Source organism: Bombyx mori, chromosome 22 (assembly GCF_030269925.1).
Source record: "Bombyx mori chromosome 22, ASM3026992v2".
In the NCBI taxonomy this organism is placed as follows: domain Eukaryota; kingdom Metazoa; phylum Arthropoda; class Insecta; order Lepidoptera; family Bombycidae; genus Bombyx; species Bombyx mori.
The window spans coordinates 1,633,297-1,705,385 of NC_085128.1; the positions used below are offsets into that span (position 1 = coordinate 1,633,297).

Here is a 72,089-nt window from a genome sequence, read left to right on the forward strand (position 1 = left end):
CAACAATTCTTTGCAAAATCTGTATTTCAACAAGTTGGAGGTGTAAATTATTTATTAGCCTTTCTGGAATCCGAAATGGCTAAATCACTTTACAAAATAGTGTTGGTGGGCCTTCAGAGACGATAACAGTTTCCTTTAATTTTTATATAATTATTTTGTTACTCTCTTTTGTTGCACAACAGAGTGGCATATTCACCAGGTGAATAATCTCCTAAAGATCAATCAATCAATCAATCGGAATCAATCAATCACGCCCGGTCGGGGTCAGCATACATGAAAGATATTGAAAATCTTTGGTGCAAATATGCATGATATCGGAAGGGTAGCTGCTATGTTTGGTATAAAAGTTAGCGTGTCACCGACCATCTGGCTTATCACTTGTCGCTAACAAAACAAAACGTCGTGGCCTAAAAGATAAGACGTCCGGTGCATTCTTGTTGAAGCGATGCACCGGTGTTCGAATCCCGCAGGCGGGTACCAATTTTTCTAATGAAATACGTACTCAACAAATGTTCACGATTGACTTCCACGGTGAAGGAATAACATCGTGTAATAAAAGTGAAACCCGCAAAATTATAATTTGCGTAATTACTGGTGGCAGGACCTGTTGTGAGTCCGCGCGGGTAGGTACCACCGCCCTGTCTATTTCTGCCATGAAGCAGTAATGCGTTTCGGTTTGAAGGGTGGGGCAGCCGTTGTAACTATACTGAGACCTTACAACTTATATCTCAAGGTGGGTGGCGCATTTACGTTGTAGATGTCTATGGGCTCCAGTAACCACTTAACTCCAGGTGGGCTGTGAGCTCGTCCACACATCTAAGAAATAGAAAAAAAGCCTCGCATTAGCTATTATGATTAGCGTATAAAATAAAATTGTTAAAAAATAAAACGAATACCTTATAACGTAATAAAAGACAAAACGATACATATATAATAAAAAAACGGTGGTGAAATTTTATTTCAAGTTACCGTTCGAGTTTTCGTGGCAATTCATTATTCAATTTAAATTACGTATTAACGCGAATCACAATTTGTTAGCTTAACGCCAATTCGATTGTAAGTGGTCTCAGTTGACCGCGGACTCTGCAATGCCTTACTAATATCACTAACTTTATTTAGTACTAGGCCCTCGCTTCGCTTCGGAAATATTAAATTTTATTATTGATAGGCGAAGCCCACCATGTTGCGCGCGGTACGACAATAACTGCGGATGACGCCGCGGGGTAAAGTTAGTCTAAAAAAAGTAGCCTCAGTTACTCCTTATATCATCAGCTACCTATTAGTGAAAGTCTCATCAAAATCGGTCCAGCCGTTCCAGAGATAAATTTATTATTATATTATAAGTATATTATAAGGTATGGTATAAGTCTTGTTTTACTGTAAAATGTAAATGTAAAAGAGAAATAAAACACATACCCAATAATTATAATCAACGTTTATTTATGGGTAATACTCTGGCCGCTATTATGCTTTCGGTATGTCAAGGTTGATGTCTATGGTATCCCGTAATCACTTAAAACAAACGTCAGCCCGTCACCGCATCATCTAAAACTACAATTTACCGTTAATAGTATTTGCGATAAATAATTGAATTTAATTGTAAAGAATATACTGTCAGTCAGTATACATAGTTTTAATACTACTAAAGGTCCCGCAGTAGTCGAAATTCGACTATAATTAATTGGATTTGTAAGTTTGTACACTATTATGATTGTATTTTATACTTCTATAATCTTAAATTTCGCCAAGGCTACTCTATAAAAAAGTACTAATAAAGACAAACAATATTTAATCTATTCCCAATTTGACCACAGACGTCAAGAACAACATTTTGACAGTATGTGTAATGTTTTCTTTATTGATTTAATGTATCTTTTATGCACTATTTAAAAAAAAAATTAGCACTGTGCACTTCTTCTCTATATTCTCTATAAGTGTGGAAAATTTCATACTCCTCCGTCCGCGCAATTTTCGTAAAAAGGGATAAAAAGTTAATTCTTCACATATTAATATATAGATATCATGTGTAATCCATATTATTATATTAATACGTGAAGCAAAATTTTTTTACGAAAATTGCGCGGACGGAGTGGTATGAAATTTCCCAAATTTTTTTAATTTATTGCTTAGATGGATGGACGAGCTCACAGCCCACCTGGTGTTAAGTGGTTACTGGAGCCCGTAGATATCTACGACGTAAATGCGCCACCCAACTTGAGATATAAGTTCTAAGATCTCAGTATAGTTACAACGGCTGCCCTACCCTTCAGACCGAAACGCATTACTGCTTCACGGCAGAAATAGGCAGGGCGGTGGTACATGCCCGCGCGGACTCGCAAGAGGTCCTACCACCAGTTCACAAGAGGTCCTACCACACTTATATAGAAAATATAGAGAAGGAGTGCAAAATGATAATATTTTTTAAAAATTATGCATTAATAATACATTAAATCAATAAAAAAACATTACACACACTACCACGTATTTGACACACAAACACGCATATATACTTTTTGTTTATTGTCAAACTTTTGTTATAGCTTAAAGTCTGTGGTCAAATTGAGAATAGGCTAATATTGTTTTATCTTTCATATTATTTGTCTATAGTGTGGTCTTGGCGAAATCTGTGAATAAAGAAGTATCTTTGACAATAGAACCTTAATAATGTTCAAACTTATAATTTCAATTAATTATAGTCGAATTTCGACTACGGCGGGAGCACTAGTAACTAAATTATAATGTGAGGATAGAATTCGTTAACATAAGTGAATATAAACATGTTCTATTCATTCACTAATTGCCAGGTGTACTGTTCGTTGCATTTGAAGTCCTTCCAGGCTGTGAAGTCGATGCCGGGAATATTCTCGCAGCGACTTATTCTGTTTCTGAAATAAAAATATAAGAAGTCGCTGATAACAGAGTACATAGTTACTTTCCGCCTCATAAATGGTACAGAAGATAATTAAAACCCTACGTTTGTTTATTAACAAAGCCGCTCTGACAAGTAAATATTGCGAAAACATTAGAATTGATGAGTAGGGCAGCCGTTGTACTAAAAAACTGAGACATAGAAATTATGTCTCAAAGTACATAGCTGATGCCGGTTGCATTGTTTATGTCACTTAGCTACGGTAAAGAATTAACACCAGACGTGCGGTGAGCTTCACTCATCTTGACAACTAGGATTGATCTTGGCGATAAGCTGTCGAGAAGAGATGAAAAACGAAAAAACAATGCAACAGTATGTATTTTTTTATTTTTTTGCATATATGTATATACGAGCTCACGGCCACCTAGTATTTAGTGATTACCGGAGCCCATAGGAAACACGACGTAAATGCCGCCACCCACGAGGCGTGAGGTCTATATTTCAAGTCTATGAGCCCTTTTCGGGTCATGGGCCAAACCTCCTCTGAGGTCCCCGGGGCGACCCCGAGGGGACCCCGAGGCCCAGGAGGCGCTACCCTTATACTGTGTAACGGTTATGCCACTCCCCAAACTGGACCGTGTGACTGATCCACGACAGAAATTACCAGTATCGTGGTACCTACCAATATGTTCTTCTACGGTCTAGCATAAATAAAAATAATAAATAATTTGTGGATTTTAATTTTTTCCATCACTAATAATTCATGAACATGTTTGAGGTACGTCTTTAATTAGAAAAAATGGCACCCGCCTGCGGGATTTGAATACTGGCACAGTCGCATTGCTCAATTCAAGTACACCGGGCCTTTTATGGTTTACGCCAGGACGATTTACGAATTATTTCGAATTCGAGATACCGTTGTAATTGCAAATGGAATATTTTTCTAAAAAGCTAACTTTACAAGAAATTATGCATACCTTGAATGCGGTCTGAGGAACGCTTGAGGCTGTATTTCGGTGACCTTATCGCCAACGTCACAAAGGATTCGAGCTATACTAGCTTTCCTTATTTCGAAAAGTTGTTCTGGAATGAAAATTACAATTTAATGCGGGATAACTACGGGATACATCACAACGACTGATCCGGTGTTGACTGCATCCAACTGATTCCCGCGACCCTCAAAGGGCGATGGTTTACCTTGTGGAATGCCTACAAACGCTATATCTTCTGGTACGCGGTTTTGCACCCGAGAAATTTTCGGCCCCAGCGGGACATATCTAATATTAAATAATTCTTCTTCTTAGTCGTACACTTCTGTTCGTTTTATTGGTTAGTTGTGGCTTTTGGGAGGCTATCAAATAATAGATACTCACGTAAACTAAAGGCGTTGGGTCTTTTCGAGCTCTCGTACCAATGTCTATCAGATACAATATTGCGGACTAGCTGTTCCACAACCAAGCAGTAGAAGGTTGGCGGCACGAAACCACCTTTAATGCGCCTCTCAACCCAAATACCGGCCAAGAGGTCCATGTCTTCAACATCTTCGTACAAATCTTTGAGTATTTCGATCCTCTAAAACACAAAATTATCGTTTATTTCGATGGCGATTCCAAATTGGATGCTTTGTCTACAATAGGATATGTTCTATCTAGGTAAAGTATCAATCAGACTTACAAAAAGCAAAAAAAGTACAAAATACTTATCGACTAAAACAAATGTAATAAAATATGAAAACTCGCTCTCAAAACAGTTACTGATCAATCGAGAAAGAGTAGCTTTTTAATGAATAATGATTCCTTTCTTTCTGACGCAAAAGAACATTAAAGTGTGTTATATATGAAGTTATATGTGAAGTGTAATATGGATGCAAAATCTGAAGTAAATGAAGTAAATAAATAAAAATAAATATGCTATAGACCTCGGGGTCAATTACTCCTTCCAGGTCTCCCCATTTCTTGATAGTTTTACCGAAGCAAAATTCGTGGTATTTAACGTAAGGCTGGAATCCAAAATATCTGTTCTTGGAGATGTCGTTTGTCATCAGATCTGATGCTCTTTGGTGAGGACCCAAGCCGATATCAACGATCTGAAAATAATAATATAAAATAACATAAGCTCAAGAGACTTCGTCTTCTACAATATCTATCATAGGAGGGAAGAGAGGAAATTTGAATCAGAGTGAAGTTCTTGAATCTGTGGAACGATTTAGTATTAATGCATTTGGTTCTGAGCCATGTTTGAAGACTAGTTTATCGGCAAATATTGTACCGAAAAGAACAAAACAAACCAGATAATTCGTTTAAACATACATACATCAGGATCAGCTGTATGGTCAATATTAGCACTGCCTTGTCTGAAAGCTCCTTGTGTTATATAATCTATGTTATTGTCCACATCGAAGAAGCCTGTTCTCAAAGTGAGGTTCACTATCGGATACTGCTTGAGATAATATCCCTTTGTGTCGTACATTCTGAAATTTATAAAATTCAATGAAATTTAAGCAATTGCATTATTCACTATTTCGAATTGTGGGCTAATCTCCATGTCAGTAGAACTGGTAGGATTTAAGTCAACAATAAAATGATAGTATCAGATACTAATTAGTTTTACTGTTAATCCGTCAGTCTGGAATATTTCGTTGGAACTAATTTTATTGTTAGTATCATAAGGTGTGTGATTAATATGATTGATATTCAAGTGCTTTTGATTAAAAACAATTGTTATTAAAAACAAAAGCAGTCTTTAACACACCCACTTTCTAAAGAAACTAAATCAAATCCAATTTAATAATCGAAAAAATTCAAAAATTTTAAACACCTATTATGAAATTCACAATTGAAGAATTATTAAATTGAGATTGGTATTACCAAACAAACTGATAGCGCAAGGTAGACGGGGAAGAGGTTGGCCGAAGAAGACATGAGTAGAGTGTTTGTGAATGACGATATGAGAGAAAGGGGAGTGAGCGTTGACACGACGACTGGTAGAGGAGAATGGAATAGAAATTTTCGTTTTGCCGACCCCACCCTAATGGGGTAAGGTGGAAACAAAGAAGAAGGAGAAATAAAAGAAGTAAACAGACTTAAGGGTGCCTTCCTGGACGCTGTGGAGCCATCGCAAGACGAACGGGTACTCGAGCGAAACTTGTGGTAGTATTTCAGGATTGTACGCATCTCTGTATCCAAATGAAGGCGATAGTACACCATCTCTGACCAAATTGTCACGACCTGGAAAAAAATTAATCATTATATTTTGACTCAAATACAGTGTATTTACTAGAGCCCATAGACATCAAAATAGAATGCCAAACTCAGACGTGAGGTCCTAAGGTATACTATTTGTGAATGTTGTAAATGTGTCATCAAGCAAAAAGTTAACACAGAAGGATTATAGTTGTATTTCACGCCTAAAGGATTAATTTTAGGTATATTTTATAATATACAACAAAGACAAACATGTTTGGATTTTTTTTTCACTTCAATATTTTATGAAACCAACAAAAGCGTCACTTTCTTTTGTGAAGCAAGACAACTAAGATTACGTCCCCATGTCTCAAAGGGAGTAGTAATATTCCTGTTGTGAAGTCTATCAGCCTAAATAATGTCTTAAAACCAGGTATATCTTGAGGTCCTCGGCTCCTCTAGAGCAATAATAAACATATAGACGTCAGTGGTCTTGGCAGTTTAATACATTCTGTTTCATAAAATAACGAAGATATTTATTCACATATAGTTCGGTGTTCTTGGGAAATTAATTATAATCAGAAGTATTTAAGTACAGCTTAAGCAATGCAACCTACCACACTGCTTAAAAATGTAAAACTAAAGAATCCAATATAGAAAGGTATTTTATCATCCTTACCCAAGAAAAGAGGTAACAGCTCATAAAGATATATCTGTAGAGCTACAGCGATATTTATGTCTCTCGCTGTATTAAAAAGCGTATTGTCATCCCAACACGGGTTGATCTTTGCCAATTGTTCCGCGATGAAATTGTGGTGCCTCCAAAACCAAATACTCATTAAATTGACACTAGCAAGTGTATTGCTACCAATATCGGCTGTCGAAAAACAGTATGATTAATAAAAGCTTAGCATGTGGATGATACTCCAATGATTATTATTAAAGTTCTCTAAATTCTCTTTTTCTCAACGAGAAAAGTTGTTAAATCACTTAGTGTAGCAGATCGAGACAACGCACTAGTAAAATTTGATTATTATGCCTTCATTATTGCGTAAATTTACAAATTAAACTGATAAATAAAATGATTGATTCAATGGTATTTTTGTCCGTTCATGTTTGGCTCTTGATTAATTTACTTGATATAGTTAAAGTTTTGGAGAGTTGTTGCTTCAGGGATTTTTTTTTTATAAAACATTTGGCTTATTAGCAATACTTGAAATCTCTTCTTTCTTTTTTTAATCAAAGCATTTCACATGTGTCGTGAAGTGATGTTAACATTTATTCATGCACAAACATTAAGTGTCTCGGAAATATTTAATATTTTTTTAATCATAATAGCCATAATATATTAGACAAGATCCGTTAAAAATGAATGGTCGTCTCGTAAACTTGAATTAGGATAATGCCGAACCAATTGACGGCTTTGACCGCTAAATTTCGTGTTTATTAAAGTTATCAGGTCAACAAACTCAACTAGATGAATTAAGTAGCAAAATTCACGATAATATATTCGGATTTCCATAAATAAATATTTTTTTATGAGCCAAAGATGTTAACATAATTCAAATTGCCTTTCGTGTTTGCAAATTTAATTACCGTTTTATAGTTAAAAATTAAAAATAAAAACATTCACAGCTTATTTCGCAAACACATAGCAACACCGTGTGACGTGGGAACGTGGCTAAATATCGATTGATCGATACAGTACTGTGTGCGAACGCCTGAATGACACTTACGTGTTGCATGACATCTTGTTTCTCTAGGCTTGTCGTTTAAAAAGCAAAGGTTAGCTTGAGATTTGGTACTTGGAGGCCAGATTCTTCCATTAGAATTCTCATACTTCAGTAAGCCTCCTTTGAATAGTCTTCCGTTTGCCAGTAGCGATTTTAAAACGCTCCCATATATCATCGATAGGTCGATCAGAGGTGTAGACGATACGATCTGTCACGAAAAAGGTGTTTGATATTTTATCTTTAATGTATTTTAAATTATTACAGCTTTACTTGCAACAGTAAGTTAAATAATTATTAATCAATAGTGAGTAAGCTACGAATGATATTTACACATAAATACCGCAGGCAGGTACTAGGTAGTAGGCTCAGCCCCCGGCCCAAGAAAGAGAAAAAAAAAGGTACTAATTTTTCTGACGAAATACGTACTTAGCAAATATTGAGAAATAACATCCACGGTGAAGGAATAACATCGTGTAATGAAAATCAAACCCGCAAAACTTATAATTTGTGTAAACACTAGGTAGGGGGTATGGCAGAGTGTTTTGTGAGTCTGCACAGACAGCAACCACTACCCTGCCTATTTCTACGGTGAAACTATAATGCGTTTCGAATCGAAGGGCGAAGCAACTGTTCTACTGTGAGACTTTGAACTCATCTCTCTAGGTCGGGAGTGGCTTTACCTTGTTTATGTCCATGGGCTCTAATAACTTAACACCAGGTAGACGTGAGGTCGTTCATCCATCTATACAAAAAAGTGTGTCCCGTAGTAAAGTAAAACAAGCTTGTTGTGCCGATGAGTAGGCTACATAAGATACGAAATTCATTCGGGTGTTTGTCTGTGCGCCTGTACAACAAAATCCCACAAGATGTTCAGAACATATCAGAACTACATATACATAGATTTAAGAAAACTATTAAAGAACATCTGTGCAATAAAGCTTACTATAAAGTCAATGATTATCTAGAAAATTGCACAAAGTGGGAATGAGTTGCTCGCCCCGGGCATTTTAATATTGCTATAATTGTTACGTCATAATACTCATTGTAAAAATGAATATTTAAAAAAATAACCTAATATTTAAAAAAAAAAAAAAAGTAAAAGGCATGCCCGCTGAGTTTCTTGCCAATTCTTCTCGGGACGGAGGCTAGTTTTTGTGAATTGGCCGTAGTTCTTTTTGACGTTCAACAAGTATGTACTTTCATTTATGTTGAATATTTTTTTTTTTTTTTTTTTTTTTTTTATTTGAAAGGTGAATAAATACTTGGATGTTATTTGACAGTGACAGTGCCAGACAGTGTTACGTCATTAAAGAAGGAGTGTATCTCGTGTCCGTCACATACCCTTTCTGGAACTGTTCCATTTTTCACACAGCCAGTGGACTGAAAAGACTCCGGTCGCGTCATGTTCAGACACCTGATGTCTGAGAAGCGGTGCACCGGGTCATCATCAGGTATTTTGTTCTGTACACAATCTCTATCAGTTTTTCCTTTGGCCGTACAGCAATATGGCTTCCATAAAATATATTTAACTGTTGAACATTAGATAAAATTATACTGGATAGTTGTGAACATTTTTCTCGCCATTAGTGTTAGTAGTTGTAGTTAGTGCCATTTGTAGGCTGGGGTAATCACTTAGCAACATGTGATCCGTGAGCTCGACTACCGATTTTAAAAAACAAGAAACGTGTGGTCTAGAACTAATTCCCAATGCTAACTTCAAATTTGCTTTTATACTTTTCCGGATATTGATATCATTTTTAACTTGCTTTTATTGGCTCGGTGTGTTTGTATGATTGTTTGTACATATTTAACTGAACCCTTGAAAGTCATTTTCATCGACTTCAATACGTCTAATTATCTTGAAAAATTTGCCTTCAATACAATAATATTATAATATCACTCTAATACTTTAACCAGTATCTCACCCAGTTTAACCCAATACTAATAGGATTTAAACTACAATACATACATTTTTATGGCGATTTGCTTTGAAGAGGATTTACTATAGCGGATCATGAATCTAACCAAATTATAAGTTAATAAGTACATAGTTATGTATATACATGATTACCTGTATCATGAAGAGACACTACATCAGCAGACATGAAAACGAAATCATGAATCGCTAGTTGAGTAAACAATTGGCTGGATACCTTGCCCACACTCCACAGACTTGTTCTCAAATACCTTGGAGTGGGCATAGCATTTCCGGATTTCGTTGTTTTCGGTTCAAAATCTGTTGACAAATAAGCCTTTTTACAAATAAATTGATATTGCCGAATATTCTCCGTGAGTCGCGAGTCCAATCCGGTGATGACGTCGATGCCCTTGCTAGGGCCAGTTTTAGAAAAGCCGCCAGAGCTCGCATGCACGTCCGGTGAAGCTAGGATAACCCGTCCAAGCTAGTAGCATAGGTAGGCAAAACAGGTAGGTTCCACCATCCTGGTCGTTTCTGTCCTGATCAGTCACGGGTTCGGATTTGACGGGTGGCATAGCCGTTACGCGATACATTGAAAATATCGACCTCATGTCTCCAAGTGGGTAGAAACATTCAAGTTTTGATGCATATAACTTTATAACTACTTATCTAAATGTATTATAAAAAAATAAAAACATTCCATATTTAGTTTCATAAAAGATGATAAACACTAAAGAACCTCCATAGCGTCAAATGCAGAAAACTGACCACTTTTCAAGATTCACTAAAACTTGATCAGAACTGTAGTGTCAATATCTGTACAGTTTACCCTATTTCATTATCATGTTTTTTATTTTTTTTACCTACCTAAGCTGATACCCTTGAGAGGCTATTTCAGTGTAACCTTAGCTAGTAGGTGAGCTCACAGGGCTCAAACCAGAGTGATGCTAACACTGGGCCTAGCAAGAGCAGTGCTTCGCAGAATCTACCACCGGATCGGAAACGCGACCCACCAAACGAAACTCAGTGGGTTGTGTCTGTGGGTTAATTCGCTCATCGAGCCTTTCGTCGCAAGCGACGGGTTCGACGGGAACGGTGACCGGTGCTTGTGGTACCTAAAAGCACCGTTAATGGATCGGGAGGATCCGTAATGACGTGTTTTGGGCATTATCACGAAGTATTAGACTATACTACCTTTATCGTAAACAGCTGGTAGGACTCTGACGAATGGAGTATGACTGGCGCCTCTGGTTGGGTGTTGGAGATTATTGCAGGAGCCATCAACACGCCGGCCTTCGTTCGGGTCGCAAGGTTCAAACTCTCCGACACACCAACTAAATAATACATAATTCTATGGTTGATAGAGTATGCGTTAAAGTAGCAGTATTATATATTATGTACGTGGTATTTTTTTAATCTTTTTTTTTATATAGCTTAGATGGGTGGACGAGCTCACAGCCCACCTGGTGTTAAGTGGTTACTGGATCCCATAGACATCTACGACGTAAATGCGCCACCCACCTTGAGATATAAGTTCTAAGGTCTCAGTATACTTAGTCTTGCCATAAATACTGAGATAAAGGAAAAAAAATTCTATTGCAAATAACATTTATTACTTTTACAGTGTGTTAATTTAATACATAAATATAAAACAATTTAAAGTATAAAAAGCTTATTCGAAGTGGTCTCCATTGGCTGCAATACAGTCCTTTAAACGTTGAGGCCAGTTATCAATAGAAGCACGCACTCTTTACATGGGAAAATTTTTCACTGCCAATCGTAGAGATTGTTTTAGGGACTCCAAATTATCATGCCGCTTAGAGCAAGCCGTACTCTCTAAAACTGACCATAAATCATAATCCAGCGGATTAAGATCGGGACTAGACGACGGCCAGTCTTCAGCTCTGATGAAGTCCGAAACGTTCGTTTCCAACCAAGACTGCGTAGACCGAGCTTTATGACCTGGCGCCGAGTCTTGCTGGAAGGACCATTCTTGATTATTGAACATGGTGTTGTTAAGAGGCTTCACTACCTTCTCAAGAATGGTGTCTTGATAGACTTGTGCCGATGTTTTGATACCTTTTTCACAAAAGTATGGCTCAGTCACTCCTTCATAGCTAATACCCCACCAAACCATCACTGAAATCGGATAGTGCCCACGTTGCACTCTGTCGACTAATTGGGAAGCTTTCTTAGAGCTTTGAGCATAAATACGGTCATTTTATTTGTTAAAATGTTTCTCAATTGTAAAAATTTTCTCATCCGTAAACAAAATTTTTCTATAACCTCCCTTTGTGTACCGCTTCAGTAGTTGTTTCGATTTTATCACCCTATTCTCTTTTAAATTATCAGTTAAGAAATGACCAGTACGTCTCTTATAGGATGCAAGTCCTAAGTCATCTTCTAGGTGCTATCTTCATCTCCCGAGATAAAATCTTTTGCTTTCGGACAGGATTTCTTCGAATTCTTTCTTTTACTGCTTTGACCACCTTTTTCGTACGAACACTACGTGGACGGCCAGATCTTTTTCTGTCACAAACAGAGCAGGTCTCATTGCACCTATTAATAGCCCGGTACACAAACATTTTACTAATACCAAGCGTATGGAGAGTTTTAAAAATTGCATTTGGCTCCATACCTACTTTGTGTAATGCAATCATCACAGCGATTCGGTTCTCTTTATCACCCCACTACATTTTAATATCGCAAAATATTGTACAATGTATTGGCGCCAAAATGAGTAATGAGCAATCATATAAAAATGACAGGTTCCAAATTCAAATTTAATATTTTGTTTATTTTTAATTGTAACAGTATTTATGGCCAGACAAAGTAGTTACAACGGCTGCTCCACCCTTCAAACCGAAATGCATTACTGCTCCACGGCAGAAATAGGCGGAGCGATGGTACCTACCCATGCGGACTCACAAGAGGTCCTACCACCAGTAATTACGCAAATTATAATTTTGCGGGTTTTTATTATTATTACACGATGTTATTCCTTCACCGTGGAAGTCAATCGTGAATAATTGTTAAGTACGTATTTCATTAGAAAAATTGGTACCCGCCTGCGGGATTCGAACACCGTTGCATCGCTATATGCGAATGCACCGGACGTCCTATCCTTTAGGCCACGACGACTTTTATATAATAAATATATAATATAAAACGACATAATTAAAACACGCTAATTAATTGTTGTTGTAAATATTGTCCAGAAAATTACTCAAAGACAGCAACAATAAAAACATCGCCATATTCAATTACGTTGGACAAACAAAGTTACAAAAAACGTTTTAAATATAGCATAATCAAATAAAATTATACTAATTAATCACGAGATCAATGATCAATTTATATAAATATGTAGAATAAAAAAACTTACAAAGTGTTATTCGCTTTGTCGTGTTGTTTCACTTCATCTTTGCTAATAACATTACCCGTGTAAGAATCATAAAATATGCAATTAACTGTAACGGCGAATAGTGATAAAAAAACAAAAATAATCATGTTTTTTTGCTGACACGTCCTTCTCCATACAAAATAAGTTGTTACTGAAAACAGATATTCATTCTCACATCCTAATATAACTTTGTGTGACCATTAAGTTTCAACAAAACTGGTTATTGTAATCTGTATGTTGATAATTTAAGAATATAATTCTTAGTTTAAAAAAGTATTTGCTTTCATGGAAACGCTACGCTTTGACGTAATTACATTGAGAGAATAGTAATACTGTAACTATATTGCGTAAGCGGAAAGGTCCAGCTTATTGAGAGCCTTCGCGAATACGTACCACGAACTTTCCTATTTCTATTATCAATATTGTCGTCCATAATTATTTCCTATTTCTGCCGCGAAGCTATCCGTCAGTTCCGGATTGAAACAGAGAGACCGAAGTAAATAAGTTCATATGAGACTTCGACATTATGTCCGATCTATCCAACTAGGGCTAAAAATCATTTTAAGTTTCTGCTTAATTTGGGATGGAAGGAATCCGGTTGGCCCAAAGACCTTATTGCTTAACCAGAATGAATGAGCATCAAGACCTCAACGAGGAGAAGTTTGCTATCGACTGTCGAGCGCCCCCTGAGAAGGTCTTATATGTGAAGGGCATTTGCTTCCCGTGTGCATCTATTTACAATCGGATTCTTTATAGTTTTTATTGTCTTTGTGGGCCGACGAGCATAGTGAATGGCTACCATAGCTGGATTTGCATCCATCTGATAGTGAGTGGTTACCACATCTGGATATGGACTGTGTACGAACACAGTGGTAATATTGATGGACTCAGCTTCCTGGAATAGCCTTCCTTTTATTTCCGTCAATTTGAAAATTTGGATCGAAGCATTAAGTTACTTACATTTGAGTGATTCAAATCGAAAACTTTTTCTAATGTAGACTGTTTTTTTTTTTGTAATGGGTCAAATATTTTGAAGACGTCGTGGCCTAACGGATGAGACGTCCGATGTATTCGTGTTGAGCGATGCACCGGTGTTCGAATCTCAGGCGGGTACCAATTTTTCTAATGAAATACGTACTCAACAATTGTTTACGATTGATTTCCACGGTGAAGGAATAACATCGTGTAATAAAAATGAAACCCGCAAAATTATAATTTGCGTAATTACTGGTGGTAGGACCTCTTGAGAGTCCGCGCGGATGGGTACCACCACTCTGCCTATTTCTGCCGTGAATCAGTAACGCGTTTCGGTTTGAAGGGTGGGGCAGCCGTTGTAACTATACTTGAGATCTTAGAACTTATATCTCAAGGTAGGTGGCGCATTTGCGTCGTACATGTCTATGGGCTCCAGTAACCACTTAACACCAGGTGGGCTGTGAGTTCGTCCACCCATCTAAGCAATAAAAAAAAAAATTACCTAGGTTTACCTTGTTTATAATATGCAATATTTTACCCGCGCCATGAAGGTTATAGAATTTTTTCGATCAAATTAAACACGGCCATTGTTAGGACATCACCAAATCTGTACCAAATATTATGTAATAGTTACTAAAACTTTAAGAGAGGATTTAGTGGCATAAAAACAAATAGATGATAGAAAATTATAAATGCTCTTGGTTGAGTTTTTTTTTTAGAATTTTAAAGCAAATATTCAATGGGAATTTGGTAAATAAAATATTGATAGCAACATCTTCATGACAGTAGCTTTAGTAGCTTTAATAGCTGCCTAAATAACTTATCTACCGATTTCCCTCCCCTTCTCCAAGCAATTAAATTCGAAACTATTGTTGAATTCAAAACTATAAACTAAGTAATAAAACGACTTCACTGGTCACGCGTATTGTTTTATATTAAGGAAGTATGAAAAATAAAGTAAATGACGCACATACGTGAACATTTAGATAGTTAATATACAAGGTCAACGCTGCCATTGTGTGACGCACACGTCATTTCGGATCCTCCCGATCCACTAACGATGCTTTAACCCCAAGCACCGGTCATCGTTCTCGTCGAACCCGTCGCGACGAAGGGCTCGGCGAGTAAATTAACCCACAGACACAGCCCACTGAGTTTCTCGCCGGATCTTCTTAGTGGGTCGCGTTTCCGATCCGGTGGTAGATTCTGCGAAGCACGACTCTTGCTAGGGTTCGTGTTAGCAACAACGTCAGGTTTGAGCCCCGTGAGCTCACTTACACGTTCGGCGACGCTGATATGGTCTCTCAAGACAATCAGTTTAGGTAGGAAAAAAAAAAAGTATGACGCACTGGGTAGTATTGGACTTTCCATGGATTTATGCTATCCAATGCTATTTATAGGTGGATAGGCTAACTTATTGCACTCACGGTATTAGGGGGTCATTGCATACCATCGGGTCCCATATACCCAGGCGCCGCATGAGGCACAGAATCTTCGCAGGAGGTTCGGCCCTTTGTTTCGAAGAGGGTTGTTTGAGTCGATAGATATTAGAACGTGGGTGCTGCTTTATTAGCAGCAGAAAAGTGAGGACTTATACCTAGTCAGGTCATAAATTTTGTCACATGTTTAATGTAAAATAATTGAAACAAGTTTATTCATCATAATGAATATGAATGGTTACATATAACCATTCATATACCAAAATGAACTTAACAAAACATAGATTCTTATGACACTAAAGTTTATTCAAAATGACCTCCGTGATTTTGAATACAGGCCTTCAATCTGCGCGGCAGTCGTCTATCGCAGCACGAACGAGGTCCATATCAATATCGGCGGCTGCCTTAATCAAGGATGTCTTGAGTGACACCAAATTGGGATGAGGCTTTGAGCACGCCTTTTCCTCCAAGTGTTGCCATATCTTGTAATCTAACGGATTCAAATCTGGACTGGAGGAGGGCCAGTCTTCGTGCCGGATGAAGTCGATTTCACGCGCCGCCAGCCAGTCTTGTGTGCTCTTCGCTCTATGAGCTGGCGCCGAATCTTGTTGGAATACCCAGTGCCTGTTATTGAACATGGTATGAGAAATAGGTTCCACAAGGTTCGTCAGGACTGTATTTTGATACACAACTGCATTCGTTTTTACACCTTTCTCACAAAAATGTACCTCTGTTAAGCCCCCATAAGAAACTCCCAACCATACCATGAGCGAGGATGGAAAATGACCTCGTTGGACACGCGGAATACGGTTGCTCGCTTCTTCACTACTGTGTGCATACACCTTATCATTTTGTTTGTTGTAGCTCTCTTCTACGATAAAAATTTTTTCATCCGAAAAAAGAATTTCCCGATATTTTTTTCCCGCGTACCGCTTCAACAAAGCGCGGCATCTCTTCAGTCTCAGGTCCATTAGACGAGCATTCAAACGATGTCCTGATTTTCTTCGATATGCCCGAAACCCTAAGTCTTCATTTAACACCCTTTTCACCGTGATTCTGCTTAACCCCATCTGAAGGGCCAACAGTTTCTACTTACGTTTGGGATTTCTTTGAATTCGCGCCTTCACAGCTTTTATCACTGCTGGAGTCCTAACAGACCGGGGGGACCACTTCTTGACCTGTCATCTACACTAGAGTCTTCATTGTATCGTTTGATGGTACGATAAACGAATCTTTTGGTTATATTCAAAATTTTCAGTATGTTAAAAATTTGAATTGGCGCGTAACCGCAACGATGCAACGCAATAACTGCAACACGGTCTTCTTTAAGCGTCCACTCCATATTTAAAAATGAGTAAAATTCTAAAAGTATACATTTTTATTTTCATGAACAATTCGAAATTCGAATTCAATAAACTTTTTTGTGGCCAGCATTCTAAAAGAAAAGTTTTTACTGTGTGACAATACTTATGACCTGACTAGGTAATACCAGTATGAATACATAGTATGACTTTCTGAATTAAGTCAGAATTTGGGATTCCCAACAAACTTGCATTATTATTACGTAGAAAAAATTTCAGTGACTACGTTAATTAAATACACCTTAATTAAATACGAGTTTAAGGTCGTAATTATCTAATAAAATTAAGTAAAATAAAATTAAAATAATTTAATTGAATACATTATAGTATAGATAAAGAGCACGTTTGCTTCTAAAATTATTTATAAAACAAAACAGGATACTTGCGTTCTGCAAGGTAATTATGTTATTTTTAACTGTGTTCACTGAATGGAAACATACAGGGTCTTGAAAAACTACTGTGATTTGAATTAGCCTACACTGTACAACAATATTTTGTAATAACTGTTAGTCTCATAGGGTTCGCACCTTCATCTGTTTTTCTACTCCCGATTTTTAACTCCTCAATCCTGATCTTAAGTAAGGTAGTGTAAGTTGCAAACTTGCTAACTCGGGTACTAGAAGTTTAAAAGTAATGGTAAAGTACGCTTAAATTTTTGATTTTCTTACCTCAGCTGATAGGTCTTGAGGGGCTATTTTAGCGTAACCCTGACGTGTAGGTGAGCTCTCGGGGCTCAAACCAGGACGCGTTGCTAACACTGGCCCTAGCAAGAGCAGTGGTTCGCAGAATCTACCACCGGATCGGAAACGCGACCCACTGAGAAGATCCGGCCGATAACAATCGGTACTCATTACTAACGCATCGTTACGTTGCTTATAACTTTTACTATCTAATAAAAGACAGAATATTTCTGGAGGCACGATGTTCATGTCGTACATAACATTGATGAATTCAGGTCCAAATATAGTTATTTTGTAAATTGCCGGTGGACCAGCAGGTACTTTATACAATACGTAGGAATTGTATACATTACCTAGGTAAAGTATATAAGTATATACTGGAAAATAATATTTTAACATTTCATAAATTACCTTAACGGTTTAGATGTTCTAAGCATTGCTAGGTATTGTATATAATACCTGAATTAAACAGATTGCCAGTAAAATATACATATGTTAGAAGTATTTTTATCATGCTATGTACATACACTGTACATTTTTATGCTGTATATATTGACTGATAAGGGTAAGGGGGTAAGGGGGGAGAACGGCAATATCTTCTAATCGGCCCCAAACGTCAACCTCACCTGCCCGTGGTGCCCCCCTGCTAGATAACGAACGAGGACTTGGCGACCGAGCTGTGGCGGTATAACCCTAACATCTGGCTGGGTAACCTACCAGAAGAGGCTTCAGCAGCCTGGAAATCTAAATAATCTCCAAAAGGACTGGTGCAGAAGGCAAGGGGAAACCACTGCAACTAATCTTCCCAAGAAAGTCGTTACACAAAAAAAAATACGAGATGAGATATTGACTGATCGGAAATATTACTACCAAGAAAGACATTAATGTTATCTTTTATTTTTTTTACGAAAATAAATTCAAATGGGTTTGATAAGTAATTAAAACGATTTTTTTTTGCAATACATAAAGATAGCAGTGGCGTGGCGGCGGCAGTTGGCAGCATTTACGTTGTAGATGTCTATGGGCTCCAGTAACCGCTTAACACCAGGTGGACTGTGAGCTCGCCTACACATCTAAGCAAAAAAAGAAAAAAAAAAGCGTATAGGAATAACGAAATAAAACCGGTTAACAAACAGGGAAGAACATGGCATTTACCTGTTACTTACTAACCTATATTTAGACTGTAGATTAAAAACAAATTTCGAAGTATTGTATGCGTGCGAGTATTGCAGAAACCTAAAAAAAATACTAGATTACCGTATTTTTATGCACGCCACTGCACGAGTTTTGAAAGCTAAAGCCGAGCAGTGTTGACACCAAGTTAATCCCGAATTTGCTCCGCTATATATCTTTGGGCCTAGTTTAATATTTGGGCTCATCCCAAGGTAAACCAGCCACGTCGGGTTCGCGTTTAATAACTGTGTGTTTGTCGAAGGATTTTCGGCGCGAAATGTTTTTATTGCAACGTCGAAATTAATGCTTAAACTTTGAGATTCTCGTTGACATTTTTCTGGCATGTCTCTGTAATAATACGAAATGATAAAATCTGTGAAGCATAATAATATTATTATGGACGTTTGATCCAATTTCCCTGTCCTACTTATTTACCTATCATTATTAGCATTTTCTTGAATTTCAAACGAATAATATTATTATATTCTAATTATCTCCTGTTCTTTCAAATCTATATTATTATCAACACCCTAATTTTACTATTAAAAAAAATATATAAACGATATAACCTAGACAGAAATCACTTTAATTATAACCAACAATGTAAATTAACTAAGGTTAACAAAATGCAACTAAATCTTGACAACAACTAAACTTTGACAATAATAACTTTGAATAATAAATACAACGATTGTGCAACGATGTGAACGTCCGTCCGTCCCGACTGTCGCAAGCAAAAGAGAACGATGCCTTGCGCCAACGCGCCTCGAGCCCAAACGCGCCCCTCCAACAACATCTCGCCACGCGCCCTCCCGACATCACACCATCCTTGACGTCACTTAGGCCACGCCTCCAATGTCATCATCATCTTCTAACACGGCCTCTCCTGACGGCGGAGCGTCCTCGCCCGCATTAATAGGTCCGTCTAGAGGTACTATGTCGTCATGGTGGTGTGATGGACCGGCAACAATACCTTCCTCAGAGCTATTCTCATCACCTAAAAATAGATTGTTTGCATTAAAAATGACACACAGAAATGCAATATTATGTTGCTGACCGTTGGGAAGTTGTTGTTCAGTGACAATTTCCGTAGCATGTCTTCACAAATTCTTCCAGTGGCAGAGCCCTCAGGTTGCCCGAGACAGTGACCGCAGTATATCTCAAAATAAGTTAATTTATGCAGTGGCAGAGCCCTCAGGTTGCCCGAGACAGTGACCGCAGTATATCTCAAAATAAGTTAATGTCTTATTGTATACAGTGGCAGAGCCCTCAGGTTGCCCGAGACAGTGACCGCAGTATATCTCATAATAAGCTAATGTATACAGTGGCAGAGCCCTCAGGTTGCCCGAGACAGTGACCGCAGTATATCTCAAAATAAAACAGTTGTCAGAGCCCTCAGGATGACCAACAAGTAGTAAAGACCGGCTTCATTTATGCCAGTTAAATGACAAAAAGAAACAAACCCAATTACTGTTACAAATTATGCTCACACTCGAAAAATGCGGTGCACACATCCGGCGTCCACTCTCCGTGCCACGCACTTATAAATTCGGCAGCAGCTTTCGTGGTCTTCCCAAGTGAGCCAGAAAGAAGCTTCAGTTCATAACGTCCATGTGGCAGCGCACGCACTATTTTGTACGGGCCACGCATACCAGAATCCAGCTTTCCAACAGATTGGCTATTCTTATGCACGAAGACCACGTCGTTTTCATGGAAAGTACGCGGGGGTTTGCGCCGTTCATTTACTCGAGTGTCCTGCTGTTTTCGGTTTTTGTCCAGCAGTTGAGAAGCTCTTTGTCGGGCAAGCTCGCGTAAGGTTTCTCTGTTGGCACTTGTTCCTTCTAGAGCCACATCGCGTACAACGGAACGAATGACGGGCGTCACAGCATCGCTACCAATTAACAAATATAAAGGTGAATATTGAGTGGACTTTTGTTTCGTAATGTTCAGGGTGAGCTGCAGTTTCCACAAAACTTCTGACCAATTTTCGTTTCTGAAATTTACCTCCACACGAATCATATTAAGAACTGTTCTGCAATATCTCTCAGCCTGACCGTTACTCTGGTGCATCTCTGGCGTTATAAAGAATAAATTACTACCTACGTCTGATACCCATTGTCTAAATGATCTATTTTCGTACATTCTACCCCTATCGGTTACAATCTGCCTAGGTGCACCAAATAAAGATACAGCGTTTTCAAATACTAATTTTAACTCTGTTGCATCCTGCTTACGCATAGGATTTAGTAGACAGAACTTACTATAAGCGTCAATTATCAAGACAACAAATTTGTAACCGTTCGATTCGGGAAGAGGACCCAAGACATCACTATGTACCGTGTCAAAGGGTACGTCCGGTTTCTTCCACGACTCGATCGGCTGCAAGGGTTGACGTGGTATTTTTTTGTGTGAAAGACATACTATACAATGGCGTACATATTTACGAACAAATTGTCTTAGACTAGGAAACCAAAAATGGTTTAATATTAGATCAAGCGTCTTATCTACTCCAATATGATGATGCTCATCATGAAAGATTCGTAACAAACTGAGGCGATGTCCTCTTGGAATATAACATAATAATTTACTAGGTTGGCCAACAGAATCAAATTTATAATAAAGAACATCATTTTTAGTTACATAGCGTGTCTCATCTAATTCACCGTTTTGTAACTTTTGTATTAAATTCCGAGTTTCTTCATCAGCACTCTGTGCTATCTGTGCCCAGTTATGCGGTCTACCAATTTCACAAACATTTATAGGATTACGACTTAGATAGTCGGCATGAGATAGCACAGCGCCCTTACGATACTCTAACGAAAAATCATAATCTTGTAAGTAGATCCACCACCGAGCGACTCTCGGTAGTAAATCTTTTTTACGTTGGGTAAGCTTCAAAGCGTTGCAGTCTGTAACTACCTTGAAATGTATACCTATGAGGTAGTGCCTGAAATGCTGCAGAGCCTTGACCACAGCGAGTGTCTCCAGCTCATAGGAGTGATAGCGTGGTTCGGCGCCTTGGGTAACTTTACTAAAATATCCCACCACGCGTTTATTATTATTCCCATGAGTCTGAAGTAAAACAGCTCCATACCCTCGAGAAGAAGCATCAGTGTGTACTTCTGTTAATAATGATGGATTAAATATATTGAGGACAGGTTCACTGGTTAAACGCGTAATTATATACTGGCGTACTTGTTCCTGTTCATCACCCCATTTAAACTCAACACCTTTACGAAACAGATTAGAAATACAAGCTGTCTGCAACGAATATGCAGGAATATAGCGCCGAAAATAACCCGCTAGACCTAAAAATTGTCTAGCTTGTTTAACATTACCAGGCTTCGGGGCTTTTGTCAATGCTTCTACTTTATACGTACTCGGCCTAACCTGACCATTGCTGATAGTTCTGCCCAAATATTCAATTTCGTTAGCAAGAAACTTGCATTTTTTTAAATTAATTGAGAAGCCCGCCTTAGTTAGTGTTTCAAAGATTTCACGCAGAGTATTTAGGCCTTCATCAATGGTCTGACTAGGTATTAAAACATCATCGATATAGATTAAAGCCCTCCCTGTCTCACTAAAGGCTTTCAGAGTATTAGTTATAATACGTTGATAAACAACCGGGGCATTAGCTAACCCGTAGGGCATTTTAAGGTATTCAAAATGACCTTCGGGTGTCACAAAGCCGGTTTTGTGAATGGAGTCGTTTGCTAAAGGAATCTGGTGGAAACCAGTGGCCATATCGAGGCTTGTAAAATATTTTGCGCTACCTAACCGGTCAATGTGATCGTCTATTAACGGCAATGGATAGCGATCCTTCACAGTATTCGCATTAAGAGCCCGAAAGTCCACGCACATCCTGTCACTGCCGTCCTTTTTCTTAACTAGCAATATCGGACTCGAGAACTCCGATTCAGACTCCCTAATCACACCTTTATCAAGAAGATCCTTAATAATTTCTCTAACGCGAAGTTTTTCGCTAAATGATAATTTGTAAGGTCTGTAAACAATAGGAGTTTCATTGCTGAGTCGAATTTGCATGGATCCAGTTGTAACAGTACTGGCCGCGGTACCAGTTATAAGGTATTTTGAAAATTTTCGTACCAAAGCTAATAATTTATTTTTTTCTTCACCTGTTAATGAAGTATTCACGGTACGGATTGAATTAAGTTCAGTTGTCTCCGCAGTAAAAACCTTTTCTACCCGAGTTAAGCGCTGTATGCCCTTTTTCCTAATATACGTGACACCTTCCCGATTCAAAACGTCAGTACCGATTATGACTGGGGTATTCATGAACTTGTCACTAACAATTTGAAAGTCTATTTCTAGCGTAATTTCGGGAAACTCAACTGTCAAAGTAGTACAATAGCGAGATTCAGTGTCACAGTCACCCATTCCTCGTAACACGCAAAATGAGGGTACTCGTTTACATTGAAAATGTTTTACAATTGATTCAGACATAAGCGAGACTGTGGATCCACTATCTATCAGGATATCGACTGGTACACCCTGTACGATCGCAGTAGCTATATCATTTTTTCTATAGTCATTTACAGTATCACGGCAAAAATTCACGTTAGATTTTCCACGAGCTTCAGAACGCTGCTTAAAGAAACACTGCTCTACTTTATGGCCCAGCTTTTTACAAAAAGAACAAGGTTCAGGCTTCTGCACAGAGGAGCTGGCAGCGGGTACAGATGTGAATCTATCATTCACAGTAGGCGAACGTTTTCTCGTTCGCTTAGGGCAATTCACTTGTCTATGGCCAAATGATCCACATACGTAACAACCGGTTCTACTAGAACTATGCTCTCTTTTACGTGATGAGAATTGTGTATTATGAAAGCGACCAGCGACAGTACGAGTATTATGATTTGTTTTTGTTTGAGGTGTTGGTTTTACATATATGGAGAAAAACTCAACTAAATCGTTAGGCAATAACCTCGCGTTTGTAGCGGCCACACGAATTTGTGGATCAACGATACCCCGGATCACTATTGCTGAAACTAATTCGTCACTAAGTCCATTTACTATGCGAAGACGCAATAAAGATCGCCTAACATATTCCGCGTATGTAGGATAGTTGTTGGAATCGGTTTTCATAACATCAAAAAGGATATTTGCAACATCTACCCGACGGGGACACAACGGCTTAAACTCGCGTTTAAAATTAGACCAGCTACGGTCATTGGTGACCCATTCATTTAACCACACACGAGCATCGCCTTTAAGGCAATTACCAATATGAGATAAGCACTCCCTATCGGTCCACCTATAAATGACACGTGCATGATCAACTTCATCACACCAAACATTAATATCATTTAAATCGAGATCAAAGTTTGATATATAAATATGGTTCGGCCTTACCAGATTCAATTCATTAATTGCGCTTACAATTTTACCGGCTACCTCGGCAGCGACGCAATCGTCAGCGGAAACTCGTGGAACCGGCGTAGGCACCAATGGCGGTGTCGTGCTTTGCTCAGAAGCCAGAACCACGCACGGCACCACAGCACTGCCCGCCGATCCCGATGACTCCACCGCAGGCTGCCTCTCAACAACAGTCGCTATACCAGACCTTGAATTGTCTTCCAACGCATTCAGGCGAGATACAATCGCTTGAAGTTGTTGGTACAGTCCAGGATTCGGAGAACGTTCACGTGTTTTATTATTTTTACCTCTACCTGTACTTGACTTTGACATTTCGACTTTGTTTTAGAACAATGTTTCAGAATAGCACAGTAGGCTTAAGGATACACACAAAGATATGAAAACTTTATGCGTATCCCACTTCTGATATTATCAACACCCTAATTTTACTATTAAAAAAAATATATAAACGATATAACCTAGACAGAAATCACTTTAATTATAACCAACAATGTAAATTAACTAAGGTTAACAAAATGCAACTAAATCTTGACAACAACTAAACTTTGACAATAATAACTTTGAATAATAAAATACAACGATTGTGCAACGATGTGAACGTCCGTCCGTCCCGACTGTCGCAAGCAAAAGAGAACGATGCCTTGCGCCAACGCGCCTCGAGCCCAAACGCGCCCCTCCAACAACATCTCGCCACGCGCCCTCCCGACATCACACCATCCTTGACGTCACTTAGGCCACGCCTCCAATGTCATCATCATCTTCTAACAATATATACAAAAATGAATTGCTGTTCGTTAGTCTCGCTAAAACTCGAGAACGGCTGGACCGATTTGGCTAATTTTGGTCTTGAATTATTTGCGGAAGTCTAGAGAAGGTTTGAAAGGTAGTTAAATATGAAAATGCTCGGAATTAAATAAAAATAACAATTTTGTTTTTCCTTTGATGTGTCCCCCGTCGGACGGATTCCTTTTGTTTGTTTTAAGTTTATTTTATACAAAAGTTTAGGTCTTTTATTTATCGATTGAGGCACTTAGAAGTCTGCCGGGTCAGCTAGTTAAAATATAATTTTGGGAATTCTGACGAAGTATTGGTTAATGTTCTCCCGTAAAGCTCCCGAGACTTAAACCGCGATTAAGACTCCGACTTATCTTGATGTCGCTCTGAATTGGCGCCAAGCTAAAACCAAATGGGATCTGAAGCCCGTCTTCTCATTTACAACAGTAAAAAACCTTTTTACCGCTCTTACCTCCTGTTGATTTATGATATTAAATATCATAACTATGTAGTTACAACATCTATTTCAATAGACATGTTCATTGCTTTTTTAAATAAACGGGTAAATTGTAGGCATGCTTTACCGATGTTACAGCTGCATAGAATAATAACATTTTTAATGAAATGCCTGGCTTACGTTGAGAGTGCCTTATATGTAGTATATCGAAAAAGGTAGTCTACTAAGTTAAAACTTAGATAAACGGATGCATAGAAAAACTATTTTTTATTCCCCTTGTAGGCAGACGAGCATACGGCCCGCCTGATGGTGAGTGGTTACCGTCGCCCATGGACCTCAGCAATGCCAGGGGCAGAGCCAGGCCGCTGCCTACCGCAAATTATTAACGCCTAACGAATTTTGAAACGAAACAACAAACAATTGTTTCAAGATATAATTTCCAAAGTGTCTGGATTACGTTATAGTTATGAAATTCAAACTGGTTACATTATAAAAAAAATGCATTATTAAATCATTACGACATATTGGGATGGTACTATTCTTGGGTACATTTCGCGGCACATTTTTATGTGACAACAACTTTTTATTTTTTATTTTTATTGCTTATATGGGTGGACGAGTTCACAGCCCACCTGGTGTTAAGTGGTTACTGGAGCCCATAGACATCTACAACGCAAATGCGCCACCCACCCTGAGATATAAGTTGTAAGGTCTCAGTATAGTTACAACGGCTGCCCCACCCTTCAAGCCGAAACGCATTACTGCTTCACGGCAGAAATAGACAGGGCATAAAACATAGTTGAATTAATGCTCTTTTAAAATTGATGATACATCGATTAGTATAGATTGGAAATCCAAAAAGTTAACGATCGCATGATCGTAGCGGTACTATAAACTATGTATAAAATATTAAACCAGTTCCCGGAAATATCATGTTATAATAGCGAAATTATTTAGAATGTTTATGAATATTAAATTTATTTGGTAGTAAAAAGATAGCCGTTATACAATAAAATTTGATCTTGTGCTTCGATATTACATTTGTCAACTGTTGACTGATGGGCTAGAATTAGGACAAATGATTAACTGAACTAGTGGTCCCGCAGTAGTCGAAATTCGACTATAATTAATTGGAATTGTAAGTTTGTACACTATTATGATTGCATTTTATACTTCTATAATCACAAATTTCGCCAAGACTACACTATAGAAAAATATTAATAAAGACAAACAATATTTAATCTATTCTCAATTTGACAACAGACGTCAAGAACAAAAGTTTGACAATAAAGAAATAGTATGAATGCGTGTGTGCGTCAAATACATGGTAGATGTGTAATGTTTTCTTTTTTGATTTAATGTATTATTAATGCATAATTTTAAAAATATATTAGCAGTGTGCACTTCTTCTCTATGTTCTTTATAAGTGTAGACAATTTCATACTCCTCCGTCCGCTCAATTTTCGTAAAAAGGGATACAAAGTTTTTGCTTCACGTATTAATATATATAGGTATATAATAATAAAGAATCGACATCAGAGAATGAACATTGGTGATTAAGCGTTTACTGAGCTTAGGATGAGCCCAGTTGTTGTAATTGTCGTTATTAACTCACACACTTGTATTTTAGAACGCTCGAGAAGTACAACGCCATCTATTGTCTGATAACAGAAACACACAATACTCGACTTTTGTGGAATATTGTCGACTATTCTAGGGATTTCGTCTCGACTATAAAAGAGTTGCAGAGATGGCACGCAATCAGTTAGTAATCAGTTCGAAGCGTACTAGCGAACGGATCACATGAAGCGAAGCGGAAGAAGCGAATTGGGAATTTTAAAGTGATTGTGAGTGTTCTAAGTGTTGAATACAGTTTTTAGTTGTACTTTGGTGGAACATTTATTTATCCCGAACCCCAGCGCGTAGCAATACTAATAAAATATTCAAACAGCGTAATACAGTAATCGATGCACATTCGGAGGCATTGCTGCGTTTGTACGTGATAGTTTCGCATGAACATCTGATTTTATCTTTGAATACAAGCGAATAAATATTTATTGACGGTTTTTCTATATGCAAGGCTTGACAGAGGTCTGGGTCCAGCAGTGGACGTCTGTGAGCTGAAAGGGAGAGAGCGTGAAAGAGAGAGACGGCTTTTCAAGAGTAAAGAGGTGTTTGAGCAGCATTCGAGATTTGTAGACCGGCTAGTAGACAAATCAATTATAGGTACATAGTTTTAGTATAATTATACATTTAAGGTAAATTGCAAAAACACACGTTACATCTTTTACCCTTTTTATTCGCTTGTAGTCTAAGAGGCTATTCCAGCTACGCGCGGACGGGTAAGTGAGCTCACGGGTTCAACCTGAGAGAATTTGCTAACACTAGCCCTAGCAAGAGCAGTGCTTCTCGGAATCTACCATCGGATCGGAATCGCTACTGACTGAGAAGTTTTGGCGAGAAACTCAGTGGGCTGTGACTTTGGGTAATTACATTTTACAGGGCGTTGAGCAACGCCAACTCTGTTAGTGGTAAAATAATAAAGAAATAACCAATAAAAGATTAGATTATACACCATACTCACCCGCTTTGTTGGGTATTTAAAATGAACATTATTATTTATTGTCATTATTATTAGGGAGTCCAACACTCATATAAAGATTAGCCTATCCATTAAGTACATGTATTTCCTACTCGTATGCGTGGTTCAGTAGTTATAACGGAACATCCGTAAAAACCACTGTGGATTTATATATTAGTATAGATTATAACTACGATGTTCGGTGTACGGTCTACAGTGTATAATCCCTTGCGTGCTCTTATATCAAGCGATTTGACTGTGCTTTTATTCCAGTGCAGCAGGCAGGTAGCAATTTTTATAATGAAATACATACGTCGCTCATATTCACAAATTACTTCCACGATGAAGGAATTATGTGATAAATACAATAGAAACACTTGAAATATCTAAAATTAAAATATAATAATTTGCGTTATTACTAATGCCCTACCATTAGTCTTATGCATAATGCGGTAATTCATTCGGGTTTGAAGGATGGGATAACCGGCTCCGGTAACCACTTAGCACCAGGTGAACTGTGAGCTCGTTCCCACGCGTCTACGCAACAATATCCGTTTTTCGCCGAATGGGTAGTGAGCCCGTTGACAATCGTTCACGAACAAATCGTAAAGGCTCAAGTACATCCAAATGTGTATCTAGATAGTTGAGAATATTTTAAGCAAGCACTTGGGTATATCACATAAATCTGCTTCACAAGAATAATAGCGTAACGAAGACGCCAAAATCCCTTTTGTTGAAGTCACAAATAAACACCCACTGATAAATCAGTTCAAGTACGAAAACACACAATCTGCCAGCGGCTCTCAAATGCTTATGATATAAGTATCTAACAATTATCATAAGTAAGTTTAAAACAGCTTTTTTTTTATTATTGCTTAGATGGATGGACGAGCTCACAGCCCACCTGGTGTTAAGTGGTTACTGGAGCCCATAGACATCTACAACGTAAATGCGCCACCCACCTCGAGATATAAGTTCTAAGATCTCAGTATAGTTACAACGGCTACCCCACCCTTCGAACCGAAACGCATTACTGCTTCACGGCGGAAATAGGCGGGGTGGTGGTACCTACCCGTGTGGACTCCCAAGAGGTCCTACCACCAGTGATTACGCAATTATAATTTTGCTTAAATTTATGATGTCACCGGACAGTATTAATAAATTGGGCATTCAGGTAAGCAGGGTTCATATTTAAAAGAAAGATTTATCTTTTCGGCGCGAAAGTATATTACAAAGAAAGGCCTTGCGGTGAATTGTTTTATTTTTGTTCTTCTAAAAATGTAAAATTTATAAATAATTATTAACCATTTAATTAATGTTTATTTTGTAAATTTACGTAAATGTAAAAAAATATACAGAACACAACTCTTCTTCTTCTTGTCAAAAGAAGCAGAGAATTCCGGCATACTTACTATGAGATATGTGAACATGAGGATTTATATTGCCCTATAAGAAATACGAGCGTACGCTCCACCTAATGGTGAGTGGTCACCGTCGTCTATGGACTTCAGCAATGCCAGGGGCAGAGCCAAGCCACTGCCTACCATTAAGTACTTAGTAAGGATAGGATTAGATAGCCGTTAGTAATTAAGATTAAGCCCTCATATCACAAGATGAGCAGATGAATTAAAGTTAAGTCGTCGTGGCCTAAAGGATAAGTCGCCTGGCGCATTCATATCGAGCGAAGCGTCTATGTCGGTGTTCGAATCCGAAAGGCAGGTATAAATAGCATTGTGGAATATAAATCAAACCCACATACTGGTGGTATAGCGTGTAGTAAACCCACACTGGTAGGTGCCACCGCCGTGTTCATTCTGCCGTGAAGCAGTTATGCGTTTCGGTTTGAAGCGTGAGGCAGCTGTTATGCTATAAAAAAGACTGAGACTTCCAAATCGTGTCTCAAGGTGGCATTTACGTTTTGATGCTTATGGGCTCATAAGCCCACTGATGTTGAGTAGAGACCGAAATCTACTCAACATCAGTGGGCTATGAGCTCGTCAATTCATCTAAGCAATAAAATCAAAAATATAGTAGTGTACTTGATCTTATTACATCTGAAACATGGATAAATGCATCACATGACGAAAGAAACACTTAAAAAAACAAATTCATCCACAATTCTGCCAGTTTGATTTTTCATATCGGCATCCCAAAACTTTGAGTATCGCTGTAACAGATTTACGATCTCAATAGACATCCAACAGTGCAACATGGCGCCTTAAATTATCTTTATTGCGCTATCATCAAGTTAATATTGAATCGTAAATAATAAAAAGAAAATCAGATGATTAAAGAAAATTGTAAGTTCTGCGTCTACATTTTTTTTATCGCTTAGATTGATGGACGAGCTCACAGCCCACCTGGTGTTAAGTGGTTACTGGAGCCCATAGACATCTACAACGTAAATGCGCCACCCACCTCGAGATATAAGTTGTAAGATCTCAGTATAGTTACAACGGCTACCCCACCCTTCGAACCGAAACGCATTACTGCTTCACGGCGGAAATAGGCGGGGTGGTGGTACCTACCCGTGCGGACTCCCAAGAGGTCCTACCACCAGTAAAACATTTAAACACCTGTGTTTTAACGATGGTTAGTTACAAGTTTTTATCATATTATTTTTGTTCGTCTCCTTAGTAAATGCAACACTAATACGTGTAGCTAAATAATCTTGTTAATGCACCACGAAAATTTTATTTGACGATTATACCTTCTTCAAAGATATATTGACCGGTATTTGGAATGTGAGCTTACTAGGTATTGTCACTTACATATTATTATTATGTTTTTACTAAACGTGAATCATAATTAAATGTTTTAAATTTAAATTTAAGAATATACTTTTCAGTATGCTTTCTTTTTTATGGGTTTTATGTTTTCAATTTTGTAAAATGCATGTATTCAGAGTGTGAATAATACTAAAGTCATTACTCTGATACTTATTACGCACAAATGTGCTTTAATTTGATAATGAAATCATTTCTTAAGGCATAGGTCTTACCAGATTCCTTCAAAAATGTTGGATTCCTTACCTTTGGCATCTAGCCTGGTGCCACTGTCTTTCTAAGTATATCACAGCATCTGTTCTTCTGACGTCAACTTTCCCTTTCCTCTGCTTATTTTCGCTTTAACAGTCTGACTCTACTTATGATTTCCATTTATTTTGGTTCGTTGTTTTGTCAGAAATTCTTACACAAGGCATATTTTTCCATCATTATTTAAACTTGAACACTTGCACTTTCATTTTGTAAAAATATTGTTAATTCTAATTATTTTCTAGCCTACATATACAATATACATAGTCATTGACTGGCCTGAAGGCAGAGTCTAATGTGAACAGATTATTGATTTGAAATAGGTACGGTAGGGTTTGCAAATAACATAGATAATCTGCTTTTTGTGTGTTCTATAAATACTTATCCGCAAAAGTATTTCGTCCCACTAAATCAAGCAAACACTTATGTCACTTACATTGGATATTAATTCATCTACGGAGCTTGGAAAAATCTGGTAAATCTTTAATACCACTCCATTTGAATTTCGCCCCCAACTCTTAGGTCTTAGAGCGTTAAATTGTTCGATTGCCATCGTTTTACAAGTGGCGATCAAATTGAGATACGTAGCGACACGTGCTGGTTATTGGCGCACAAGTGTTTGGACAAACTGTAATATTGCTTATTTGTGCGGAAAACCTCTTAGGTCAGGGGTTATCGAGCGGTATATAGGCCAATAATGGGAAAGAATGACTTCGCTGAATGTATCCGATTCGTCTGATCACCCTAGTTCTACGGAAATTGTTTCTTGAACGGTTGCCCATCTGATTTATGGGAGATTTTTCATTGTGACTTTTTTGGTTTTTTCGGATTTTAGGAGTGGATTGTGGAAAAGTTTATTTTAGATAAAGAAAATAATTGTTAAAACATTTGTGAATCACCTGTGTTGAGGCAGCATTGCACTCAGCAGCTGCATATCGCCTTTCTTTACATTTTCAATCAGTCTCGGACATAATCTTCGGAATCAAAAAATACTGTCAGATAATCTTCACTGTAAAAAAACAGGTCATATTGTTTGTACGATTGTAACACGATTCTGTGATAGCAAGCAGTAATACAACTTTCGAATTTTCTAGAACATCTTAAAATTACTTACCTACTACTTTGCATCAGAAATAGGTACAGTGTACCGGACAGCTCGCAATACATTTAATATTTTTCCAATATTATTTCTTTAATATTCAACATAAAAAATCAACACACTCTGACAGACGGATCTACAACCGCTTAAACATAAGCAAACCAACCATTTTCATTTTCATTAAACGATATCAAACCGAAATGAGACGGTGAACAAAAAAAAACCCTCAACTTTCGTAAATGTAATAAGAAATACATCAAAATGAAAAACTTTATCGACATTCATTAATATAACATGAAAAATGATAGCCCAATTCAAGGGAGCGTTAGCGAGTCATCTTATTGGCCGGCTATTAATCAAATGTATTGAAAGATATCAATTTTATTGGATCGATGTGCTACATTATTCTTACTGGGTCATCGTGTTTTTTTAACTTTTACTTCTTGTCCAAGCGAGTTTTAATGGATATACCAGTTAGTTCTCGTACATTTAGAGTTAGGTGGGGACAGGAGCGCATAGATTTTGCGGTAGGCAGCGGCTTGGCTCTGCTCCTGGCATTGCTGAAGCCCATGGGCGATGGTAACCACTCACCACCAGGTGGGCCGTGTGCTCATCTGCCTACAAGGGCAATAAAAAAATAAAAAAAAGATTAAGCAAAGTGAATACCAACATTTTGTCAAAATGTATACAAAAGACATATTTGAAGTCACACATACATACCAAGCTAATACGGTATCATAGTATTAAAAAGAGTTAAATCTATACGTGATGTTATTCCATCACAGTAAAAATATTAACAGCTCTATTATTGAATGAAATTTCGCTTTCGTTAAGTCATTTAGTCTGTTTTTTTAGCTGATATAAAGCTCTGACGCCCGATGGTGCTAACAAATACATGAAGCTCATCATCATTTCTAACTGATCTAAATAATGAAACTAGTTCATTATCAGGTATTAAGTTACAAAAATTAACTGTGGTAGGAAAATCGGACTTTTTTAATCAGCAATACTATGTATGTTGGAATTCTACTCTTTCTTTCTATCTTTTAAGCTTCGCTTTCTAGGTCATAAAAATTGTGCATTGACGTACGACTGAGAAGAAGAAGAAGAAGATCCTTACATCTTATTATCCTTAAAAGTAAAGATCAGCTTTGTCCGTCGCAACGACGCCCACAAAATTTTATTTAAAGAGACTGACAAACATCCGTTTCATCCAGCTTCCCGGCTAATAATTTCGCAGCTCATTGCGGACGGAACATGAGCGTGGAGTCAAAGAGCCGATCAATGGTCCGTGACGTTTCTGACGTGATTCATTGACGTTTATTACTCACTTTTAGTGTTTCAAACTACTCATCCATATAGCTCTGCTTAGTTAGACAGACATTGAAATTGTTTTTCTCTTATTACAGCTATATGCGTCGCCTGTTGCTAGTCGTAGGCACATTAGCGAAGAAATGTTTGAACTTCAACTGTACTTCCCTGCCCAGTGTCCATTGCTGCTTAGATGGGTGGACGAGCTCACAGCTCACCTGATGTTAAGTGGTTACTGGAGCCCATGGACATCTACAACGTAAACGCGTCACCCACCTTGAGATATAAGTTCGAAGGTCTCGTATAGTTACAACGGCTGCCCCACCCTTCAAACCGAAACGCATTACTGCTTCACGGCAGAAATAGGCAGGGTGGTGGTACCTACCTGCGCAGACTAACAAGAGCTCCTACCACCAGTAAAAAAGTCGAATGCACATTGGCGCAAACATTTGATCTTCAATTGTACATGCCCATTGTCCACGTGTATTTTGCAATACGTTAGACACTTCAGGCGTTCGTCAATGCTGAACTCTACTCACGTAGATCTTTGTATAACTGTGTAAAGTTTAAAAGACACGCTGTTTCGTCTCCGTCTTCAAAAAGCAGCCTGCTAACGTTATCAGTCTACTGAACCATGGTTAATCATGGAGGGCAGCTGAATTCACGTTGCTATGGTTAAAGACTTCGATTACTGCATAAGATGGTCTGTATCTTAAAAAAAACCCAAGATTCCGGGTACTACTTAGCATCTAACTTGCCGTGAACTGATTGATTTGTTCGTGAATAAAAAGGCACTTAAAAAATAACAAAAAAAATTAAGGAAGCACTGACATCAAAATACGTAAGCATGAGACTCCAACAATGAATTTGGTAGATTTGGGATGTTTAACGACGGAGGGAAGATCTTCCACCGAGCGGGTGATATTGCTCGGTAGACCGACGGTCCGAATGTTGTTGTTCGGAACTTGTATATATGCGCTTTATCTTGAAAATGTCGTAAGCGAGATTCAGGCATCTGTCAATTATCTTGCGTTGTATGATGGCTACCCGCCACATCACTCCCCTCCGAGACTGGAGGTCGTGTCATATTTAGTTATCGTTGTCCGTGCTGAGATTAGCTTGCAAGTGCCAGTGCTGCTCGAAGTTTGCGGTGAGTCGAAACTGAGCTTGAATGCTGCGTGGTTGTCGCTAGTGCTGCTCGAAGTCTGTGGTGAGTCTAGACTGAGCTTGAATGTTGCGTGCGTGTCGTGCGTAGTCCATGTGATGCAGAGCTGCCACGCCGGAGATGTGTGACCCCAAGCGTTGATGATCCGGTCGTGGGCTGCGATGAACTGTAGCGGCGTGATGAGGCAGTGTGGGTGCGTGCCGTAGGACCAGGAAGCGCGGTGAGTCGGCTGCGATGGTCCTGTTGAGGCTGCGATGCTGGCTTGCTGTGGGACAACTGTCCATGACGTGCTTTTATCTGCGAGAATGCGGGGATTGTGGTAGCCGAAGTTCTTGATGCACTGATGATGAATCAGAAGGTTGCGTGTTCACATCTCGTCGCAGGTCACCAGTTTGGGGATAAGCGACGAAAGGGAAGATCTTCCACCGAGCGGATGATATTGCTCGGTAGACCGACGGTCCGAATGTTGTTGTTCGGAACTTGTATATATGCGCTTTATCTTGAAAATGTCGTAAGCGAGATTCAGGCATCTGTCAATTATCTTGCGTTGTATGATGGCTACCCGCCACAGTAGATAATCCTATAACTTTCTTATTATAGGCTCCTTTTAAGCAATAAAAAAATAAATAATTAAAATATGACTTTTGATGCTGCTGGATGGCAAAAACGAAGTTTGCTGTAAGATTTTTGATGTAGTTTTTATACTTATTCTGCAGAAACCCTTAGGGTAACCTCGTTATTTGAAGACCAAACAGATTTTTCTCAACGATGATATATTTTGGCCCCTTCCTGAATTCAGGTCGGCACTCGAACCTCGCTCCTTCAAAAAGGAACCCTTCCTGTAAATTCGAGAGGGTTCTTTTCATGTCATAAGGTTTCTCTTCTCTTGAGGCCGCAAAGTGATTTTTGCTTTTCTTTTGCTCGAAAAGAAATTCGTGTTAAGTTCTTTAAGGTTTCCGTAATTCTATGATGGTTCCCTAAACTTGGAATTGGTGATTGGATTTCAGATAAAAGGTTTTAGCCGAAAAAGTTCTATTAGTGAAGACAAACTGTATGCACTTTACTAAATAGATTTTGTAGTGTTTGAATCATTATTGCTTGATTAGTACAACGCAACGTGTCACAAAAAAATTTTCTAGCAATTTTCCTACGTGAAAACCGACGTGTGAAAGAGATCGCTTATAGCGATAGACATCATTCGCTCATTGTCCTAATTGTTTCAGCTTATTCATTAATTTCCCAAATAACATAATATGTTTTGGTGTTCAATAAAGTATAATAGATTTTATTCTGCTCTGGGTTTTCCTTTTCTAGTCTAGCTTATCTTGGCTTTCTCTTTATAGTTCTAAGCGCGATAGTCTTTAGGTCTTATTCGGCTAGAGAATTGGTAGTCCGAAAATAAGGCAGCTTATTGGGAGTCCAAACGATACTAGATGATTATTTTTGTTGCTTAGATGGTTAAACGAGCTTACAGCCCACCTGGTGTTAAGTGGTTAATGGAGCCCATAGAGCACATCTACAACGTAAATACCACCACCCACTTTGAAATATAAGTTCTAAGGTCTCAGTATAGTTACAACGGCTGCCCCACCCTTCAAAACCAACACGCATTACTGCTTCACGGCAGAAATAGGCAGGGTGGTGGTACCTACCCACGCGGACTCACAAAAGGTCCTACCACCAGCTAGAATCTCTTGATTATGATAAGCTTTTTACTGCCTACAAAAGTCAATTGGTGCCAAAATTTACCTGAGGACTCTCGAGACAAGAATAACTAACCAGTCCCCCAATACCTCAATCGAGATTAGAGCTCAAACCTCAGGATATAGTATTCGGAACAACAATCTATATATTAATACGTGAAGCAAAAACTTTGTATCCCTTTTTACGAAAATTGCGCGGACGGAGGAGTATGAAATTTTCCACACTTATAGAGAATATAGAAAAGAAGTGCACAATGCTAATATTTTTTTTTAAATAATGCATAAAAGATACATTAAATCAATAAAGAAAATATTACACACACTACATACCATGTATTTGACGCACACACGCATGCATACTATTTATTGTCAAACTTTTGTTCTTGACGTCTGTTGTCATATTCAGAATAGAATATTGTTTACCTTTAAGTATTAATATTTTTTTATAGTGTACCCTTGGCGAAATTTGTGATTATAGAAGTATAAAATACAATCATAATAGTGTAGAAACTTACAATTCCAATTAATTATAGTCGAATTTCGACTACTGCGGGACCTATAGTACCAACAAATACATCAGAACATCAGTAAATCAGTTTAAACAGCTAAAAGCAGACACTACAAAACTGTGCTACGCTTTCATGCAAACAACGGATTCATAACGCTATCACTTAATCGAATTATTAATTAGCGTTGTGCTCTTACAAACAGCAGGGCTCGACTGATTAACAATGACCAATTTCATAAATGCATTATTTGCTGTGTGTCTGGATTTGAACGTTTCATTTCGTACTGAATTATCAATCTGTATCGGAATCAACGTTTTTGGTATTTGTGATTAAATCGTGGCGTGTGAATATCATGTTTTTATTTTCTTTAGATAGCTGTATATATAGTCGTTTTTATTATGTATTTCACGGCCGTCTGGTGTAGTGGTAAGTGACATGGTCACTACACAAGGGGGTCGCGGGTTCGAATCCCGCCAAGGGAAGATATTTGTATGATAAATATAAATGTCTTTTTCAGGGTTATGGGTGTATATTAAATATATGTATGTGTATAATAAAAATCTTACATTTATATCCGTTATCTGGTACCTGTAACACAAGTTCTTTACGAACTTAGCACGGGACCAGTTAACGTGGCGTGATTGTTAGTAAATATTATTTAATATTGTAATATTTATAGCAAAGTTATAGAGACAATTCATATTATACTTGCACTATCTAATAAAATATAATCAATGTTTGTTTGTTTGGTCGTATTTTACGCGTTAGCATACCGTTCATCCGATTGAGATCAAACCTTGTCGACTTATTGCTTGCACTTGCGTACAGGTTATAGACATTAAAATGAGAACGCGACATTAATTAAATAAAATAACTTAAGAATACTCGTATGTGTCAAACAGCGAAGCGTCACAAAGAATTTTAGTTTTAAGATTTTTTCATTGTAATCAATATTTTGTGTATCCGGTAGGATTAAATTTTTTACCGATCTGGGATGAATGATCTTAATTATTCCGGATTTCGCAATGAATCTCATTTCTAATCGCTGATTTGAATTAATCACGAAATCAATGGTTAACAGAATCGTTTCAATCACCGACTGTATAATTTACGGCGGTTAAATCATTTCAGTTCATTTCCTTCAGATCGTTAATTAAGAATCAGTGACTGCGGTTTCCTTATTAGGGCATGTCCATAGTCCATAGCGTACAATTAAATAAATGTGTGTGTGTGCAAGTCACACAAGGTAGAAGTGAAACTTATAACATATAAAAATAATCGTAAGGGTCAACCACCCCAGGGGAACCGCCTGCATGATCATTGTATCCCGACGCCAGGTAGGTATGATACAGCTAGAGAAATACGAGAACGTCTATCAACTGTGTAATATCTCGTCACCGCGATTCAGGAATTATTGAATTTACGTGCAGCGACATCTGTTGATAACAAACTAAATAAAAATAAAGTAGACATGGCGCGTAACGGAAGAAATTAAAATGGCGCGTAACCGAAAAACGTTACATACGTTTTTTCTTCCCTACGTCGATAAAAAAGTTTCACTTTAATAAGCCACATATTTTACAATTAAGATCGGAGATGAAAAGTGCGAGACGAATATTTGCCTCAATGCTATTATTGTTTGTACGTGAAATTCCATGACTCCGTTATTTTGTTTTCAGTGAACTGACTAAGGTGTTTAGAAATTAGGAGAATTACGAGATAAAGAATTGGCAGAGACCATAAAGTAATTTGTCAGCAGTTTCTTTCGTAGAACATGGGCTTCAGTTTCTGTGGGCAATTCTCAGAGACTTAGATGACCGCGAAGAACAATGTGGCGTTTGTTACTAGGGAATTCATTAATTTATTTATAGTTTGTTCACTTCGGGGTAATTTTGGTTTTGTCACAGATTAGATTTGTTATGCAGCTGTCTCAAGCAGGTAAATTATACCACCGGATAGAATTTGAATTATTTATATAGGTACCATTATTTATTATATTTATTTTTATCTATCTATCTATCTATCTATCTATCTCCCCCAAGCTTCGCCACAGCGACTGACCCTGCGCTGCCTGCATTTAGGGAATGAAATCATATTATGTTATTATTCTGACATCCGTTACTAATATTTACAGCTACCCCCAATTCACAATTCACTTCGTACGAAGCGGTTATTGTAAACACCAAATTCACATCTCTTGAGAAAAATGCGTAAATCTCAGTTAGTGTAACTTGTTAATAAAAACACTAGTTTGCTCTTATATACATGTTTGCTTAGTGAAAGAAACCGAAAGGTCGCTGGTACAAGTACCTACCGACTACACAGTGTGTGTGTTTCCCTCGGTCTATTACAAATAACACAATTTTCTATATTAAAAGAAGAATTTGTTGGGAGTATATTATTATTATAGCTCCTTACATATATTCAAGCGAAAGAAAATTGAATTTCAATATGAATAACTCCTAATTTCGTGTCTTCCCTGAAACCGGCGACGTTTGCTTTCCTTCCACTACATTACCTGCGCGGAGATTAGCTGCCGCCGGCCGACTTACTGACCCGAAAGCTATTTTACCGTCGGAGTTATTAATACACAGGTACCTAATAATATATAAGGAGGATTTTTTTCTTTAGATAAACCTACAGAGTAACCAAATGTATACTTTTTCTTTTTTTTAAAACGTATAAATATAAAACCAAAAATGCCAAATCCAAAACACTTAGCATCAGATGTGTAAGCTCGTCTACCTTTAGTATGCTGCTGCGCAATATAATGTCAACTTTAGTTAAAGAAAATTCTGAAACTGCCGATGTCTAAAAGCGTCGGTAAGCGGTGCCCATTAGGTGGGCCGTAGGTGGTCTACCTTCCACGGCAAAGGCAGCAAAAAGCATATGATTTAGTTAGCTGCCTACAATCCTACTGTGCAGCAAGTTGTCTCGCCAACGACTTTCATGCTGAAAGAATACATCATTTAGTACAATCATTAGTACATCATTTACCTACAAATTTTAGCATTGTCTTTTTTTTTTATTGCTTAGATGGTTGGATGAGCTCACAGCCCACCTGGTGTTAAGTGGTTACTGGAGCCCATAGACATCCACAGCGTAAATGCGCCACCCACCTTGGGATACAAGTTCTAAGATCTCAAGTATAGTTACAACGGCTGCCCCACCCTTCAAACCGAAACGCATTACTGCTTCACGGCAGAAATAGACAGGGCGGTGGTACCTACCCGCGCGGACTCACAAGAGGTCCTACCACCAGTAATGTGTCTGTGTGGTTAGTATTTTAATTATTTTAAAACATATAATTATGTATTTGTTTCACAACGTAATTATAGGTGACCCTAATTTGGGACAGATGGCATGATGGATAAAACAAAATGATTTAAATGGCTTGTGTGTACCAGTCGCATTTCAAGTTATCTGTCAACGTAAAAACAAAACATTCCTACGTTACAAAGTCTTAATATACATTCAAAGCAAAGCAAATGATTCACAGTACGTTATTACTAATATTAAAACGCACCCTCTTCCCTTCACACACGAAGGCAAAAAGGACATTTTTAATCTAGCTGAATCTTTTAGTCGTCAGTGAGATATTAAAACTTAAACAAAACCTTTTGTTTACGTCCCCTGTTGTCGCAATCTTCCACACCCACCCCTTTGTGGAAAAAAAAGCGCAATTATTTGTCATTTTTTCAACAGCTGCGCTTCTGTTTGTACTCTTATGGATTAATTGTGTTAATGATCATGGAGAAATAAATCTATTTTATGTACGGTAACTGAATTTCAATGCGTTACACAATATGTAGACACGATAATTTATTAAACTCCCTTGATAAGTCGTTCTTCTTCTTCTCCATCGCTCCCTCATTACTGAGGATCGTGACTCCGTTTGAGCTTGTCGACTGCCAGTCTCCATCGGTTCCGGTCAGTTGCCTGGTGAAGTGCAGCGCTAAGTGGTCCGCTGGTTTGCTCAGAGATCTGGTCGGACTAACGTTACGGATCCATCAGATCCATAGATTATACACTTGTCGAACACGTCCCACTCGGTAAAGAGTTCGAAGTGCAACCTAATCTAAACATCAGCCCGCTGAGTTTCTCGCCGGTTCGGATCACTGAACCAACTAAGAATATTTACTCACATAATATACTTCGATATAATTAGTAAAAATAATACGATATAACAATTACTGTATACCTATTATCGTGGACATATTTCAGTTTTCCAGTGTACAAATCAATGATAAAATACCGTTAAAAATATTCTTTATACCGCATAAATATCCACAGTTAATAACCAATGTTTCATTCATTCGAAAGAAATCAAAAGCCACTTAAAACTGACTATAATATTGGGTATCCCTATAATTACGGTAATATCGTGAGTAAAATGACAGCATTCCGTTTATTAATGGTCGAAGGGAAATCCAAGGCGATTAGAAGGAGTCGATCGTCTATGGATATTATGGGCTTTTAATATTTTTGATGCTATTAAAATGATAAATATTATTACATTCGATTGGCATACTTGCTTTGTAATTTAAGAGTTGGTTTTTTTTTTTTTTTTTTATTGCTTAGATGGGTGGACGAGCTCACAGCCCACCTGGTGTTAAGTGGTTACTGGAGCCCATAGACATCCACAACGTAAATGCGCCACCCACCTTGAGATACAAGTTCTAAGGTCTCAAGAATAGTTACAACGGCTGCCCCACCCTTCAAACCGAAACGCATTACTGCTTCACGGCAGAAATATGCAGGGTGGTGGTACCCACCCGCACGGACTCACAAGAGGTCCTACCACCAGTAATTACGCAAATTATAATTTTGCGGGTTTCATTTTTATTACACGATGTTATTCCTTCACCGTGGAAGTCAATCGTGAACATTTGTTGAGTACGTATTTCATTAGAAAAATTGGTACCCGCCTGCGGGATTCGAACACCGGTGCATCGCTCAACACGAATGCACCCGACGTCTTATCCGTTAGGCCACGACGACTACATTTTTGTTACAGTTTTGATGGTCAGACGAAAGAATGACTCGCTTAGTATTAAAAAGTCACTGAAGACCAAAGAACACTTTGCTTTGAAAGGATGACTGTCTTATTTCTCTATCTTCAATCAAAAGTAAACAAAGAAAAGTTAAGATGTCTGACTACTTCTGTCTATCACCTTTTAGATCTGACTGTAATTAGATATGTAATTATTTGGAGCTTAATCAGGAATAGGTCATCGCTGAAAACTCTTAAGCTTTGTTTCACAAATCGCCTGCACGGAATTTTAGTCAGTACCAGAAATACAGAGTCAGCCAGACTACTTCTTCATCATCTTTTTTATTTATTTATTTTTTTCTTAGACGGGTGAACGATCTCACGTCCCACCTGTGTTAAGTGTTTACTGGAACCCATATACATCTACGACGTAAATGCGCCACCCACCTTGAGATATAAGTTTTAAGGTCTCAGTATAGTTACAACGGCTGCCCCACCCTTCAAACCGAAACGCATTACTGCTTCACCGCAGAAATAGGCAGGGTGATGATACCTACCTGTGCGGACTCACAAGAGGACCTACCACTAGTAATTAAGCAAATTATAATTTTGCGGGTTTGATTTTTATTACACGATGTTATTCCTTCATCGTGGAAGCCAATCGTGAGCATTTGTTGAGTTATTTCATTAGAAAAATTGGTACCCGCCTGGGATTCGAACACCGGTACAATGCTCAACACGAATGTACCGGACGTCTTATCCCTTAGACCACAACGACTTCTAGACGATCTTGAGACGAGGAGTACAAATTTCATTTACATAGTATAATAGCCGTCCGAATAGTTCAAATTTGACTGCTTGGGAGCAGAAACAGGCAGGGCAGTGGTACCTAGTAGTGGGAGCTTTTAATACCGGCTGTACATTGTAGACTCAGAATATTAATTTGTATATTTTCTGAATAGCAACGTTTTTGATCAACTTTACCGATTCTTGTCAATGATGCAACTGCGTTCTAAGTCCATGGTAAAATTACGAATATTAGAAAGTGCCTCTTAAGCTTACATGTATCGTATTATATCAATGTAATATTGAATACAAAACTTTTTTATTTTGCAGAGTGACTAGTTGATTATCAGGATCATACACTAAACCATGGCCTCAGATTGAGTATTTTGCAATAAGCATCGCAATTTCTATATTGTAAATAAAACTCAAGTTGATATTTCAGGGTTGATCTTGAACCTTCGGAATTTTTCCTCCAGCGAAGATTAAATCATAAAATCCTAACATTGCTCAACTCAGTTTAACAATGAAGTAAAGGAAAAATTTCAAAGTGAAATGCGAACATCTGTCGCGGACGCCGTGATTCGACTCAAGAATTCCCGGGGACAAATTTATTCTGTCCCTTATAGAGTAAATTACAAGAAATATTGTCAACGCCAACTGCTCCCAAACTTCCGACGGGCTTGATGGAAACAAATTGGTGTTTTCTTTGTGACAAAAATGTGGAATTTTCTGGTGGAGTACAAGGGTTTCGTGCTAAGTGTGATAGATGAAAAGTCTGCGGGACATTTGATGAAGGCTTTGTATGGTTCAGCAGAAGAGAATCGTAGAGAAGGTTTGAAGGAAATTTATGGTTGATTAAGTTATCGACTGGGCTTATCCTGAGTTATGAAACTTTGCTCTTCCAGATTTTCAGATCTCATTCTTTCTCAATTGTATTTTAAACATCAAAAATACGAGATTTCACTATAGATATTTGGGATAGTATAATATTTTTTTGACAAATTAATATTGGTATCGAATCTAGAAATAATATGTATCTATGCTGAAATGCAAATATTAAAACAGCTTAAACAAACAAAATAAATAAAAGGAGAAAAACATGTTGTTTAAAATAATATTAAAAAACTTCACATACAAAGGTCGTAAGCTAGGGTTGCCTCCGGTGTTTTGGATACAGCAAACAAAAACGGAACGAAAAAAAATACACCAAAACCCTTAACCGCAGAAATTTTAAACGAATTAAATCATTTTCACGATTTCAATACGACTTTAATACACTTGAAATTACAGTTCTGAGAAGTCGTTCGAACGATAGTATCGGTTGGATGGTTGTTAGAAGAGTAAGTATATCTCTAAACTAATCAAAATGTTTTACAATATGTATATTTATTACTGTTAACTCATCTTCTGCATTCTTTCCATCAATCAAGAACGAAGAAGCTACAAAATTTAAATCTCCAAACTAGATCGAACATCTAATTATATTTCCGCGCGGGACTTGCACAATGACGTCCTTTGTCCTCTGTAACGAGACTGCACTATCGGATGCCTGCAAGACTTTGTGAAACTTTAGCTCAATCGAAATGACGGAGATTTCGCTGGGACGTGAACGAAATCTAAAATTGCATTGTGACTACGTTTAATACAGGTTTAAGTTCTTACGAGTCTTTGTTAAGCGAATCCAATAGCTGGGATATTCTGCAGTTCGAATAATTCACCTTGTTTTGAAGGGAAAATGTCCCGAACATTTTACATAAGTATTGATAATCAGAAGGCAACGAAAGGGTAGGTTGCAACCTCGAATACAGCTGTCAACTATTTTTCTATTTATTCATAGCCTTTCCCTACCTGAATATCATAATTCTCTGCACCAGACGGCACCAAGCATGAACTTCTTCTTTTTATTTTTATCAGCCCACAGAAGTCCACTGAATGAGAGATGGCACATTGAGCGTAGTAGAACTTCTTATTTGGTATCGACGGTATATACAGAAGTCAAGCTGGTATTATGCACCGGTGTAATATACCGTTTTGCAATCAGATGCGGCTATTACGCTGACGAAGCTTTGTTGTAGCATCTATTTTGGTCATTGTTGTCCAAAAGTCAGTTAGGCCCTTTGGTTGGAGGCTTCATGATAGTAGCTTTAGAACAGTCGAAGTTTCTTGGGCTCGTGGTGAATGGCCATTGCAGGTTCTTCGCTCCGTCCAAGTGTCCATTCTGTTCCGGCCCCTGGCTGACCTGTCACCAACTAGATGTCTACAAAGAAGAATCTAAATGTAAGCAAAATTTCCTAGTAAATATTAAAACAGTTTTCCTTTGTCCGTTTTCCGGAAGCTGGGAAGGCTTAAAGCCGACGTTAAAAAGACGACGAGAGACGAGTGATAGTGAGGAGCCACAGAAAAGAACCAATAAACTACTCGAGGCTTGAAGTTTAATTAAATTTCGTATTGTCTTAAATTTTTCGGAACAGAGCATAAGCGGTTGACGTTTTGAAGAAACTTAAATTAAAATTTACTTGTCTGTATTTATCTTGTAGCATCACATAACATCAACAAACTAAACATTTAATAAAATTTCATGAAATGATTGATGATTAGCGTAATTATTATGAAACCAGCAAAGCTTAGAAATTATCGTAATACTCGCAGTTTTGTCTTGGAGAAAGTGGCACGGTACGATAACCCTCTTTTCGCGGTTGCCTCGAACTAAATATCCCAGATGATGGAACAACACAAAGCCGCCTTCGTTTTATCAGATCATCCCGATGCACTCTAGGTATAGGCACTCCAAGCACCGGTCATCATTCTCGTCAAATTCGTCATAGAGTGCAACGTGCAACCTAGCTCATAGACACAATCCACTGAGTATCTCATGAGGCGTTCTCAGTGTGTCATGATTCCGATACGATGGTCAGCAAAGTAGTGCTTTTGCTTTGATCCGGCAGTAGATTCAGCGAAGCACTGTTTTTGCTGGGGCTAGTGTTAGCAATTCTCTCAGGTTCACTCCGTGAGCTTCCTAACGGTCTACGTGAAGTTGGAATAGCCTCTTCGGCTACCGACGATTAGGTAGAATTTTTGTTATCTTGCTAGAATTAGTGTTTGCGGATTCACTCGTGTACTTACCTACCACTCTGAGAGTAGCTTGATTAGCCCTTAAGACAATTGCTCGTTCTGGTTTAAAGGGACTAAGGTGGGGCTAGGCTTAAAAAATGACCTTATGTTTCAATGTGAGCGGCGTGTGTGTGATGTGGCATGGGCGTGGTAATGTCGATAGGTTCCAATAGTCACTCAGCATCAACTAACCTATTGGCAAAACTACACCAATATTCTTAATAAACTAAAAAAAATCGCAGTCTCTCCTAACTTTCGCTCTATACTTAAACTGAGTTATCGCTATACTTCGCGAACTTCAAAGTTGTTCGGTTCACCTCAACCAAGGCTGAAAGGCTTAACATTTAAATTTCTTCATTAATTTTCAACTAAGGCAATGAAATATGATTTAATTTATTTTTGCGCTCCAGATTTTATTCTCGGCTTGAGTCAATAATATCTTTATCGAAGCTGTTCCGTTTAATTTCGGGTCTGGTTGTACTTGGCAAATAGACACTTTCCTCTAGCACAGGGTAAGCACGGTATTTTGGATTTAAATCAAAGATTACCTCTTGCTACCCAAGCAATCCGCGATTCAATTCCTGTGTATTAATATAATGGCAATCCTTTATAGACTAAGGTACAATACGTCCATCCAATTGGTAAAACGTGTAGTAGACAAAGAAAGACCGCACCTATGGGTGTGACTGTGTTTTGAATAATCTATAAACAAAAAAACGACATTTATTGCAACAACAGTATGAAAGAATTTTAAGGTTAACGAATTTTAAATAATTTTAAGGTTGTAATATATTAAAATTAAATTCCTTATCCTCGTTCCCTGGTAGCTGAGAATCGTGACTCTCTGATTGCCGTCGGTGGGCTGTCACCGGCCCGATGGAGAATTGTACTGAGAGGTATCTCTAAGCTTTTTCGATACCAGTTTAGATTTTCATCCTTCTGGCTTCTTGCGTTCAATTTTTGTCATTCACCATCGGATGCTAGACAGCGTCTTAGCTTCCTTGACGCCCTTGTTATTGTTGATGTCCATGAGCGATGGTAATCACTCACCATCAAATAGATCGGTGCTAAATCTGGCTGCATGGGCAATAAGAAAATCCGCTCGATATTATGGAAACTCTAAAGTAGGCATATTTCAGACAAAATATTTCAGGAAAAATTTGGTATCATTCTTTATAAATTATAATTTAAATTGTTGACTTCTTCGAAAACTAAAGTAGTGCTAGCAAAAACTCCAAGCTAGGCAACTTATTTGTATTCTATACTCGTTTTGTTCGCGTGCCCCGAATTCATTTTAATACCAGACTCGGAATGATTCCTGAAAGTACCCGCATTTTGTTTAAATTGTGTATTTAAATTTAATGCTTTTTCGCATATTTACTGCTACTAATATAGAAAAGTTACTACGAAATGCATAAATTTATGGTGCTATTAAAGTAAGATCAATTAAGATAGGAGCTTTATTCTAACAAACCGAAGTCATACGGGATCTAGGGTATAGAATGTGGAAAAGTGTACAAAAAAATAAAATACAAATATGATCAGAAACTTCGTTATGTGTTCGTATTTTTTACAATACACCGCATCATTTAATCTTGGGGATGGTCAATGATAGTTGCTTCTAAGAGTTGAAATTCTGCGAGATGCTTCCAAGCATTTCCATTTAAACTCTTAGCACTTTCATTCCATATCATAGTGTGAGAAAACGTATTGATTGTTTATTGATGGAATAGCAAATAGATGTATTTTCTTCTGTATTTTTCAGATACACAGCAACCCTAACAAACGTCTTCATCTGCTTTCACGAGCCATCGCCAGTCTTGTTTTTTTAGGGATTTTCGCTTAAGCCCGGGTTACGTTTTTATTTTTACGCCGATATGTTTTATGGGATATTATTGCTACTGAATAATACGATTGGCGATTTAGCGAATGCTTTGTAAATATATTTAGATTTTTATTACATTAAACAGCTTTGCTGAATAAAGAACAGATCGGGGCTTGTGGTAAAAGTCTATGTTTAAATGTTAGGGCATAAGCTGTTATGTAGAGATCTCCTTAATATAATTTCGTGCAGTCATAACACATAGGGGCGACTACTCCGTGGTCGGCCCCGACGAACCCACGCACGTCCCGTCCGCCGCGCGATATCAGCCCGATGTACTGGACGTGTGTGTTCATAAGGGGCTACGGTGCCCCGTAACGATCGAGGCACTGTACGACCTGGGTACCCCCCATCTCCCTATCCTGGTGACACTGGGTATGGGGCTCACCCGGGTTGCGACCTCGCCCCTACGACCGAAGGTCGACTGGGAGCTCGTTAAGAGACGACTGGTCGACCTTCCTGTAATTCAGGACCCCAACACCCCTGAGGGGGTCGACGACGCGGCGGTCCGCCTTGTCGACTCCATCAGGGGAGCGATCGACCAGGCGACGACTCTTGTGCCCAGCGGCGGGCCCAGAGGTATACTCCCGGCCCATCTGAAAGCGATTATTCGCCGGAAGAGGGGCCTGAGGAGGCTCTGGGCGACAACTCGTTGTCCCAGGATCAAGCGCGAGCTTAATGAGTTGGAAGCGGAGTTGGCGGCGAAGATTAGCTCCTTTCGGGGCTATGCGTGGGAGGAACGGATTGAGGAGGCCCGTGAGGACCCCTCTTCCGTGTCCCTCCACCGACTTTGCCGCCAGCTCTCAAATCGGCCTGCCCCCACTTGTCCACTTGTGGACGAGAGGGGCAACCGATGCTTCTCGGCTCAGGCCCGCGCCGATGTCCTGGCCGCAATGCTGGAGCGGCAGTTCGCTCCAAATGACTCTGTATCCTCAGAGGCCGCATTCCACCAATCGGTGGAGGAGAGCGTAGCGAACCTACTCTCCTCCCCGGTGCCACCGTTGGGAGATGATGATTTCATCACTCCCAGCGAATTGCGCCTCTCCATCAAGCGGATGAAGAGGCGCAAGGCGCCGGGTGAGGACGGTATTCCCTCCCTCGCATTCTTCCACTTCCCTGAAACGGTCGTGTCATACATGACACGGCTGTTCAATTCCATTCTGTCCACAGGACACTTCCCGGGAATTTGGAAATTGGGCAAGGTCATTGCCTTGCCCAAGCCCGGCAAGGATAGGAGAAATCCCTCCAGTTACCGTCCGATCACCTTGCTGTCGCATGTGGGCAAGTTGTTTGAGCGGCTGCTGCTGAGAAGGGTGTCGCCGCACATCCTTCTCAGACCCGAGCAATTCGGGTTTCGCAGCGGTCACTCGACAACGCTGCAATTGGTCCGCGTTATGCATCACTTGGCGGATCGGTCCAACGCGCGCCAGTACACGGCCGCAGTCTTTCTCGATATCGAGAAGGCCTTCGACCGTGTCTGGCATGCGGGACTGGTTCACAAGTTGTTGCAGAACACGGACCTCCAGCACGCCTATGTGCGACTGCTGGGGTCGTACCTGGAGGGAAGATCCTTCCTTGTCGCGGTCGAGGGCGCCAAGTCGTCGGTGCGCCCAGTCACGGCCGGAGTTCCTCAGGGGAGTGTCCTGGCACCACTCCTCTACGCTCTCTATACCAACGACATTCCCACGCTTGAGGGCAACCTCCAAGCGTGGGAAGTGGGAAGCTACTAGAACCCCCTTCTATGGTAAGATAGTCGGCTTAACCGGAGTGATATGAGAGTGCTCATAATGAGTGCCCCCATGGGACTGAGCTGTCCACACTCGTCATTTCCCCCCACATTGTTGGGGTGCCCCCTTATGGGGACCCATTTCCCACCCCGTTGGGTGGACCACTCCCCCTCATGGGGAGTGACTATACGTCGGTCCCTCCCCGCGACGGCCTTCCCCTCTTGGGGAGTTCTTAGCGGGTGAGCGCCAAACTAGTGCCGCGGCCCCCCCTCTGATTTGTAGAGGCGGGGCTGCGGCATGGGGCCGGTGGCGGGCCCCTCGTCTGCTGTCTGTTGCCCTGGCTCTTGTATATAGTATGTATTTAGTAGTATAGTTAGTTGTAGTTAGTTTAGTTAGAATTAGTTAGATTGTAAAGGAAAAAAAAAATAAAAAAAAAAACCGAAGCCAAGGACAGCAGCCGGCGCCGGGGTGCCACCTCCGCGGGCATCAATCCGTCGCTTACATCAAGCTCATCGTATTATGTATATGTATATATTTTGTCGATGTGGAGTGCGCCGAACGCGCATACGAACCCCCTTCCCATTCCCCCCTGCATCAACTCACCCCTGCCCTATGTGGTAGGGAGCTTCTGCCCGGGCAGTGGGGTTCGCCCCGAGGCCCGTTCCGTGCCCCCGTAAGGGGGTTCGACGACCCTTCTTCTTCTCTTCAGTCATAACACTATGAGTATTAATATTTCGCAGAGAGCCACCTCCAAACCTCCTTGACACAACGAAAGTCAACTAGAAGAAAAAGAATGCCTGAAATAAGGAATTTAGTTTGCAATTCGATCTTTTCGTAAGTTTATATGAACGATCTTCGAGATATAAAATAAACCACTGCAAAAAGTAATTTTGGAATAAATGCTACAATCCTTATATACTGCTACTAGAATATTAGCCTTTAGCAAAAGGCGTACCTTGAGTTTGTCATTTGTTTCTTTACTTCGACTTAGGAAACAAATCGAGGGACACTAAAGTGGAGGAGATTTGAAATTATGAATTCAATTAGAATCGAGAGAGATTGTAGATACCGTGTGCTGTAATATCTGCTGTTGTTAGATCTCAAACTGATATAATTTGATTGAAAAGGCCCTCAGAGCACGGATGCCATGACGATTTGTATACATTGCTGAAATCAGCAAAGTGTGGCATAATAGCGAAACAAACTTAGATCCTTCGGGAAACAAGCGGCTCGCGTGATTGAATTAGTTTGTGTTTGTATCGCGTGAACATTGCTAAATTCGAGGGGAATTTCCGTAGTTTTATGTGTTATTTTTTACGTGTGCACCCCCTTTGGGATCAGGTATGATTTGTTCCAATCATAAGTTCCTCATAGTGCAATTCTCTTGCGAGTTTCTTTCGGGATGAAATTGAAAACGTTATTGAGTTGACATGTAACGGGTTTCTTCGGGACTTGACGCTTTCACAAGCTTCAGCTTTTGTTGTTTTATTAGAATAGACGGGTTGTCAAGTGTCGCGTTAACTGATCACTAAAGTCCAAAAATATTAGGGTAACCGTGCCAATATGGTCTCTAAATACAAAACACGTTTAAAAGTAAGAAAATTATTTTTGTCATTCGTCCATAGTGGTTTTAAAAGAATGAATGGTCTCCAAAGCTTATAGACAACACGAATGTCATTAGTTAGTATGAGAAAAAGTGTTAGTTGCACTCAGTTGCGTCTGTCCGAAACTCAAAATTATTTCGTGATAGTTAAAGGTTGAATATACCAGCAATAAAACCATTAAAATGAAATTTGAAACCAACCGGTAATTTGATTTATAATATACGATTTTATATTTATTTCAATAAATTGTAAACATTTGTGAGGTATCTACGTAATTATTTGATAATTTAGATAATGCGAATGATCTGTGGAAAGCGTTTTTATTTTAAACAATAACGTAAGTTGATATAACAATCCCTGCTCGACCGGTTTCCTGAAAGAATTTCGACATTACCGGGTAAGACTTGGCGAGAGTGGTAATATCCGGTTACAATAGCCCAAGGGGTCGCGAGACTAAATAAATTAACCGCTATAAGGGATGTGACTTCGGATATGTAAGAAATTCTTATAGGATCGCTTATAGGTTTTTTTTTTATTTTATTGCTTAGGTGGTTGGACGAGCTCACAGCCCACATGGTGTTGAGTGGTTACTGGAGCCCATAGACATCCACAACATAAATGCACCACCCACCTTGAGATATCAGTTCTAAGGTCTCAAGTATAGTTACAACGGCTGCCCCACCCTTCAAACCGAAACGCATTACTGCTTCCCGGCAGAAATAGACAGGGTAGTGGTTCCCACCCGCGCGGACTCACAAGAGGTCCTACCACCAGTAGTCTGGCCTTTTTTACCACAATTAGGTAAAGAGGTAACTGTATAAAATTGTTGGATGTGAAAATGTGGAATTTTTTTTTTTATTTTTTTTTATTGCCCTTGCAGGCAGACGAGCATACGGCCCACCTGATGGTGAGTGGTTACCGTCGCCCATGGACTTCAGCAATGCCAGGGGCAGAGCCAAGCCGCTGCCTACCGCTTAATACTCTCCACAAGCCTCGTTTGAAGAAGGACATGTCATAGCGCTCAGGAAACACCGTGGAGGGGAGCTCATTCCATAGCCGGATGGTACGTGGCAAAAAAGATCTCTGGAAACGCACTGTGGATGACCGCAGTGGCTCCAGGTAGTATGGATGAACTCTACTCCGGTGGCGGGCGGTGCGATGGTAAAAACGAGATGCCGGTATCATCTCGAACAATTCCTCAGAGCACTCCCCATGGAACATACGGTACAAAATAGCTTAGCATAAAAAAAAATTGCGAGCTTGTTTGTCCATTTAAGCTAAAAATACCTACGATAAGGAAAGTCAACATCTAGTGAAATGAAAAAAAGATATCTGGTGTCGTGGGACACCGGATAGGAACGAAGTTCCTTATTATAAAAATATTAATTTTAAGTTCTATTCGAGGCATAAAGAAAATAAAACTGGAGGTTTCACAACAACGTCATTCGGTAACGTGCGAACTTATTGTGGTACACTTCATTCATGGTTGTTTGCATAAGAGTTAGTATATTGCGCAAACGAACGCTCTGAGATCGTGGTCAATGAATGATAAAAATATATTTTATTTTTTGTACATTGTTACAAAGTTAAGTCGTACACTGCGTGCGTTACTAATAAAAGTCTTACGTTACGGACGTTTTTTCCCGGTTAGGATACCCCTCCGCATCGTCCCATAAGGAGCTTCGTTCCAAAAGTACAGTATGTGGTTTCATTTCGATTTATAAATTCGTGTATAAACTACCCAAGGCAAACCTTTCCTCACATCATTCAAAATGTCTGGCACCGCGAACACGTGTACCGTAAACAAACAAAATTCTTCAACAATCAATGGAATACCTCTCTGCTTGCCCCAAACAAAACTAACAGGCGTGAACATCCAGTTGTGACATGAACACAAGCGTGAAACCTCTCGCACCCGATTTCGATCATTACCCAAAAATAAACCTCCCTTTGAAGTTTGAAACAATAACAGAACAGCGGCGCGGTGACATTCGGTGTTCTGTTAATAATGTAAAAGCATGAGTATACACCCAACGATAGTCGTTACAGTGGTTGATGGATATTATAAGGCAATAAATAATAGTTTAAAAAAACTAACAAAATACGCTTTTATAGAAAATCCAACTATAAAATAGAAAATATTTTTTACTATAATATTTGAATTAAAAATAGTGTCTCTTCTTTTTCTCCACCTTATACCAATAGGTGGGGTCGGCACAGCTAATTTTTCTCTTCCATTCTCTTCTATCAGCCGTCATCTCAACACTCACTCCTCTCTCTCTCATATCGGCATTCACACACTCCATCCATGTCTTCTTCGGTCGACCTCTTCCCCCTCTACCTTGCACTACCATTTCCATACATCTCTTAATTATATCTCAGGATATTATCAAAATATCCCTTCTACTCATATCTGTTCATAAAATATTTATAGCTACTGATACCATGCTCCCGCGCTTTTTTTGCAATAAAATCAGTTTTTCTCACACTATTTTTAATTCAAATTAATTTTTTATTTTTTAGTCGGATTTTCTATAAAAGTGTATTTTGTTAGTTTTTTTAAATTATTATTTATTTTTCATTTTTTAGTTGAATTTCAATTTTTTTAATATTTTTTCCATTTTATTTTTAATATTAAATTGTCATCAGTCCTTAGTAAGTATACCAAATTTCGAGTTAATCTGACGTTTTGAAGGGGTCAAAATCATGTTCAAAGATTCCGTTACATACTAACATACATACGTCTGAAGCTAATAAAAGCGTATTAAAAATTTACCCTCTTTTTAATTTCTGGGATGTTAAGCTTGAAAGGGCCTGAACTCAGTGTATTTTAATTAAGTGCTCGTTGTTGGCACTACAATGTAATATTAATAGTATGTAAGACAATGTAGTGTTTTTATAGTACCATCAACGCACGATAGGTAGCGCCTGAGGAGTTTCAACTATTATGTGTTGTGAGAATACAGACAAAAATCAGATAGTACATTTGTTTATGAAGTCATGTATTTATTTATATTGAACATTTAGTGTTTTATGTTTGAGTGGTGGTTCACAAGTGGTAGTTCGTATTGTAAGTCTGATTGAGCTGTTACAGCTGTAATATGGCATTGCACATCTCTACCCCACAACTGTAATACAGTGTGAAGGGAGACAGCCTAAGGCTACTCAATTGAGACTTATATCTCAGTTTTCTAGCTCGATGGCCTCACTCACATTATTTTAATATGTAACAAATATAAACCCTCAATTATTGAATATTTGATCTATTCAGCGCTTCCTTTTTTTATTACTTACGTACTACGTCTTCACTCTCTTTCTTGTTTCTATAGAATTATATTCTTCATCGTCTCCACCCTATCCCACTAGGTGTGGTCGGTACAGCGAATTTTCCTATCCCATTATCTTCTATCAGCCATCTCAACCCTCACTCCTCTCTTTCTCGTGTCCTCATTCACACACTCCATCCATTTTTTCTTCGGTCGACCTCTTCTCCCTCTACCTTGCACTACCATTTCCATACATCTCCTAGTCACATGTATCTTCTCTCTACGCATCACATGTCCATACCACGCTAACTGTCCGCTCTTTAATTTATCAATAACTGGACTACTTTCTATAGAATTATATTAATTAAATAAATACATGTATAGTTTGTTTTCAGTAGCTTGTCGTCTGTTCAAGCCTTTACGACACGTGCCATTAGCACTTCGTCCGCTTGTCTGTTGATTTGACGACAAAATTACGATTTCACAAGAACAATACAAAAGTCTTAAAGGAAATATTACGCTCAGTGAATTTAGCCGGTGCGGTTTCGAGTTAATTTGTTGACGTTTTTACCGAGTTTTGAGATTCACTTAATGTTCTTAACAGGAATCTCGGTAGTAGATAAATTTTGAACGAAATGAGACAAAAATTGTAGTCACAACGCTGGCAATTGAATCAGTTTTTTTTTACTCTAATACTTCTTAAATAATATGACGTCACAGTACGCGGAAAAATTAATCTATTGGCTAGTGCACACCGCAGTTCCAGGTAACAGAGATGCACTCAACTCTAGAATCGGGTTGTTTGATGGAAAACAAATGATGGCCAGATCATTCGGAACACTTCCAATAAATCTATATTACAAAACTAGAGAAAGGTTTCTCAGTAGACTTAGCAGCTCCCAATCGTAAGCCGAGTAACCAGGATTATCGATAATCCACCTAGGTCTCTTCATGAAAGGCTCTCAAGTAATAAAGCGTTCAATAGAACCTTCGTTTCTGAGCACGACGTGAACGAAGAGTTAATGTCTGTCTGCCCAGAAATTTAATATATGAAAACACAAAAACACACCCAAAGGTACATCTGAAAGTAACGTGCTCCCTGAAATTAAAGAACTGACGTACAGTTACGAACAAAGGGCTACCCGTAAGCCGGGTACAGTCCGGGTAATCGTTTAATTAGGTGCCTCCGAGTTAAAGAATTAGAGCCGGCTCATTCGGGATTACAGTTTGTCACAGCACGAAGTACGGTTATTGGAGAAGTCTATTTATAAAGTTTGTTTGTTTTTTTTATGATTGAAAGTTTACTGGTGGCCCGAAGGCCTTTAGTTTGTTTGTCTGCTGGGGCGCATTGTTTGAGTTTAACATAGATATTGCAGTTTAAAATGAGGTTACAGTTGTGTTAACTGTGCACAGAGTAGCGTTCTTTGAGTAGCGTTGTTTAGTATTCTATATACTGCGATGACCATCCGGCGTTTACTAGCGATACAGCATAATGTAAGCCACTGCCATTCTAAGTCTATTTTACCCGTAAAACAACCATTTATGATTTATGGATGGGCCATTATGCAATGTAACTGACACTTCAATCCCATGACACTCGGTAGGAGTTGACATTCACTCTGTGATGGCTTTAGTAACGGCTTATTTAATACCATTTGTGCCGGCTATAAAAAGATATAAAAGTTTCCACTTGTACTTGTTGTTTCTTCTTCTCTTTCTTCTTCTTGTCTTAATCATTTTTGGTCTGGTCCCTTTATCGGAGCATTCGTGACTGCAATAATGGCGCTGTAGAGTGAGAGTTAGCGTTCTCTTTAATATTCGTTTTATAACATCGTGTTAGCAGACGAACAGTTCAACACCGACATGCCCCGCCCTCCATCCCCAGTGGAGGGCGGAAGTCCGGTGATTTCCTCCTGACAAAATAAATAAATAAATAAATAGCAGACGAACAAATGAGTATTCGTGAAGCCCATCTGGTGAAAATATTACGGGAAAAGCACTGTAGATAGACGCTGTGGTTTCCGTTTCCGTGGTTCGGAAACGTAAAATACCAATATGTAGCAGTTTTTCAGTCGCGATATTACAGCCTTTTTGATACGAGAAACAAATTTTATTGATTTTGTGAAAGACGGATCCTGGAAAAACACTGACGACCTTCCATTATTATTTGACATCACCTCACGAGTAATCGAATGAGTCGCTGATTGAATCTGCCGCTCTCGAGGGAAATAGTTCCCTCGAATCAACCCTTAGTTAATGGCACGGAACTTGCAGGAAAAATATTAGACTTAGTAACAGTTTTTGAACGATAGAAAGGCTATAATCATTTATACGTCAAAAAAGTTTTTTTTATTTTATTGCTTATATGTGTGAACGAGCTCACAGCCCACCTGGTGTTAAGTGGTTACTGGAGCCCATAGACATCTACAACGTAAATGCGCCACACACCTTGAGATATAGTTCTAAGGTCTCAGTATAGTCACAACGGCTGCCCCACCCTTCAAACCGAAACGCATTACTGCTTCACGGCAGAAATAAGCGGGGCGGTGGTACCTACCCGTGCGGACTCACAAGAGGTCCTACCACCAGTAAGAGGTCCTACCACCAGTAAGTACTGCCAATACAAGAACCGTAGTAGCTGCTCTTATTACTTTTGTAGATCAAGCGTGAATCTTAAAATAACGTAAAAATCTGTCGAGCTATTCATTAGCGAAACTGAATTTGCAACAAAGATTTGATTTACTCGTGGTGCTACTAGAGAATGTAAAATTACTCATACATGGCAGTGCTGTTTGTACCTTGATGGTAGGAGAAACATGCGCTCCCGTTTCGATGTTTAGATAACTTTTAATATGATGTTGAGACTTCCAACTCATGCTGATTTAACTAACCAAATCTATAAGGAACATCCAAGTACGTGATCATACTTTTCCTGATGTTAATTGGTTAGCTAACGAAGTCAAAGAGTTTGTTAGCGATGAAGTCAAAATGTCAATGCCTTCATTTAGAGATGTGGTCGAAATCTCAATTATGTGGTTTCTTCCATTGTTCGACTTATTCATGCATTTTTCGTGTAAGGTACGTAGGATAGATACTCTGCACTAGGGTTTTAATAGGGGCAGCTTTTTACCAAAATATAACGTGAATCTTGCTCATCCCATCATACTGAAAATTCAAATCTTGTGATGTGAACTTTGGTTCTCATGACATCAAAACAGGTAAACAAAATACGGTACATAAAACGCTAAGGTTGAACAAGAAACACATTTAAATACATTAGACAACGTAATCGTCCATAAATCATTTTTTTATCTTAATCCAATATTTCCGATTGGCTTCGAGGAAATGCAGGTTCTTTCATGGTTACGAGAAAAAAAAAATACAATCTTGAGATTTTTGTACCGAATTGCTCGACAATACCAAGATAAGTTTATATCTTAATATATCTAATATAGTTCTTACGTCGACGAGCTTAAGGACAATGCAGGATGCCAAGATATCTTTGCAAGAAACAGGGTGCCAGAAATGTTGCGTTCGATGAATAGGAAATTATATTACGAAATGGGTAAGAGATATTAGAATAGATAGGATTTTCCAATAGCGAAATGAGATGTTTTTCCCTTTATTTACCGTCACTCTTGTTTTTGTGAAATTCAAGTAAGCATTCGCGATAAACATTTTACTGTTTGTTTGATTTTAATAAATCCTTTTAGGGTGTTGGAATCTTTTATCCACTGTTTTGTATAAACCTTTTTTGGTTCGATTTTTTTGTAATGAATACATTTTTTCAGTTGATTGTTGATTAAAAAAAACTTAACAGTACTACATGGGATTAATTGCCTCGATTGGAAGACACATAGACAGTTAATACCTATAATTTTTAAGGAGGACACTCAACAAACTTTTTCTATAGCTTTGATGGTTGGACCAGCTCACAGCCCATCTGGTGCTAAGTGGTTACCGGAGCCCATAGACATCTACAACGTAAATGCCGCCACCCACCTCGAGATATGAGTTTAAAGGTTTCAGTTTTTACAGTACAACGACCTTCAAAACGAAACGCATTACTACTTCACGGCAGAAATAGGTGGGGTGGTAACTACTCTTACGGACTGACAAGACGTTCTACCACCAGTAATTATGCAAATTATATTTTTGCGGGTTTGATTTTTATTACACGATGTTATTCCATCACCGTGGCAGTCAATCGTGAACATTTGTTGAGTACGTATTTCATTAGAAAATTATTGGTACCCGCCTGCGGGATTCGAACTAAGACTAAGTGTCGAACCCAAGCCCGTACAATTCACTCACTAAGCACTACAACGACGAGAGACAATTAACTACCAAGAGTATGTAATAGTTTAGTGCTAAACACATTACTGTAACGACTTTGTGTAATAATATAATTAATACACTTACTAAAGTGCAAACAGATTGGAACCAATAAAAGGTAGGTAAAAATAATTTAAGTAAATTTTATTTACCTAATCACCTATTTTCTTTTCTATATTATTATGTTGTCACAGTGGGCCTACTATTAAATGGCATAACCGATAAATAGCATACGGGAGTGATACTAATATGAATACTATGGCATGAGGTTGAAGCATCAATTTGCGTTGTATAACTATGCCAGTCTTCAAAGCTCGTATATTTTTATTTGCAAAGTCCTAGGACTCAACTCAATTTATATACAGGCGGACCTGTGGAATCAAACCACAAATTTTTTTTAAGGGATTTAAGACCTGGTAACTGAGACCTTTAAGTCATGTCTTTTTTTAATTTATATTCATATTTTTATGAAAAATGATAAAATGGAGTGAAATGAAATGAAGATGATTAATTTGAGACATTAATCAACTGGGATGAAATTAAATGGGATGAAATATAATCTCAGTAAAATGTTGGTCATTCACTAAGATTTTTTTCAGTGGACTTTTTGGAGGTCCCGAGAAGTTACGTCCAGCGGCTTTGTTTCATTTTCCCACATTTGTGCACTTTCACAGGTATTAAACAGTTAATAAATCACCATTATTACACATTTAAACCCGAAGAAACACTAAATAGACAAAATAAAACAAATCACACAACTTCACTCCTCGCGTTCCCGCCAAAAAGTCCAAACCAACTAATACATTTCAAAATACCCCTACCGCCAATTCATAAATATAATCGTGCAGTTTTTCTTTTTTTTTTTTTCATTCTACGTCGATGTTTGTTTTTGAGCCAAAAATATTTCAATACACAAAGTTTGTATTGGATGGTGCCCGTCGATCCGGACAACCCTTTGCGATGGATATTCTAACTGCCCTCTCCAATATCCGAATATTAATATTCCGATGCAAGATTAAAAGTTACCGTTTTCTTTGGAAAGATAGATTGGTTTTTTTTTTTCATGGATTTTGCAGAACGTTTTTTTGTTATTTCTTTTAAATATTTTGTTTTATCGCCTTTATATTAGAAGACTGAACTGCATGGATTTCTGTTTGAAAAAGAACAAAGCCTTAAACTAGCCATTACCTTTGCCCCTTAATTAAAACCTTAACAAATAGACTTAAAGATACTTTTTTTTTTAATAAATTTGTGTTGGTATTTCAAGAAAAAGCAACTTTCTGATTCTCGTAGAGGTACATTTAGAACAAATTGGCTTTTCGAAAAGCAATACCAACATGAAATAGCCGCTAGCCTCCAGAGTTCAGAAGTGGCTTCACTACGAAATACGGCAATTACCCGTAGAGCACCGTGTCACACATCCTGCTGACTCTCAAACGATTTAGTGATGGACTAAATCTTCTCAAATACTATCGACAATATATCTTATGAATAAATGTTTAGTGTGACTTTGTGACGGATTGTCGATTGGAGATCGCGCAGCGGAAGACGTAACGTGGGACGCCCCCTGGCTAAGTGGTGCGATGACCTTCGAACGGTGGCTGGCAAGAAGTGGATGAGGAGAGCCGTAGACCGGGCTCAGTGGTGTGGATTGGGAGAGGCCTATGTCCAGCAGTAGATGACTGTGGGCTGATGATGATGATGATGTGACTTTTTTGGAAGATTATTTAGTAAATTATTTAAAGCCTAATCATAGTTATCGTGAAATTACTGACATTAAGTTGTCGCTAGTTAACTATCAATTGTAAACACTGCACAATACATTAAATGTAGTGATTTCGTAGGTTTTATCAACTCTTTTAGGACTTACTGTATCCAAGTATCATATCGCAGTTCTATTAGTGATCACAAAGAATATAAAACATTAAAAGAATGTGAACTCATAAAATAAATTTGGAGTCAAACCTTAAATTTTCTGTGTTAATGTAGCCTATAGAATTGACTTAAAGAATTATAATGCAAACAAATATAACACGCTAGAGGCTCAATATACTAGATATCAATTATTTAAATGATGGTTGTTGTTATTATCTAACGAAACCAACTATTACTATATTATATCTAGGGGTGAAAAGCCTTAAGTAATATTTTTGCAACTTTAAAGGAGAGCCAATTAAAGTTTAAAATTTGGAAAAAATATCATAACAAAAAAACTTCTCCAGCTATTTGAATGGGCTAAACTTAATTGAAGTTCAAAATAAAAACATCGAATTGTTGATACTAATCTATATATATATAAATGAACTGCTGTTCGTTAGTCTCGCTAAAACTCGAGAACGGCTGGACCGATTTGGCTAATTTTGGTCTTGAATTATTTGTGGAAGTCCAGGGAAGGTTTAAAAGGTAGATAAATATGAAAATTCGGATTCTTTTTGTTTGTTTTAAGTTTATTTTATACAAAAGTTTAAGTCTTTTATTTATAGGTTGAGGCACTACGAAGTCTGCCGGGTCAGCCAGTATCCAATAAAACACACCATAATAACAAAGATATATGTTGCGTAATAAGCAAAATATCGCTTAAACCAGATAGCCTTTCATTCCTCAATATCATGTCGAATAACCGAGATTATTTATGAAAAAAAATCGATTTTCTTCCTTCGTCCCATCACTAATCAACCGTTAAACGTCAGACCTGTCTCAGAGAGGTCGTAGGTCTCAAACACGCTGCGGTCTAATGACCCGAGCTTACTCGACTTCAACCTTATACTTCACTTCACACACAGGTGTACTGAATTCTCTCGCTGCACCAACCACTAAAATTAATTAAGTCGGTGGTGTTAGAATCCAATTTGGAGGCACTGATGTCTTGGCGTTCCAAATAACATTTGATTTGGACCGGTTGCAGTTTACAATTAAAGGTGCTTTTCCGTTTTTGATTGATTACTAATTGAATAGAGAGCTGTTTGAAATTCCGGCTTATTTTATTTATTACACTCTGGATATTTTGAATACTTCATAATTTTTATCAATAAGTGTCTTTCTTATGGCTACCTGATTGTAGCCAGAGTTGTTCTTCGAACTTATTGAAGAGGAATGAATAGCTGAAACAAAAATAAATTATAGTTTAAAAAACTCACCTTTTAAACTAGCTGTACAGTAGAAAATAATTTACGATAATTAAAAAAAATAGTGATTAATTAAAAAAATCATGTTGACATGAAAAAGCGAATGAAAAAGAAAATTATCTATTTTTTCTTTTTTATTCTTAAATAATGATCATTTTGTAGTAACGAGGAATCGGCTCTTCAGTGTATCATTTGTAAAAAAACATAATTAGGTTATTCTATTATTTATTACGTAATTTAACCATTTCATCCAGTGCATCACCATTACATAGAAATCTCCCTTTCCCTGGAGAGAGTCCAAGTGTTGTTGTTCGGAACTTGCAAGCATACCTTAAAAATGTCATAAGCGAGATTCAGGCATCTGTCAAATATCTTGTATTGTATGAAGGCTACCCGCCACAGAGTTGTGACAAATGGACAAAAAAAGCTTCCTAAGCGTTTCCGCTTAGGTAGATATGCAGATATTGGATGCCAATTGGGAATGTTCACTTTACACCAATTAATATAATGGGTATAAAGAGAACCTAACAAAACTAGGCAAGCGGCAGAGCTGATGTGTCCTGATTATCTACACACACACACATAGTTATTTTCTTGTACAGCATAAAATGTAACAAAGTAATATGAAACGCCGGCTATGAGCCTCATATGACGTAAGGGGACAATCCCCTGCCACCTTTTTCATTACGTTGCGATTCACTAAATATGAATCTCCTAAAAGATTTTTGTTTATGTTATTACTTCAGAATTGGTTTTCTTGCTTCGCTCTTGTATGAATAAATTTCTATAGCCCCTGTAACCGTTTGAAAAATTCCAGGCACGCACAAACATTGCAACGTTAATCTGTTTACTTTAGGCTAATTTATTATCTCTTATCTAAAGCATGTACCTATCAATACCGTAATCTCATGTGGGACGAAATCTCCGTGAGCTAATCACGTTAACGGAGCCTTTTATCACATAACCTAGATGTTTATCAGTGATGTATGTTGTTGTTTTAACTCGAAGCTCACAAAATTTTAAGACCTCCTTAACTTCTGATCTTGCGGTAGTGAATTACGAAAGTTGATGCAGGTTTTCTTTTAACATCAGATATTTTTAATTGTAATTATGTCGTATTTTTTATTCCATTTTTTTTTTACATTATTTGCATTTTTTTTATTTTATATAAAATATTGTTCAACATTGTTTTCTGATTTGAAATAGTTCCTATCCGAAAAAAGATCTTTCTAACCAATTACGCAATAATGAATGAAGGTGAAAAGTTCAGTGTAATACTTTTAAATTACCTTTATTACTTCGGGTTTCAGTAAAGCGTATTTATATTTTATATTTTGAATAATAATTATAAATTTATTAAGATCATGTTTTCAACTATTGAAGTCGTCGTGGCCTAAAGGATTAGGAGCGATGCATCGGTGTTCGAATCCCAGGCGGGTACCAATTTTTATGTAAGTAGAAATACGTACTCAACAAATGTTCACGTTTGACTTTCCCGGTGTAGGAATAACATCGTGTATTAAAAATCAAACCCACAAAATTATAATTTGCGTAATTACTGGTGGTAGGACCTCTTGTGAGTCCGCATGAGTAGGTACCACCACCCTGCCTATTTCTGCCGTGAAGCAGTAATGCGTTTCGGTTTGAAGGATGGGGCAGCCGTTGTAACTATACTCGAGACCTTAGAACGTATATTTCAAGGTGGGTGGCGCATTTACGTTGTAGATGTCTATGGGCTCCAGTAGCCACTTAACATTAGGTGTGCTGTGAGCTCGTCCACCCATCTAAGCAATAAAATAAAAAAAATCTTATTTAACAGTAAACAACTGTAATATATGACAATACTAGTATAGACCATACAGAACCACAATGTTGAAAATAACAAGTCTTGAATCGATTCCCATTAAGACTGGTCTTTTACCAATTACTCTCGAGCAAAACGAAAATGACAAATAGCTTTTAAAGGATTTAAGACATTTTAAAATGGGTATTGCAGACACATCTTTTGTTCATTTCCAATCTAGACTGTCGTGCGGTAGCACATAAGAAAGTCACATGAAAGCATTAATTACTTAGCCATTGGAAACTGCAGAATCCCAGCGTTAAGCTATAAGAGTTAGCGATGGAAGATTCTTTTTGAAATCGACGTTCCATTATAACAAGTCTTTAGTAAGACATAATCATTTGTTCAATGTCGTGTAATATTTATTTCATGCGTTAAGATTCTTAATTTTTCGTTTCTGGTATTGTTACTCTTGGACCACAGACCAGTGAAGAAGGAGGAAGGGGAAGGAGGAATGGCGGTTACTTTTTAATTATCTTTGAAGGCATGTGTCCTAAATTATCAATGGTTATCGTCACTCATGGAGAGTAGAAATTACTAGAACACATCCTATAGACTATTCATATCCCCTTTGAAAAGAAAATGTTATAGAACACAGTAGTAATGTGTTTCTCATTCCGTCATAGGAAATAGATTGTGACTCTTGTGAGTCCGCACGGGTAGCTACCACCACCCCGCCTATTTTCGCCGTGAAGCAGTAATGCGTTTCGGTTCCAAGGGTGGGGTAGCCGTTGTTACTATACTGAGATCTTAGAACTTATTATATATCTCGAGGTGGGTGGCGCATTTACGTTGTAGATGTCTATAAGCTCCAGTAACCACTTAACACCTGGTGGGCTGTGAGCTCGTCCATCCATCTAAGCAATAAAAAAAAAATTTAAATACATACCTCTAGTATAAAGGATCATCAAAATTTGGCTATTGCAAAGTCTCTGTTAGCTAGCATCTTCTACCACACACCACGACCAGTCCAAGACCACAAATGGATGGAGTCCATTTAATCTCGTGGGATTTAATTGCACCACCTTTCGATTCGCCGCCGTAACGCCGACCATTTATTGAGAACGCGATTTATTGACCAACTCCAATGAACTGGACACTCATCCAAGGTTTCATAATTTTGGATATTTTCGGTACAGTCTTGTGTTAAAAATTGGGATCAGTTGTAATTATTGATAAATGACATACTATAAGATGTTTAACAACATTTGAAGATGAATTGTTATTGCACTACGAAATAGCCGCATAAGCTGCAAAAAGTTAAAATAATTTTCTTCAATATATTTTTGTATTTTTATGAATCAAAATATTATTATGCAAACACGAATCAATAAATAAATGATTGAAGCTGAAAATAGATTTCCATATTGTTAAAATAGAATTAATTTAAATTTAAAATTTATTGCCAGCCATACATAAATTATATTTCAAATGGCCAATACTGTAAAACTGCAACTTCATAGATAAATAGACCTATTATTAAGCTGGCAACAGAATGTATTTCAATCAATTTTTCGCATTATAATTATTACACTTCTAGCTTACTTGCAGGCTGTGGTAGGCATTTATTAATAGTTATTGTTGATTTGGTTATATTTCATATACAGAGAGCGTTCAAAAGTTGAAAGTAACGAATAGTTAATTAATTCCTATGTTATACCTACCCACAAAATCCGATAGTAAATAGTTTTTTTTCTTCTTTTTCTACATATGAGTTGCCCAAACAAAAAAAAAAAACTTTATCCACTTTTATTTCGAGACGAAAAGCCAATCAATTAATGCCGCATGCATTAGAATTTCCAAGGGGAGAATTTCCGTGCGGTATTTTTCGACTGCGATAACACGAAAAGTCAATTCATATTGCTGCGGAAAATGGAAAACATGCCAACGAAAGTCGACGGTCGCCGTCGATATTTTTGTGAATACCCAAAATAGTATATTCGCAAAACGGGAAAGTTTAAATTTTGCTTCCTTAGTTTTTATAAATCAACTAGCTGACCCGGCAGACTTCGTAGTGCCTCAATCGATAAATAAAAGACCTAAACTTTTGTATAAAATAAACTTGAAACAAGCAAAAAGAATCCGTCCGACGGGGGACACATGAAAGGGAAAACAAAATTGTTATTTTTATTTATTTTCCGAGGATTTTTAAACCTTTTAAACCTTCTCTGGACTTCCACAAATAATTCAAGACTAAAATTAGCCAAATCAGTTCAGCCGTTCTCGAGTTTTAGCGAGACTAACGAACACCAATTCATTTTTAAGTATAGATATCGAGATTTTCTGTTTTCTGATGCGGCTTGTTTCTCTTCATTGTGGTATATATTTTTTTAATACAATTATTATGGTGTATTAAATATTTAGTAATAGAAACGGACATTTTAATAAAATACCAAAATAATGCTCGAGCGTTGCTATATATTTTGCAACATATATTTTTATAATTAGTTTTGGTGGAATTTGGAAATATTTTTGAGCAGCATCTTAATGAACATTAGAGATTTGGCAAAGTTTAGATCAAATGACCATGCAAGATAATAGTAGAAGTAACATTAATATTTAATTTCGCTTTAGATATTATTATGTAGTTAATCAATCAAACATATATATATATATATATTGTAATTATTGTATAGTCCAGAGGTCAGCAACCTGTTTAAGTCGCAAGAGCCAAAAATTACAATTTACAAAATATCAAAGTTTTTAAAGAATCAAAATTTTTTTCTTGCCAACAACAAACAGTACTTGCACAAATATTTTTTTTTATTAATAAATACTAATCTAATTATTCATAAGAAAAATATCTATTTAGTCTTATATAAGTAGTGATTACAACAAATTAGATAACATGTATATACATGGTATTATTACATAATCATATTTAACTAAAAAATTCACATTTACTTACAACAATGGGCTGAGAAACAGAAATGGTCCAATTCTCTTTAGTAGATTCTTCTCTTCTTGTTTTTTCTCCACCTTATCGCACTATGTGGGGTCGGCACAGCCAATTTTTCTCTTCTATTCTCTTCTATCAGCTGTCATCTCAACACTCACTCCCCTTTCTCTCATATCGTCATTCACACACTCCATCCATGTCTTTTTCGGTCGACCTCTTCCCCCTCTACCTTACACTACCATTTCCATACATCTCCTAGTCACATGCATCTTCTCTCTATGCATCATATGACCATACCACGCTAACCGTCCGCTCTTTAATTTGTTGCTTACCAGTTCGTTCAGAACAATTTTTTAATGTTTTTTTTTAAGAAATAAATAATTGCGTATGGAACTAAAGAGCCGCAGTTTCATATCAAAAGAGTCACATCTGGCTAGCGAGCCGCAGGTTGCCGACCCCTGGTATAGTCAAAACTTCGATATCGTCTTTTAGCCAGTTTTTAGCGGGTATTTAAAAAATTGAAATAAAAATAGCTTTATAATTATAAAAATATATTCTTAAACAATGTTTTTACTAAACTGAAACTAATCAGTGCTAATAGTTACGAATATAGCCAAAAGAACAAATAAAACAAAAATAACAGAGAGATGATAAACATATCTCAATATTTTAAAATATCGAGTAGACCAAAGCATATTTTATTTATTACTGAAGACTATATATAGTAGTTTGCAATTTGATAATGGAACATTTTAATTTCCAATTCCTGCAATCTTCACAAAATAAATTCAAAATCATTACTGGTCTAATTCTAAAAGGTAGATTCTCACGATAATCAAAATTGACGAGTAATTGAAGACATATGCTAAGCCGCCCGGCTGCGACTAATTACGCAAGAAATACCCTCCGAAATAAAAAAAGACCAGAAAATTATTAATTAATATAAATCGGGCGCATGTGTGAAACGGCGTCTGTAATTATGATTTATAGCTTCGAACGAGGGTAGTTTTTTGTGATTGTTACCGAGAATTTACTGGTTTCTCGTTTTGTCGTAATTTATTTGAGGAAATACTATCGGATGTGATGACGCACGTGGCTGGCGATCAATTCAAATGTTTAATACAAATGACATCTTTTATGACATAAAAAAAAAAACACGTGTGGCACTCGGGGACTGTCACCGTAAAGCTATTGCATCGCATTTTTATCAACTTATGCAATTCTAATTTGACAATAATAATTTAATATTCAAACAATAATCAAATAATACCACGCTATACTTATAAACATTAACAAAAGCAAAACATTAACTGTCCCCTTCACACTCATAAGCTAGACCGCGCGAAAGAGAGATGGGCAGACTTTTCATGATGCGCATGCAGTGCGACGTCACGCCGCGCGCTTATTTACAAACACTACACGAGCGCAACGTGTGAATGTGTTGAACGCGAGCTACATGGTAGACGGAGTGGGAATGTTAGGTTTTTTTTTTCCGTTCTCCCCCCGGTGAAGGTCAAGGGGTGACCTGAGGGGGTGAGGTCGCGCGGCGCGCTATCAGCACTCTAGCGCGCTGCCGTGGAGTGGATAGAGCGACCGGTTGACGGTGTATCGCGTCCCGACCCGGCAGGCTGGTTCTGGTCCAGCGGGGTATTCCGGGACACCAGCGGCACCGTCTGGGCGGCCCGACGGGCTGCCGTACCGAGACGGCCGACGTTTCAGAGCCTTCGATTCGCCTCGAAGGCTCCGTCGGCTGGGCGTCCTTGGGGTGAGCCGCGCCGTCTGGTTGTAGTGTTGACCGCGGTAGCCCCCCTACCTCATCCGGGTTCTGACCTCGGAGGGGATCGGACGTCGGGTGTAAGAGTGCAGGGGAGTCGTTTAGTGGGTGGGTCCTAAAATCCTTGGGCCCGCGGTCTGCTCACAACACCATGCAGATCGTTGAGTCTCACATACCCCACGTGCCCCTTTTGCGCGGGGACCTCGTAGGAGGTTCGGCCCTCTACCCGAAAAAAAAAAGGTTTTTTTCTGTTACGGAATTTCTTGATTCGGTCGCCGCGCTCAAAAAAAAAGTTAGGCAATAGCCTTAAAAAGGAATGCTTAAATTGTTATGTTACGGTTGTCTTCTAAACGGAGCTTGTGAATGAAGATTTCGTTGAACTTGTGTTTTTGTTGTTATTCAATAATAGTTGGCAGGAGTATTAAAATTAAATAAATAACACATTTACCTAATTACTCATATGGATCCCATACTACCCAAGTATATACCATTGGCCAACTGACTAGTGTTGTGAAGCATCATTTGCTTAGGCTTGAAAGGTAGCACAGTTGATATCTGACAGACCTTACGACTTAAAGATGAGAGGTATTTCAGCAGTGCTGTCTATGGACTTCTAAAATTATTTAATAACAAGTAGCTTGTGATTTCGAACCATGAGTCATCCATGAGTGTCGCTCTTCAGAAAATAATCAATATAAATTTTCCTTGTATCGCCTTAGACAAGCCGTTTGAACTCATTTATGGTAGACTGATATTAAGCTGCGTAGCGGACACAAAGAACGTATCGCCTGTTTGAAAACACAATGTTGTTAATTACGCGCTACCGTATAGTACTCATTGGCTTTTATTTATTTGCAAAGTGTGTAATTTAAGCCAGTATGGGTAGGTACCATCTTACGCATTTTTTACCACAAATCATGTTTTTGGGTTCAATATTCGGATATGTATAAATGAGAATTCATGTGTGTGTGTGTTTTTTTTTTCGTTGTTGTTGTATATACACCCATATATGCGACAAGCTCTAGCAATACGACAAGACTGACGAGCTCACAGCTCACCTGGTGTAAGTGGGTACCGGAGTCCATCGATATCTACAACGTATATACCGCTACCGCCACCCTCCAAACCGAACCGCAATACTGGTTCACGGCAGTGGTACCTACCCGTGCGGACTCACAAGACGTCCTACCACCAATAAAAGCCTTTTGTTTATTTATTCTGTAATATTTAAATTTCCAATCTAATATACCCCCAAAACACCTAATGGTCACAAAGGTGTCTAACTGTCCATCAACCCGTTACCTACCTGACGTTCGTAATGAAACAAACCCAGTAGGGTCAATGTGACCTCCATCAACAATTTTCTCCTAATTTCGCGTCCAACCCTCGCCTGAAATGGGTCACGAACGACACAAATTAATCCATTTAAAATACATGCAGAATCCAGTCTAAAAGGACGTTGAATTAATAAAACTGGCGCTCTGTTCGCGGGGCCGTCCGTATGTGGACTGGATTTCATTTTTGGTTTCTCTTGTGGCGTTGAAAGGGTTTAATGTTTACGTTTTAAACAGTCGCGATGAACATCGTTTTGTTTATAATTGCATAGGTAAGAACCACATTTGGATATAAAATACGAGGATGAGACGAAGTAAAATTGTGTACTGATTTTTCTTTTAATAGGGTTTTTGTTCGAATATCGGTAAAGTAACTCAAAGCATGACTTTATTATGTCATAAAACTATTTATTGTATTCAGATTTATTTTTTTCGAACGCTGGGTATGATGATCGTCATAAAAACTATAAATTGCATAAAGTATAATAGTGTAGGAAGCTTAAAGACAAAATGGAAGATGTTCCACCGAGTGGGTGATATTGCTCAGTACGGTCTGAATCTTGTTGCATCTAGTATAGATGCAAGCTTATCTTGAAAATGTCGTAAGCGAGATGCAGGCATCTGTCGAATAGTTAGCCCACTGATTTTCTCGCCGGATTTTCTCAGTGGGTCGCGTTTCCGATCCGGTGGTAGATTTTGCGAAGCACTGCTCTTGCTAGAGTCAATGTCAGCAACACTCCCGATTTAGGCCAGTGAGCTCACCTACACGCCATGAAGATGCTGAAATAGCCTCCCAAAGCTATCAGCATAGGTAGAAAAAAAAAAATCAAATAGCTTGTATTGTATGATGGCTACCCGCTAAAAATCCTAAGAAAAGTCTACATAAAACATGATTTGTTAACATTTTCGCGTCATAAGACAATTCCAAAACTCATCGAGCGTTAAATCCAGACGTCTCATTGTCTCATCTCAACTTTCTCATTGATTGTTTGCTTTAGAATCCGTTGAGAAAATCTTAAAGACAATGGCGGCCGTTGTCACAATTTGGGTTAGCCGGGTTCAACCAACCTTTCGTCTCGCGGGACATACGATCCTTCATCTAAAGCGGCCTTGATAGAGACTTAAAATATGTATGCATTACATTGCGCGATCGAATAGCGTTTCAGAAAAGTTATGTTCTAACATCATAACATCTAAAGTCCTCTAGGACTTTGCTATAACTTATGGAGATTCTAAATATTATCAAGTCTTCAAGTAATCGGCATTGGTATGTCGAAAGCCTGTCGGGATAAGTACCACTGTCTTGTCTACCTAGAAGCAATGATCAATAAAATTTACGGGGAAAATCAGGTATTTCTAAATTATTTCAGAAGAGGTTTACAATTTGGTGTTTCTTTTGTAGAAAACTCGTATTTAGACAGCAACGGTCTGATTACCATTGACCGTATAACGAATTGAATGTTAATTAAAACTAGAGGCATTGTAACAAAATCAATTTTAAATTATCAAACTTTTTTGTCAACACTATGGCAACGTGATACTACAGAAACTCGACGTTTACTCAGCAAACACAATACACAGTCTATTGACTATTCTTGTTCCCATGGTATGGGTTTTTATTTTTTAATTTTGCGTTTTCTATAAAAAGGAAGCGTGTCGTATTTCAAAAAGGGGTTCTTCGAGTTCCTTTAAGTTTTCGATTGGGTTTTTAGTTATCATGTTACGGTAAGGGTTTTATGTCATTATTAGAATTATGTATATTAGATTTATATTAGATTTATATTATATTTAGATTTATATATGTCGCCGCAGCGATTTTTAGAAACTTGATTTTAAGTTTATTCATTATAAAATTATTGTTTAAATTATTTATTGACGATTTGTTGATTTGTGAACAATGTCGCAATGTCAATGTCGTTAATAATTAGGGGTTGTTTTACTACGAGGCCGAATTCCTTTAACTACTTCCATTTTTTGTTAAAATGGTGGTAGTCACATTTATTGTGATTGGTCAATTCTAGACATGAATTACTTTCGCTGATAGATTATTTTAGTGCTAATATTTTAAAATCAATCGTAATAAAATCAAATCAATTTAACAAAGTAAAACTGCATCGATTACCTTAATAATTATTTTGTAAAAATATTGTGGGTAACTCTAAATGTTATGGTGTTGAACAAATGGTATAAAAAGGGAGTGACCTGCGTCACACCGACACTTTTGCTCCAGCTCTCGGAAAGGAAACATTGTGAGTACAATCTATGTCTGTTTTTAAAAATGTTCAACTAGGTAAATTCTTGTGTTCATAATTAAAAGTTGTAGAATAATTATTATGACTTATTTCTCATTAAGTAAAATTCCTCTGCATACTTTCCTTCTAAGCTACGGTTTATTTACTCATTTGTATTTCATGTAAATTACATACACTGAAATCACACTTTCCCTTTTATTTACACCCATAATAACCTTGTAATCTTGACATATATATTGATGATTTTATTTTTCTACTACTTTAGTGTTATTCTGTTTTTTTGTTATTGAGACAAAATTCATCAGTGCCATCACTAATAGGTAACAAAATCTCATATAAAGGCGTAATTGTTACCGAAAATTATATTAGAAATTTTTAGTCAATAAAATAAATA

At 38.1% G+C, this 72,089-nt stretch overlaps 1 protein-coding gene and 1 long non-coding RNA gene across 2 annotated transcripts; one reads left to right on the plus strand and one right to left on the minus strand.

Annotated features, from left to right (window-relative positions):
• Positions 1–1,420: 1,420 nt before the first annotated feature.
• On the minus strand, positions 1,421–13,365 carry LOC119628359 (peroxidase). The gene is made up of 12 exons (XM_004925869.5): positions 13,088–13,365; positions 10,897–11,036; positions 9,856–10,020; positions 9,126–9,313; positions 7,788–7,992; positions 6,731–6,928; positions 5,952–6,096; positions 5,183–5,339; positions 4,788–4,955; positions 4,243–4,441; positions 3,847–3,952; positions 1,421–2,885 (listed from the first exon to the last, which is right to left on the minus strand). The coding sequence occupies exons 1-12, from the start codon at positions 13,210–13,212 to the stop codon at positions 2,783–2,785; spliced, it is 1,899 nt and encodes a 632-aa protein (XP_004925926.1). The 5' UTR covers positions 13,213–13,365; the 3' UTR covers positions 1,421–2,782.
• LOC134200937 (uncharacterized) lies at positions 9,106–43,641 on the plus strand. The gene is made up of 2 exons (XR_009976062.1): positions 9,106–9,235; positions 42,986–43,641. It is a non-coding gene; the product is annotated as an uncharacterized LOC134200937 (long non-coding RNA).
• Positions 43,642–72,089: the final 28,448 nt, after the last annotated feature.

What these genes read in the sequence shown, in the direction of transcription:
- LOC119628359 (XM_004925869.5), bottom strand. Translation starts at nt 13,212, where the DNA reads ATGATTATTTTTGTTTTTTTATCACTATTCGCCGTTACAGTTAATTGC. An exon ending in ACCAGCTGTTTACGATAAAG is followed by an intron (nt 10,021 to 10,896) that starts GTAGTATAGTCT and finishes ATTTGTCAACAG; the next exon opens with ATTTTGAACCGAAAACAACG. An exon ending in ACCATACAGCTGATCCTGAT is followed by an intron (nt 4,956 to 5,182) that starts GTATGTATGTTT and finishes TATTATTTTCAG; the next exon opens with ATCGTTGATATCGGCTTGGG.